Here is a 63,773-nt window from a genome sequence, read left to right on the forward strand (position 1 = left end):
ATAACAGGAATTGATGCTTGTCTCAACCACAAATGTGAGAACGGTGCTATTTGCCAGGCTCAGCCGAACAGCTGCACTGATTACTCGTGTACTTGTCCTTCGTGTTTCACAGGACCATTCTGTCAAACCGGTAGGTGTTAGTTACTAGTATTATCAAATGAACATTTAGTTAAGATAAACAACCATTGAATTGGTGTTCAACTGTAATGTTGTATAATCTTTCCCTAGAATTTACCTTATTGGTTCACCATTGTGTTTATAATTGATATCGTTTCAGCTGTTCCGGACCCATGTACCAACAACCCATGTGTTAACCAAGGCCAATGTTCACGTGTTCAAGGAACATGTTATGCTTATCAATGCTCTTGTCAACCTGGATTTGAAGGAATGAACTGTGAAATCAGTAAGGACTCTATTTTTTCTAACATTTTAGGCTCTATGATAATAGACATTTATTCTCTTCTTAAAGAAGAAGCTCCGCCAGAGCATTTCTTCAGGGGAGAACTACAATGCTGGCCATAAGTGTTGGGACGGTTTGATAGGGTAATGTAAATAAGCCCCCCCACGAATATGATATTGACACCAAATTTGGAGCTGTATGAGACCTTATCATTTGGCTTTACCATAAAAATTATGGATGGCTACATTTTAAATTTAGGGACTGGTCACTTAAAACGTCTTAAAGCGATATTTTGGCCCTGTCTAAGTTCACTATTCGTCACTTTAACTGTCACAAACTTAGGTTTTAAAATGGCAAATTATTGTTTCCACCAATTAAAATCTTACATTAAAGCTATAGAAGAAAATAAAACTTATCACAACATCTCGTGATCAAAAAACAATAAAGGAATCGAACCCATGCACACTTGTTTTCCCAATTTAACGCAGTCTACCACAAATGAAGCAACACAGTAAATCAACTTGTTAGCGATGATTAATTTAGACTACATACAATGATGATGATGATGGATGAACAAGTACAGTGTGTTAGCTCAGTTGATACTCTGCTTTTATTTGTGATGTTATTATGAAAATAAAAATCCTACATAATTTCATTTCAGCAGAAATTCAGTAAAGTGAGAAATTGGTAATTTTAATAAGAAAGCAAAAAAAAATAAATAAATAAATCGTTAGGAATCGAACTCGGACTTCTTGAGAACAAGACAGACGACTTATCAACTGCGTTAATAGTTTCAAGTAACATTACGAAGTATTTTGGGTATAAAAGCTATTGCGAAGTTAATAAAAGTGTTTAAATTAACCCGCTGCTTTTAGGACATGAAAATTGTCTTATTGTTATAGAAGAACGGTATTCAATGCCTTTTTGAAGAAAATGTATTATAAAAGTGTAAGAAAGTCTGAAACCCACGGTGTGCACTCGTAAACTAAATAAAGAGATAGTAGTGATTCTCTTTTATTAGAGTGCATACCGTGACACAAACTCATCTTCCGTTTACAAATGTCAATGATGAATTGAATTATTGAACGGTTCATGGAGGCATAGTATTATCTAAATGACCTATGTCGTGCATTGGGCTTTCAGCTTTGCGCATAATGGTATACGCGAGTTATAAATATATTTAATAAGGAAATAAGTACAGTTATTATGTCTTGATGATGATGATGATGATCATGATGATGATGATGATAATTATTATTATTATTATGATGATGATGATAATAATAATAGTAGTAGTAATAATAGTAATAGTAGTAGTAGTAGTAGTAGTAGTAGTAGTAGTAGTAGTAGTAGTAGTAGTAGTACCACCATCATCATTATCATCATTGGATCTAAAAGATGTGCCTATATATGCCTGTAATAGACTAGTCAAATTTCTTGGAAAGGAGCATAAGCCATCAAGGTGCATTTTGTGTTTAAAGTGGTAGCTATGACTTTTTAACTCAATTTGGGCATGCTGAATCCATGAATCACGGATACCAACAAAATTTATATGCTTTGACCTGCTAATTTGCATCAAACAAAATGACCACCAAAATCATTAGAGTTTTACATACTGATTTTGGTGGTTATTTTGTTTTTGTGCAAATTAGAAGGTCAAAACATTATAATTATTTATGGTACCCAGGATTGTTGGATTTCAGAAGAAAGTCGACTAGTCCAATAGGATATGAAGGTGAGTTATATAGTCAATGATGTTTGCTACCTTCTGAAGATGAAATTCTGATTTAGGAATAATGTATAATATTATAATAATTACTTTTTTTTATGTGCTATGTTATTTTTCAAACGGAAGTTTCTTTGAAAGCGCTTTAATAGATTTCAGTCATCAAATGTAATAAAAGCACACTTCTGCCGACTATAAATATATTTACACGATTTACCCGTTGCAAATACCACATACGTTGATGCAAACGATGAAAATTATTAAAGTTTGTTATTTTGTCTAAAAATTAGTTATTTTACATTCAAGTATTGATTGTTTTTCCAAAGTCACTGTTTTAAAAGACTTCAATCAATTCCTGTCAACAAATATCATGTATTTCTGGCGACAAAATCACTACTCTTTTAAAATAAAACGTCATTTTAAGAAAAATACGTAGTTCGCATAGGCTAATAATGTACAGCACACACTGTAAAATACATGATATTGCGTATAAAAAGTGAGCGTATCCTCATATCACGTAAGGAAAATCCAATATTTTTATATAAGTGAAAAGATAAATAGTTTCTCCATTTTCATGTAAAATTTGATGAAAATCCAAGCTACGGTTGAGGAGATATGGGCCAAAACACACATTTTAAAATTTGTACCTTTGAGACAATGCTGGCCAAAAGTGTTGGGACGGTTTGATAGGGTAATGTAAATAAGCCCCCCACTCCCCCCGATCAATGTTGAATCCTAATTTGTTGGTCACACGCGCCTAATGGCGCCCAACATTGATTGGTGGGGAAGGGGGAGGGTTGTGGTGCACAGTGTCAACACCCTGTATTATAAATATTTTTTTCCATACAGCTCAATACTCCGTTGAAATCAATATTCTATTATTGACACAGATAAAGAAAGTTTACATATGCATTGTGTCTAGGACGTGCACCTGGAACTTAACTAAATGGGCTAAACGCGTTCCTTTATACCTATAAAGGATAATTGTCATTCTCAAAATTAAATATATCCCAATTTTTACGTTGGATTTCAAATTTTTTACATTAAAAATGCAGTAAAAGATATCCACAGCAAGCTGCAAGGCCCCGCTAATTAGTGTACTGCTTTTCGAGTGAGTGTACTGGAAACAAAATACACTGGTTTTACCTGTAAACAATTTTTTTTCTTGTAATAGAAACATCATATGGGGTACTAGAGCATGCCCAAATCGTTATAATGTGTAGAATATAGAAACGCTGTGGTATCTCATATGATAGTCATGGTATGCTTAGCCTGAGTCGCTCGGCCTATCTCGAACAAAATCGCGATGCGTAGCTGTTAAAAAACGAGATGATTCGTTGTACTATCACGGCAATTTTTAACACGAAGATATAGGGATGATGACGATGTTGGGTGTTAGGAAAGGGTTTAGACTTGACACCAAAGAAACCTCCACTTTATCACGTTAATAATAACGGAAATAGGGCCATATTATAGTGTACGTTTTCCATAAGTGTACCAACACATTTTGGCCATGGTTGTAGACCTGCCTGGTTATCAAATGAATTAGTGCCAAGGTTATATCTGAATTTGACAGGTGATAATTGGTGTTTTAATGTTATTGCTTCAATTAGGACCTGTCAAATTTAGAGGTAACCTATTTATTTATTTATTTATTTATTTATTTATTTATTTATTTATTTATTTATTTATTTATTTATTTATTTATTTATTTATTTATTTATTTATTTATTTGTTTGTTTATTTAGGAACTCAAATATACGTTACTCCATGTAATAACTTTCCATGTGAAAATGGAGGTTCCTGTGCCTGTTTGGGTAGCAACTACTACGTATGTACTTGTCGACCTGGCTATGGTGGTATCAACTGTGAGACTCCAATAGGTAAGTACTCACACTATGACCAAAATGCTCTCATTTCCACTGCCATGGTTCAGTCACCCCCATTTAATACTCCAAATTCAAAATTTGACCTCAAGTTTATAATATTTAACATGTTCAATGCATGCGCTGATGTGCAAACAGATAGATTGAGAGCCACTCTTATCAAAATAAAATAATGAAAGGAAAATAAGAGGTAAATACGGTATTCGGCTAATTTTGAATTAGATAGCAATCCCACCTCCGATGATTTTAATTTCTGGCTTAAAATATAACTTTGTGATGAAGACCCACTCTGTTCAAGATATTATACTTAGAATTGTAGGAAAGTATTCAATACACCATAAAATGTTGTGCAATGTATGCGTATATATATTGTGTTTCGGATCAGTTTTCTAACAACAAGTACCATAATGTTAATCTCACATACAACTAAATAATACAGCTAGGTTGACCCAGATCAATCTGCCAATCCGAACACTAAATTTAGTCTTAGATTCGTAGTATTGGTATGTAGTCGAAGCGTTTTCCACCTGTACTTGTAATATACACTATAGGCCTATACTTGTACAGCCTATATGAATGAAGAATGTAGTATTTATGTTTACACGCACCGACAGAAAAACCTCCCATATATTGGTACGCGTCATGCATACTGCAGTTACTGTCCGTTTTCCTATACACAATATTCACAGTGCTCTTACCATTGACGCGTAACCTCTACAAATAGTGTATGTTAGAAGTATAGGCAATTGCCTAGTTAACGTCGCTGTGTGAAAAATAACCGGCCAATATTAAAAGTACTCTTCTGAAATTCTAGAAAATATAGTTTTGTAACATGTCCTAAATTTTTAGCTAATTTCGATGTTTGGAAATTATTCGCACTTTGGTGTGGTAATAGTACATTGCCTAGTTAACGTCACTGTGTGAAAAATAACCGGCCAATATTTAAAGTACTCTTCTGAAATTCTAGAAAATATAGTTTTGTAACATGTCCTAAATTTTAGCTAATTTAGGTGTTTGGAAATATTCGCACTTTGGTGTTTTAGGAAGGATATGTAAACGACAGATAACACCAAAAATATGAAGAAATTATTTCCAAACCGTGTTACAACCCACAGCCATTATGTTTCTCATTTTCAAGAATGTGGTTAACAATATGCACACTATTGTCTCATTTCGTGAACAAAGGCCAACACATTATTGTTACCTTGCGCTTGCTTTATAATCGTTCACCCAACTGAAACTATAATACCAGCTCATTGCTCATTGCACAGGTAAAACAGAAACATATACGGTGTGGATTTAACCAGAGAAGATCTGATGTAACACAGTTGAGCTGTTTTCAATGAGTGTTATCTTGGTTTAATAGCTTTTAAAGGGGTTTAAGTCCTGCAAAGGTCGTGGTGAATTCTACTGTAGACATGACTGCATCATGGCGCCCCTCAATAGACCACCAGTTTTGAGGCAAACTCTACAATCTATAACGTCTTTTATCATCAGCTTTCACCCAATGATCCCCTTTTTTAGAAGTTTAGACAAAATCTGCAAATCGCGGCCATTTTGAGGAAAATAATACGTTTGTGGTATGTTTAACTTCAAAATCTCCCAAACAGTTATTTTTCAATGACACCCATATTTTTACAGTCCCACACCTATCATAGACCCCTGGTGTCGTACTTCTCGAACGTACTTCAGTAAGCACAGGTACGTCACTTTCAATTTCGAGTGTCCCCTGCCAATTAATAGGTATTTTGTATGGAAAATCTTATGGTCTTGTATTGAACATCTGTTCGCAGCTACAACCCCCAACTTTGAATCATGCAACAATGTTCCTTGTCAGAACAACGGTGAATGTTACAACGGTTATGATCAAAACAGTGCGACACATGGGTTCTACAGAAACCAATACACGTGTGTTTGTAACCGAGGTTTCGGTGGCTCCAACTGTCTCACCAGCGTAGGTAAGTTGAGGGTGTATTATTAACTATAAAATGGTAAACTATAAGCAAGAACAGAGAGTGAAACTATAAGCAAGAACAGAGAGTGAAAAGCAATAGAAAGGTATTTGTGACTGTTGTCATGGTTTTTTTATCTATTTTGTTATTGGTTTGGAATTGCCGTTTCAATTCTCTAAACTGAGTAATCTTTTATCTTCTTCATGGTGGAACACTTGGGTACAGTATTATGACGAATATGTGTTAATAAAAAAGACAAAAGTCGATACTACATTTGTACCCATATCATATTCGTTATTTTACCAAAGCTATACATATTCTTTAACAAAGCTTGAAGAACTAAAAATCCCAAAATCCATAGCAAAAGAAACTGTAACTATCGTAGTCCACTCGCCCATTGTGCATATTCTGGTTTTTGCATTTCAGCTTAAAACTCTGATTTGTATCATTTGTGCACATTTGATAGATTTTCACATCTGTTCTTTTCAGTCACCGTACTCCCTCTGTTTGTTAGCACCTAGGTTTCATTATCATTGAGGTATAGGACTTTTTATTGTTTCGGAGAAGAGCAGGTAGGGCAACTACTTGCCGTATATTTCTACATGTTCATACTACATACTCTGAAAATTTTAGAAAATTCGCTTTGAGTCCGTTTTTTTAAATCACATTTTGTTCCTAAAATGGGGTTATAGCGCCCTCAACGGGCACTCTTCCCATAGGGCTACATGTAAAGACCAGTTATAGACAAATTGCCCTAAAATAAAACGGACTCGTGCGAATTTCCTCAAATTTTGCATATGATGTAGATTTAACATCTGGAATGTAATGCAAGTGATGTCGTTGCTGCTCTTCTAAATTCATTTTTAAAATGTCATTTCTCGGGCTTTCGTGATTAATAAACTGGTAGATTCTAAAATCAGAATTGTTCAGTATTGAAGTGATCATTATAATTATGCCATTATAATAGGGGTGGGCACTGACCCAAAAAATTTTCAGGAAGCAGTTTTTCTATGGCCAAATTTCATCAGGAAAAAGAATCTGTCAAAAAAAAATTCACCAGATGAAGTCTTATGTCGGGTTTTGACGAAAATTCAAAATGGCCGCCAAAATAGGTGTTTTTTAGGGATTTTACCACTATTAGTATAGTTTTAGGCCAAAAGCACCAAGTAATATGTCTTTTATATGTTTTTGAGGCTGCTGATTCCATATCTGCCATTAATATAATGGCCATATGAATATCTAGATGGCTAAAATTCAAAATGGCCGCCAAAATAGGTGTTTTTTCAAGATTTTGCCACTTTTTGTATAGGTTTAGGCCAGAAGCATTTCCTATATGTTTTTGAGGCTGCTAATTCCAAATCTACCATTTCTATAATGGCCAAATGAATATTTAGGTTAGATAATAGTAAAAATTCAAAATGGCCGCCAAAATCACCTTTTTAAAAAAGACTTTCTGCGGACAGTGAGCCATTTATTTTGATATATTGAGTAATGTGTCTTTTTAGGTGTTTTCATTTCGCAGCCTATGAATCTCTACTTTATTAAGCGATATGATTAATAGTGGCAATAATCACCTCAGATAATACATTTTACAATGGTACATGAGGCACCATTATGTTAAATGTACCGAACCAAGGCATTTGTTTTTTATATTATTGGTAGGCACGACTGTATATGGTGTCAATTTTGTCATTTCAGCTTCTTAACAGCTCACCATATAACAGCGGAAAAGCAAATATGAAGCCATAATATCGCTAAAGTGTTGCTGGATCACCGGGTAGTTCAGCTCTACAGCGAGGAATGCATGGTTAAGTCTTTCGCTAATCTAAGAAATGGATCCTTTGGGATCGGTAGAATGATATTTCAGTGTCCAAAGGCTAAGGGGAACAATATAAGCAAATGGTGCCAGCCAAATTGAGGCAAGTGAAATGACAGAGGACTGGATCAAGAAGAGTGTCTGATGACAGCATAATCTCTGGGCAAAAGAATCCTCGCTGACTATGACCAATTCAAATCTCTACTCAAAAATCTGAAGATTGGTTTGATAAAGTCGGGCAATTCAATTGGGATATGAACGAAAATACTTAGGACATACACTGACATAGTACGTGCAAAAACAGATACCTACTAAAAGAAACAGAAGCAGAATTTGATGTCAAAAATGACTATAAAGGACGAAATTTACATGGACAATTGCATCGGGGAATACTTTTTACAAAGCTACTTTCAATGCTACTGTTTCTAACTCATGGATAAACAAAGAGCATCCAAAACCGAATCGGCTGAAGGGCTAGAGAAAAATGCGAGAATCAGAAAGAGAGCGAGAGAGAGAGGAAGGTGTTGCTAAGAGACTGCAGATGTAAGCCTTGAATTTTCGACATAGCCATTAGCCAGTGGTCATTGTATTTCTTGCTACGCTAGGCCTAGACCCATCGACCATGTGTCACTTACCTATCATGTCATTGAGCTTGTGACCAGCAACTTTTGTGTATCGTTAAGTTCTGCGGTGACAACATTGTCTGCTCTATCGAGCGAGTGTTGGAGATTGAGATAATGTCATCCAAGTAGCGGTTCATGGCTCAGCGACTTGAAAATACATATGTGTTAGGTTTCCATTTGACCTCCATTGTTTGCAAGTGGAAACAATATCAGAGCTCTGTTTGGCTCAGGCTCTGCATCATCACTGTCAATAAAGTGTCACTTGGAAAATCAACATTTTCTTGTTCCTCCTTACCAAAGACAATGTGTGAAATATGATGCTAGTGCTAGATCATCCAGACTGACTTCATAGTCTGGTAGGCATGACCATCTGGATTTGATTTACCAAAGCTTAACAGAGCTCTTAACTAGTGTATAGGCATTCAAAGTGCTCAACTCTGACAAAATATTGAAGTCAGGGTATACCAACTTGTTTATTGGATTCAAGGCATGCATCCTGCATCTGCAGGCTCTTAGCAACACTTTCTTCTTGAATCAGTCCTCTGTTAGTTCACTTGTCACAATTTGGCTGACATTGATTATTTGCGAATATTGGCTACTGTCTCTTTGACACTGAAATATCACTCTACCGATCACAATTCAAGCATCCATTTCTTAAATTAGCGATAGACTTGAACTTGCATTCCTCATTGTAGGGCTGATCTACCCGCTAACCCAGCAAGACTTAAATAGCGATATTGTGGCTTCATGTTTGTTTTTGAGCTGCTATGGTGAACCTGAAATTACACAATTGACATACAGTTGTGCGTACTAAAAACCTTGGTGCAGTACATTTGCCATAATGGTGCCTCTTGTACCATTATGAATATATTATCAGATATTGCCACAATGATTAATCAAATGTGATTATTATCAAGTAGAGATTCATAGTCTGCGACATGAAAACACCTAAAAAGACATATTTTTATTACTCAATATAAATGGGTCCCTGTCAGCAAATTCTTTAAAAAAGGTGATCTTGGCGGCCATTTGAAATTTGTGCCATATTTGATCTAGATATTCATATGACCATTATATAAATTATATGGAATCAGCGGCGTCAAAAACATATGGAAAGACATATTACTTGGTGCTTTTGGCCTAAAACTATACAAAAAGTAGCATAAACTTGAAAAAACACCTATTTTGGCGGCCATTTTGAATTTTAGCCATCTAGATATACATATGGCCATTATATTAATGGCAGATTTGGAATCAGCGGCCTCAAAAACATATATAAAGACACATTACTTGGTGCATTTGACCTAAAACTATACAGAAAGTGGCATAATCTTGAAAAAAACCTATTTTGGCGGCCATTTTGAATTTTAGCCATCTAGATATTCATATGGCCATTATATTAATGGCAGATTTGGAATCAGCGGCCTCAAAAACATATATAGAGACATATTACTTGGTGCATTTGGCCTAAAACTATACAGAAAGTGGCAAAATCTTGAAAAAACACCTATTTTGGCAGCCATTTTGAATTTTCGCCAAAACCCGACCTAAGACTTCATCTGGTGAAATTTTTTTTGACAGATTCTTTTTCCTGATGCAATTTGGCCATAGAAAAACTGGTTCCTGTGTAAGTTTGCAGAAAAAAGTCCTTGTGTGCCCACCCCTAATTATAATATGTTGCATTCAATAATATAAATAGGCCTACGTAAACTTACGTTTATTATAGTATAATTTCGAGTTCAACTGAATGCATTCATCATGATTAATAACATAATGTACTTATCAAAAATCGACTATGGCATAGTTTAATGTTACACCAACTGAGCGTGCTTAATGACGATGTGCGCATCGGCGATGACGTATTCGGTTTCATAAAGGATTTCGGGAATGACTGTTTATCTATTATATCTAATCTTTTTTCAGTGAATAATCCTGCTACGGATGAGTGTTCTGGAGTATTTTGTAGAAATGGAGGAACATGTGTCAATGCCTACTTCAGTTACGCACAAAGAACTGCTGCGATCTGTAAATGTAATATCGGATTCTTCGGACAATTCTGCGAAATAATTAGTAAGTTAATATGTCAAAATATTTACGAAATTCATAGACTTCAATAGTCAAATGGTGAAATACCACTACAGCAAATATATGTATCGCCACCGTGGCTGTTTACGTGCCTTAAAAGCGAGAATGTAAATTTAAATTACAGTTCTTAATTAATTGTTCCTATAGATGAGTTGACTAGTGACGTCATTGACAGGTAGTTTGACAGTAATTTCCATTGTTCCTTGCCTGGCAGTATGCGCGAGATCATCATATATTGCTTAGGACCTGTGCTTTTAAAGCTCCCGCCACATGTTCAATAGGGTTTAATACATAGTGGTTGGTTGAACTTTCTCGCCGTATTTGAAATTTGATCCCATTGGTACCCTTTAAAGGGGCATTTCGTGATCCACAGCCTCTTCCCCCACTTTTCCCAAAAAAAGTTGAGATTTTTACACCACTGGATACCTCGGGCTACATAATGTTTATGTACCAAATATTTCTTGCAGATTAATTCGTTTAGCAAAAATATCGCCAAATTTGAATTTCGTTCTGGTACACCAGAACGAAATTACAACACATTGTCTATGGAACAGTGTAATACACATAATCATGCATAACTCGCAAACGCAAAATCAGAATCAACTGAAATTTTGGAAATAAACTTTTTTCGTGGATATCTACCGAAAAATGTCATAAAAAGAGGATGCTAGGATCACGAAATCCTCCTTTAATGTACTAATTTAAGAAGTTTCGACCACGTTTATAAAATTGCACATAAAAGATTCGTAATCAGCACCTCCACATTGAACACCTCTCACACCTTTTGTATCTATCTGTGTGGACGTCAATGTTTTAGAGGCTTTATATCAGACTGGTCTGTTAACTATACTTCCATTTTAATTTTCTTTGTAACATTTCTTAAATTGCTCATAAAAGTCACCAGAAAACGTTAAAATGTCGACTCTAGTAAATGTTTTCCAAAAGGTTTACGAAAAAGTTCTTCATAATGGTATTTGAAAGTTGCCAAAACATTTCTTATTAACGTTTGGCAGAAAATATTTTACAATGACATTTAAACAACATTATTTTAACATTTTTTGGTAATAGCTATTATTAAAATATGTTTTCCTATTATTTCCTATACTCGACATTATGTCATTTAAAACGTTATACCTTATCTTGATTATCAACTTTTTTTCCAATCGATATTGGGTCCATTTTATTCATATCAATCTGATATTTGTTGCTCCTGTTCATGATCACACTTGTCCCATCCATTTTAACGACCATGTTCGCACGCACATTTCCCTTGAGGTAAGTACACTGGTTATGTTTAATTTTCAAAGGCGTTTGACACGGTTGATCTTGATGTTTTGTTCATTTAATTTTGTTATAGTTAATGACCCATGTCTTAGCAACCCATGCCAAAACGGTGGCACATGCATACCATTCAATACATATTTCGTCTGCATATGCTTTGGACAATTTTTGGGAGTCACCTGTGAACAAGGGGGAGGTAAGTTTATTAGTACCTAATTTATTCACTAAAGCTGCCGTGAAAATACACGTTGATTTGATGTTTTGCAGCGATACAAGTATATACTGCCATGAGAGGTTCAGGTTAAAACTATAGGTCCGAGGTGAAGAAAATAGTATTAATTGATCTCAAAAGGCTTTAACCACACCTTCGAATACAGGCAGAATATATTTGCTTAATAAATTTAATTAATATATAATATTCTTTGTTCATTGATTGGTTAAAAGAAAACTATTCGACATTCATACACTCCAGCTTATATCCTGAGTGAACAGCACAAACAATTTGAGCACAACCTATATTATTGTGTCCAATTTCTCGAGCAAGTCATACGCATTTATTAACCTATTTCATAAACGACAAAGAATTTCTGGAGTGCAATTTTTGCAGCGCAATTTCCACATTCAAGAAGAATTAATCAATCCTGCAAGATGCAAATGCACATAGTACGCGGAACCGTGTGCTCACCTAGATTTCATTATCATTGAGGTATAAGACTTTTTACTTTTCCGGGGAAGAGCAGGTAGGGCAACTACTTGATTATATTTCTACGTGTTCATACTACATACTCTGATAATTTTAGAAAATTAGCACGGGTCATTTTTTTAAATCACATATTTGTTACTAAAATGGAGGGTATAGCGCCCTCAACGGGCACTCTCTCCATAGGGCTACATGTAAATACCAGTTATAGAAAAATGGCCGTAAAATAAAAACGCCCCATTCGTTTTTCCACAAATTTTGCATATGATGTAGATTTAACATCTGGAATGTAATGCAAGTGATGTCGTTGCTGCTCTTCTAGATTCATTTATAAAATGTCCGCCACAGACCAAGGTGATGCTAGTTACAAACCTTTTTTTCCAGAGTTCCTCAGTCAATCAATATTAGGTCCAGCGTTCGAGTTATCCGCGCCCAAACGCAAATACCACGTCAGCGGGCTCATCAACTTTGTGTGACACTCGGCGCTCAACTTTGCGTGACGCTCAAGGGAGATTGACTTTCGAATAGCATCACGTTTTCCCGTTTCTTTTGTATTTTGTGGGATCAAACAAGCTGAAACAAAGATAATTTACAAAGATCAATGCAGTTCCATTTTAAACACTTATTTTGCTCCAGAATTTAATCTCTGAATCTCATTACTTCACAGTTCTTTCAAAAATGTCATCCTTTCCATAACATCTCATTCTCTGTAAGACCAGCTTCCATAAATCTTTTTATACAATTATTTCAAATATGACAGGATTTTGACACAGGATTTTTGTTTAAAATATTTTTTGTATAAATAATAACTGCTCCAGGACCAGACGCAATTCCACCTAATGTAAACTGTCCACAGAACCAACAAGCTACCATTACTGCAGGACAGAGTGGTACAGTGGTAACGTACCCTCCAGCTACTGCAACAGATAATAGTGGAGGATTTGTCCAACTGTCTTACAGTATCCCATCAGGATCGTTTTCAGTGCTAATCCTCCAACAACAACCGTGACTGTCACTGCCAGAGATCCAAGTGGAAACCGGGCAACTTGTCAGTTCACCGTCACTCTGACTAGTAAGTTACGTTGAATTACATACGTAAGAGATATAAGGCTTACTCAGGAATCTGCATTAGTATATTCTTAGAAAAAAAATGCAAAATACACTTAAGCTTGCTTTCCTTATTTTCGGAGGGGGGATTTGATTTTTAAATAGCATCGCATTTTTCCCAGTTTCTTTTATATTTTGTGATATCAAAACAAGCGGGAAAAAAAGAAGAACAATAATGTATACTTTGATCAGCTCGTAATCGACGGGCCTTATAACATCGCCGATTAATATCAATATATTTTATTTTGAGAATTGCCTTGTGACACCTCGCCAGAAACATCAAACATTATTAATTGAAGTCCTATCCTTCGTCTACTTTATTTAACACGCACACTATAGACCAGAGAGGTCAACTATATCACTCTTAACGTGGGTCTACTTTTTGGCGTAGTGATAAAAGCCTAACAATTCCCGCCGATTAGGAGCTGATCAAAGTATAATTCCGTTAACAATGTAAACATTATGAGTGAGATGAAAGAAAACAAAAAAATTGTAGATAATACGCAATGTATCGTGTTTTCACATTCCGTGTTAACATCTAAGACCAAATATTGTTTAAGTAACCTCACGGAAAAAGGTCTATATTCAATATTTATGTACTCCGCGTATTTTTATAACGGCTTTTCTGATTGAATATGTGGTTCTAAGAGTGTATGAACTCTGGTTTAATGATACCATCGTTATGCTAAACAAAAAACATACACTTGGTTTGCATGAAAGTTTAACTTGAACAACTCTAATAATAATAATGCCTTATCATTGTTACATCAGTACCTTACACAAAGCGGACTAACTGACATGAATGTGACACAAGATAACAAAATAAACAAACACTGATTAAAAACACATAATATTTGACCCGGCCAGGGCCAGGGCAGTAGTCTCCAACCCAGTACGTTTTTAGTACGCCTTACTACGTCTACTAAATGCGAATTGCTCTACAATGTAATCTGAATCTTTACTTCACAGTTCATTTGAAAATTCAATACCTTCATCCTTTCCATAGAATCAATTTCCCTGCAGGTGTGACCAACATAACTCCACCGTCTCTATCTTGTCCTCAAGACCAATCCGCTTTCATGAATCAAGAACAAACAAATGAACCCTCGTTTCAACTTTTTAAACAAGTATTTCAAGCTTGACAATATTTTGACACATGATTTAAAAAAAAAAAATGATAACAGGAACTGGTCCAGGAGCAGACAGAACTCCGCCTAATGTAATCTGTCCACCGAACCAGCAAGCTACCGTTACTCCAGGACAGAGTGGTACAGTGGTAACGTACCCTCCAGCTACTGCAACAGATAATAGTGGAGGATTTGTCCAACTGTCTTATAGTCACCCATCAGGGTCATTTTTCGGTGCTAATCCTCCAACAACAACCGTGACTGTCACTGCCAGAGATCCAAGTGGAAACGAGGCAACTTGTCAGTTCACCGTCACTCTGACTAGTAAGTTACGTTAAACAACAAACGTAAGGTACATGAGGTTAAATTCAGGAATCTGAATTAGTACATTTTTAGAGAACATGCAAAATACACTCAGGGTTGCCCCACCCCGACCAAAATTGGTCCCGTTTCTTTTGTATTTTGTCGGATCAAAAGAAGCTGAAACAAAGATGAACAATATTGAAGTTCCGTGTTATGAGTGAGATGAAAGAAAACAAAACATTGCAGAAAATACGCAATGTATAGCGTTTTCACATTCCGTTTACGCGGGAAACGTGGGTCTTGTTTATTTACATCTTGGACTCAATATCGATTACGTGACGTCACGGGGAAAAGGTATATGCACTCCGCGTATTTTTATAATGGCTTTTAGGTTATGTTGTTCTACGAGTGCATAAACTGTGGTTAATTAATGCGAATTTCTCTAGAATTTAAAACAAATCTCTTTACAGGCTAGTTCTTTCAAAAAATGTAATACTTTCATCCTTTTCAAAAACACATATTCCCTGGAGATATGACCAGCACAACTCCACTATCTTTTCCTCAAGACCAAACAGCTCCCATAAATCGAGGACAAACAAAAGTATCCTCGTTTCATGTTTTTATACAACATTATTTTGTTTTAAAAATAATAACAGCAATTGGCACAACTCCACCTAATATAAACTGTCCACCGAACCAACAAGTTTGCATCACCCAAGCAGAAAGTGGAACAGTTGTAACATACCCTCCAGCTACTGCAACAGATAACAGTGGAGGATTCATCCAACTGTCTTACAGTATCCCATCAGGGTCGTTTTTCAGTGCTAATCCTCCAACAACAACCGTCACTGTCATTGCCATAGATCCAAGTGGAAACCAGGCAACTTGTCAGTTCACCGTCACTCTGACTAGTAAGTTACGTTGAATTACATATGTAAGAGATATAAGGCTTACTCAGGAATCTACATTGGTATATTCTTAGAAAAAAAATGCAAAATACACTCAAGCTTGCTTTCCTTATTTTCGGGGATTTGATTTTCAAATAGCATCACATTTGTCCGTTTCTTTTATATTTTGTGGGATCAAAACAAGCGGAAACAAAGAAGAGCAATGCATAGTATTTACACATTCTGTGGACGTTGTGAACGCACGTATTGTTTGTTTACATGTCAGACCTAATGTTGATTAACTAACGTCACGGGAAAAGGTATGTATTTAATATTTATGTATTTTTATAATGGTTTTTTGATTGGCTATGTGGTTCGAAGAAACCAACGTTATGGTAAACATTATGCTAGATTTCACGCCTATGTCTAACACCGGGATTTAAAACAAATCATCAAGTACTATAGTTTTCTTCTGGTATTTATTGCTTGTTTTTGGCCGATAAAATTATTTTCAAAGTGAAAAGGTGTTGCTCACAATTTTGCTCATTTCAAATCTACTGCTCGAATTCGATCGGTTCCAGTGCCTAATTAAATGACTGAGTGAGCCTTATAATATAACAACAGCCTTTGTGTGACTAGCGTTCTTGAGTGTTAAAATAATGAAATCTACCGTGTTTTATCAGACGATAGATCCATACTTTTATTATCTGATCACAAAACACACTTTTTGCAGTTTGTTTGAAGCTTGTATACACATAAGTGTTTCCAACAATGCTCATCACAAACCCATTCAGGAATATCTCCTATTGTAAGATACAACAGTGTTTTCATTCCGAATGTATATCATTGCAGTTGATCAGGTCCCGCCTAGGATTTTCTGCGGACAAGATGTAACTTTCCAAGTTCAGTGTGGACAAGCTAACCAGCGAGTGTGTTTCAACCAATGTATTGCAACAGATAATTTAGGAAATCCTACTGTAAGATACAACAGTGGAATAATTCAATTCACCCCTCAAGGAAATCGAGTGTGTGCAGTCTATCCAGTTGGAGTGACAACTGTAACAGCAACAGCCATTGACAGTTGTGGTCTCACATCGTCTGATAATCTCACAGTAACAATAACTGGAGGTACCTAACGTAACAATACATTGGCTTCTGTATAACTATTCATCACGATTCCAAAATATGATTGGAAAGACTTGTAATGTGCCATTTGTTTATTTCATTTATTTTTAATCGTATTTATTTTGTATGCCCAGTACAACAGAATCCAAACATTAATTTCTATTATCTTTTTCACTTTCTTAAACAAAAATTAGACATTTAGATTAATTTTAATACAATGTATTCGGTCGTTTCAAATTATGAGTTTCAGGATTGGTTTTGGTTTTGGTCACGTGGTTTCCTAATATCCTGTCTAAGCTCTTAACTGACGTCATGATCGATACCTTTGTCTGTACCCTTTGGTAAAACGTTAAAACATGTAGGAAGCGGTTGCGGTTTTCATTTCAGTTTGTTACATAATCGTGAGACAGCAGAATATCAGGTTTGAAGGTATATACTTACACATAATCAAGCAAGTGAACATAGTAATTAACAATAACCTTAATCTTAAAGACAGGAGACCGAAAAACTGAACAATAAACGCAGGTAACCAGGTGTCAAGTTTTTTTGTGCGGAGTATCTCCTATTGTAAGATACAACAGTAGATTCATTCAAAATGTTGTATTTTTATCTTTAATCTTAAAAAAGTAACCAAAAACATAACAATATATCATTGCAGTTGATCAGGTCCCGCCGAGCATTTTCTGTGGACAAGATGTAACTTTCCCACTTCAGTGTGGACAAGCTAACCTGCGAGTGTGTTTTAACCAATGTACAGCGAACGATAATTTAGGAACTCCTACTGTAAGATACAACAGTGGAATAATTCAATTCACCCCTCAAGGAAACCAAGTGTGTGCAATCTATCCAGTTGGAATGACAACTGTAACAGCAACAGCCACTGACAGTTGTGGTCTCACATCGTCTGATAATATCATAGTAACAATAACTGGAGGTATGTATATTACGTAATAATGTATGGGTTTCGGTATAACTATTCACGATTCCAAAATATGATGGGAAAGACTTGTGATGTGCCATTTTGTTTATTTATTTTTAATCGCATTAAATTATTTAATATGCCAATATCATCGAATCCATACAATAATTTACATTATCTAGAGACATCTAGACTAAATTTTAATATATATCTGAAATGAAATGGTGGGTTAATAATCAGACTTTCATGCAATGTTATAAATAATAATTAAAGCATTAATGTGTGATTTGCTCCAACAGCGACACCCTCAATTATTCTCGAATTTCTACTTTTTGCATAATTGTAATGCCCAGTGGTGTATTTAAATACCACGCGAAAGACTAGGCTTGAAGCGCTTTAATGATAGTAACAATTTAAGTTTTTTATATTAAATCCGGAGAGCTCCGGTTTTATTACGAGTTCACCGATTGAGTGATTCCAAACACGTCGCGTGCGTGTGTATCATTGAATCAGTGCCGTACAAACTGTATGCATATCACCATTCATTCTACATCTTGACGTATATCGCTATTTGTCTTAAGTCTTGTTTGGACATCCCAGCTGCGTGAAGTTCTGCCAATAATCATGATAATAATACGATCGGCGAGCTAATATATGCATTGCAGGCGCTGGCATGAAATCGCAATTTTCTTCGTTTTACTTCATTTGTTTGGCTCCAACGGGACAAGGTAGCTATCAGTGAAACTAACATTTAAATAGAAATCTATTCTTTACACATTATGGCTTTATAGTGTTTTAAATTTGAATATTCTCAGGAACTGTTGAATACAAATTTTATCATGTGCCCAAAGAAGGGTAATATATTCCAAATGTCTATTTCAAGAGTTCAGTCAGAAATTTAAAAACAAACAGCAGCGATTTCAAGTCAACAAAATCCAAGCAAGGCCTAAATGCAAAAGATTGTTATTCATTTCACTATGTTGATGACAGGAGATGCAGCGTACAGAACTGCTTTTACAAAAACATGTTCTTCTCTAATGACCATCTTCCTTTATTTGTTACCACCAAGAGTCAAGAAGCTCTAAAACTGATTTATTTTCAGTGTGCAATATTTAATTTTTCTTTTTTAATATGTCTTTTGTGCAATAAGTTCAACAATAAAAAAAAAAAAAGAGAAACATAAAAATAATAAAGATAACATCTGAAAACAAAGTCGTGCTTGTGTTCAACTTTCGTTGTGCAAATTTGGATAGTTAGCCACTCTTGACACCCATGTCATTTTGCGCTCGTAAGTTAAGTTGCTTTTACGATACGGAATTGAAACCTAGCAAGCAGTTACAAGAAGGATGAATAAATAATATCGGAGAAAATGACATTGTTTTGTTTTACCATCACAAAATGCGGTTCATTTTCTACATGTAACCTTTTTATGGGACACCTTGTATCTTTTAGCATCTTACGCTTAATCTCATCAAACTTCTAAGTTTATCAGCAAATTGTCATAAACTGTCATTGTAGTTTTTAAGTTCGAATTTCGATACCTATTATGTTAATTATGCCATAATTGTGCCAACATAAATGTCTGTCTGTCTGTCTGCACCTATCTCGTCGGTCCTTTGTCTTGCATTCCCACCTTGTTTTGTCTTCTTCGTTTGTAACTTGTCAAATTTGCAAATAATTTGAAAAACATAACAATATATCATTGCAGGTGGCCAGGTTCCGTCGAGTATTTTCTGCGATCAAGATGTCACTTTCCCAGTTCGGTGTGGACAAGTTAACACACGAGAATGTTTTAAGCAATGTACAGCGACAGATAATTCAGGAACTCTTCCTGTACTATACAACAGTGGAATTATTCGATTCACTCCTCAAGGCAATCAAGTGTGTGCAACATATCCAGTTGGAGTGACCAATGTAACAGCAACAGCCACTGACAGCTGTGGTCTGACATTGTCTGACACGATTGCAGTAATAATACCCAGAGGTACGGACTCAAAAATAAGCGAGAGCAAATGTGACACAATCTGGTCCATGGGGGCCTAATGCGGCAAATTTGAAACTGCGATAAAGGCAAAAATATGGAGTAAAAAACAATAAAATACATAAAAAACAATACACATCAAAAAACCTCATACATGTACCTTTCGAAGCATGTATGCTAGACCTTTGGTGTTTTCAGTATAATATGATAGCCTAATGATGCCGCAACATGTTTAGTGTGATAGAATACGTGTGCTGTAGGGAGTAAGACGTGCTGATGCGGGGAGGAAGTATTTAATTTGGTTAATGACACCAATGTGCCTAGAGATTTAGTCATGGTGTTGTTATTGTGCGGGATCTAAGTAAAGTTATTGTCCACTGTGACACCAAGGAACTTGATCAATGAGGATGTTGACGTCGTGATTGTGATGTTTTTTATGTTGAGGGAAAGCTTGTAAAGTATGTGGTTATGTTGTTCAAGTTTTTGTTACCTTAAAGCAGTGCCTTAGCCAAGACAGGGGAAAACGGGGATGAGGGGGCAAGGACACTTTCAAGGGGGGTAAAATATGATGAAAATGGTCACAAATGGACTAAAAATTATAAAAAAATGGCATACAAGTCTTAAATATTAGAGCATTCATCGTCATACAAGGGGGAAAGAGGTGGGCCAGACTACTCGCAAGGGGGAAACTTCACCCTTTACCCAGTGGTTACAAAACTGCAATAAAGTAAATAAAACAAACTGCCCACACAGAATTTTTTCAGTGGTAAAATGGGGACGGCAAAGAGTGGAAAATGGGACCAAAAATTGACAAATGGGGACGAAAATTTGGGCCCCCCCCCCCCCCCCACACACACACACCCACACCCACTAAAATCCTTACTATACCACTGGACTCAACACAAACATGAATGGGGCTGTGCAATAATTATGAGCCCTGGTGGGAGGGTAAAATTGGTGGGGGAGACATTATTGGTGAGCCGAAGGGGGGGGCATTTTTTGGCCAGCTGGGAGAGGGGGCAATCGATTTTGGCACACATTCATGGGGCGCCTTTTAAATAAAACGCTCTGAAAAGGCTTAGGAAACAGTAGGGAAAGGCTTCAATATGCAACGTTTCCTGCTCGCTGCACTCGCAACATATACCTAGACCATTAAGGTTTGCAAATTCGGATCCCAAAAATTTGGCATGTACAAAGGGGGGGGGCAAAGGTTTTTTGGCGAGCCGAGAGAGGGAAAAGGGAGAGGCAAGCAATTTTTGGCGGACCATTCGGGGGGAGGGGGCGCTCGTAGTTATTGCACAGCCCCTAAACTATTTGGAGATAAAATACAAAGTATTGCGCTTGATTATCAATTTACTTGGTATTTATATTATAGTTTAAAGTTTCCAAAAAATACACGGCAATAACATTTTTAAAACATTTTGATAATGTTGTTACAGTGTTTTTTTATAGCAAAAATCTTTTACATATTCCGACATTTTAAATGTTATTTTGTTTAGAACCAAACGCATTTATAACACGTTTATAAAGTTTTAACCATGTTTGTGTTGGTATAGGGTGCCCACCAAAGTTACAGATCAGTGTGAGTCCTTCTGTACAGAGTACACCTGTCAACTATCCAGAAGCTACATACGGTTGTGTCCGGATGATTTACAACCGACCGTCTGGTTCCAGGTTTTACTTGGGCACTAAAACAACAATCAATGTCATAGGAATTAATTCAACCGGGCAGGGCAACTCTTGTGAATTTACTGTAACCGTTGTACCGGAAGGTAAGTAAAACCTGGGCAAATACATTGCAAAACATTAACCATCCCCTTTAATATTGGAAGATCTTAGATGGGATTACATTTTCGCACGTAGACGCAGTACGTAAACACGTGACGTGAACTTGATGCGATTCGATTCAAGAGAGTCAATTAGTTACAACGGTTGAAATGACATCAAATTGACGTAACACTTTCACGTTTTGCGTCCGGGTGTGAAAATATAATTCTGTCTAATATATGCCTGTCTTATAACTCAAAACCTGTGCATCAAATGTTTTGAAACTGAAATAACAATTTATATATTATTAGTGTGAATTTTAACTGATTCACACAAGCAAGTATAAAAAACAAATAAGTGAGTTATTACCGGTAATAAGTGACTTATAACCGGTATTAGTGACTTATTACCGGCATTATGTGATTTAAATCCGACTGTGTGAACACGACTGTAATATTTTATCTAGGCTTATGTCCGATCGAATTCAATATTTTCCGCTAATCCCTTAGCGCGTCCACATTAGTCGACAATAGCGCTATGTCCGACGTGTTTACGTCAGATAAGCCTATTACCGATCATAAATCCCTCCTTTCTACAGGAGCACCATCATGAAATTTAACTCGATTTTAAAGTATTTTTCACTAAAAATTCACTTCCAATAAACGGCCCTCTTTAGGAAAAATTACAGACAATACGGTAGGTATGTCATGTAAGAAAAATTATTATTATTATTATTTTAGTTTGACAAAGTAGTCCCATGTTACAGTAGACTTGGCTCTATATTGCATTTTATGTAGGCACTACATGGTGGACATCTTTGAAAAAATGACAAAAATAACAAAAAATAATAATGACTGCCCTGCGTTAAAAATGACGTAGCCTAGGTCGAACAATAGCGTGACGTAGTTCCTGACATTGCCACTATGAACAGGCACCCTCCTGATTCAACGTCCATTTTTCGAAATTGGGTGACTTGTGCTTGGCAAGTGCAAAATACGTAACGCATAACGGCATTGATGCCATTGAATGGCTGCTTAGTACTGTTATGTGTTTAGTTTCTATAATAATTATTATTACATTTAATTTCCTTTCTTTTCTTTCTCTGTACTTATTCTTTCCTAGGCCTTCACTAACTTTACCACTCCCTCGCTCTCTTTCTCTCTCTCTCTCTCCCTCTCTCTCGTCCCTTCTTCCCCCCTCTTTCTTTCTTTTTGTCCTCTCTCACTCTCCCTGTCATTCCAATAATTTGTCCTTATCTTTCTATTATTTTATTTACTTCTCATTATTTCTTTCTCTTCATTTTTCCTCTTTCTCCCTTCCTGTAGGCCCCTCTCATTCTCCATATCCCCTCTTCCTCCCTCATCCCCTCTCAAGACAGGGGTGAATCTGCCCCTCCCCTCCCCCCCCCCCCTTGGGTACGCCGCTATTTATATGCCAATCCCCTTCTTAAAATATAATTAAATGGACATTTGTGAAAAAAAATTTATAGGCCTATACTTATACTTAAGGGATCTAAAATGAGCGTTTATTGCGTTTCGACAGTATTTTTTGTGGGACATGAGAGCACCTCAGACCTATCGAATTGCATTCTGAATACGAAGCATGTCTTTCTGATACCAAATAATTTTCATTTTTTGAAAATCACAATATAATACAAATTTTATGACAAATTATAAAAATTTGATATTTTTCAATTTTTGATATATAACAGTCCTCGAAGTAAATTATATAAATCTAATGATATATTCTTAAAGTGTATGTAGCAGGGAGGAAAAGCCGACGGTCAATTGAAAATTTTGACCTTTCATATTGAAGATATGGATTTTTTCCCAAAAGACCTAATTTTTGTGGGTGTTTTGGGAAAAAAATCCATATCTTCAATACGAAAGGTCAAAATTTTCAATTGATCGTCGGCTTTTCATCCCACCTACATACACTTTAAGTATAAATCATCAGATTTATAAAGTTTACTTCAAGTACTGTTAAATATCAAAAATATCAATTTTAATGATTTGCCATAAAATGTGTATTAAATTGCGAATTTCAAAAATCAAAATTATTTGATATCAGAATGACATTCTTCGTATTCAGAATGCAATTCGATATGTCTGATGTGCTCTAATGTCCCAAAATAAATACTGTCCAAACGTTCATACCCCAGCCCTTAATGTATACGCAGCGATTACATATAAGAGTACTATAGAAATGTGGACATGGCAGCCTTAATACATTATGATGTGTAATCGATCAGCAGGGGCATTCAATTTAAATGAAGCGCCTAAAGTCAGGTGGTGATAAAAAAGATTACATCGACGGCTAAAGCCTCCTTTATAGACTTGATAAGCGCGCATTTGGGATACGTGAGAACAATGGTACCACTTTACACATGACTGCACTTACACATGACTGTCTTGTGGTCACTTATTGATACTCACCTGTTGTGTAAAGCTTTTGTTCGAAACAATGGCACCATGTTATGAATAGCCTACCGGAAAATCAAAGGAACAAAGCATTACGTAATCTATTTTCTTCCCTTTCTATCTCTAACCTCCTTGGTCTCACCCACATACATACAATATTTCCTTATTTGTAGGAAGAGGAGAATTTGGAAGATGCCAGCGATATGCTCAGACATCGAGGTATGGTCGGACATCGAGGCAGGTAAGAAAAATAGATACCACCTGCAAGGACTGCACACCTCATGATACTGGGCTTCTTTACGATTACACGAACAAAGAGATTAACAACTGCCGCATATCACGAGATGTGTACAGAGGGAGTTCCGTCCAAGCATCGCCGCCTTCTTATTTTGCACATGTCTATTTCAACAATCTACCGATGCCGATTTGCATCACGACCATAATAGGTAGGTGTATATACCAATTATCATTGCAAATATTAGTTTGAATTTTGCCCCTTTATTATCATGATGATACGCTATGTCACCAGAAATAACGCATGACGTGTTGTCATTTGATTGAGAAAGAGGCAGCTGGCCGACATCCGGTTTGTACTCCTCCGTAAAGTAAACTGTCTGGCGACAACCTTGAAATGCCGATCGCTGATTGGTTAGTGAATTTCCATATACAAATGTTTCATTTGATTTTGGAACCACGTGACTGCGGGCGGACTTAGGACGCTAAACATATAGGCTACCATATACCGTCTAGATTTGCTGCTAGCTATTAACCACAAGCGCAAAATGTACTAGACTAGGCGCGGCAGGTCCTGAGGCACCAATCGTCTGATATAGCCTTTCATGCCAGAGAAGTCGCAGCGCGTACTCACGTGCATTAAGTGGATTCATATCACCTCATGGTTGTCCAGCAACCACTGAAGCCCAGTGCTTGACTGACAACCAATTCATCACGGTCTGAGCCCGGGGTGAGGCAGGGGGATGAGACTCCATAGGGTTAAATGTCGGGACCTAGGTCACAATTTGAGAAGAGATGAGGTCCGACCAACGGCCATTTGCGGAAGTAAAAAGTCCCGTCTATGACATGTATATATCATAGTCTGCCTATTAGGAAGATGATTAATATCCTGCATATTTAATGCCTCATCAGTTACTTGGTATAACTGATTTACTATAGAATAGTTCTTATACGATGTTTTAATATTTTATCATACGTGATTGTATTGATAAATTGTGGAGCAAGTATTTATTAAATATCTTCCAGGGTCTATGGTAAGACCGATGTGCCTACTAAGCATGCCGGATAATAAATTTACCTATGTCAATTCAGATCGTGGAGATGAGATCCGACGTGTGTGAATCGTGACCTTTTTCAGTCGCAATTCCCGGAGATCTAAGACCCTGGGTGAGGTTTGGCCAATCAGAAAAAAGCGTACTATGACGTTTTCGCCAGACGGTTTGTTTAGTGACGGAGGAGTGCAAACCGGCTATGGCCGAGGATAGGGTTGTTTACGAGTGTCGTGATGATTGAGTTTTATTTCTGAAGGCGACCTTATGATCAATTTTGCAGCTTCTATACATGTACAACCGTTTCAAAAGTTGGGTCTTAGTAATAGAAACATTCTCTTCTGAAGGCACCATGTTAGCAATGCATAGAAAAGTTGCTTTTACCTTGTAAAAGTACCGTAATTTTTTAGCCATTTTCTCCGATTTCTTTTCTCCGATCGACATCAGATGAATGAACCTTCCTTTTACGCTCTATTAACCAATCAAAGGTCGTCGGGAGTTTGATTGACAGTGACAGTGACAGTTCACTCTTAGCTTCAGCTTATGCCTTGAACACTTTTATTATAATAAGGAAAGCCCTAAACACTTCCAAAAAGAGTCAAACACTTGGCTAAAGCGTTAATATGTATGCTGTCGGGTTAGTTACAAATTTATTGGCGAAACCCTTTTGTTCAAAACAATGGTGCCACTATACGAGTGGATATTCAAGTGGATATTCATACGTAGTGGTAGATAAAATGAATTAAAGTTTTAACTTCAACACTACACTATTTTTCGCTCACCTGGAACGTTTTCACTAGTCCGACTAGCGTCTTCAGCAGATGGTGATGCTGTGTTGATATCTTGTCTACAATCGGGATATCTCTCACTGATGACGTCATATGGTGCCACTGTTATGAATAGCCTGTCGGCAAATCAATGTGAATCAAAGGGACGATGCGTTACGAAATTATATTGCCTCTCCATAATTATTACCTCCTCCGTGGTCCCAACATATAGTTTTGGATTAAACACTACACCTACATAATTAAATCGAGGGGTCAGAACCACAAGGCCTTAACTTACTTTTTGGCCATTTGGAGATTTCAGTGGTACCAATTATAATCACCAGCACCCACAGATTCTTCCAATCACAAAGCTACCCAATCAAACCTCACATTGCAGATAATAGCACAGACGAAAAAAATGCAGTTGCATCACATACATATGTTTTGTTTTCAGGTGGACTGTACATGCCTTTGAGCTTCAAAAAAGGTTTTACTGTGACGATGTTTGCGTGTATCGCGCAAAAATGTTGTATTTTACACTATCTTTGCCCTTGATCGGGAAGAAAAGGGCGTTACTGTGCGCGAGTAGAGTGCAAAATGCAAAAATATTGTATTTTAAAATATTTTGGCCCATGATCGGGGTGAATATTGGTTGGAAAAGGGCTCCTTGTCCCTTTTCTTTTCCTTCGCCCTCCAGATTTTCTCTTTCTTTCTTTTTTGGCAGAGGGGCAATTTTTCTTTCATTGTTTGTCGGGCACTCTGCCCATAGCTCCCCGCTGGCTACGCTACTGAAAGGGAAAGAACAAAAGGCCTCTACTAAACCAATACAAAATTAACCAAGAAATTATCAAATGCTGTTACAATTGAGATGGACTCATAAATGATTTCTTCCAAGGCGGACAGTGAGAACGCGGGGAACATTGCTTTATTTATTTTTATGTTTGAAATATTGTCTTTTTTGTATTGAATTATGGATGATGTTGACCTAAATAAAGTTATATGGATGTAATGAACTTCGATGTGAAGTTGTTTTGTTTTTATTTTCGGCGATACATTAATTGGTTAGTGCACCAAGTTATTTCTTGTTATTGTTGTAGTTGGTTGGACCGACACCTGGGGGTTAAAGTCTGGCCGCCGAAAGAGAGATATTTCTAATTCCAGAACTGTTAATGAGGGTGATACATTAGAAGCTGGTGTCTGGAAAGTAGGATTCAATATTCCACAAGTGGGTGAGTACAGCCCAATATTGTAATAAATCAATTTCAAAAAATGTCTTCGGCATCAATAAGATCGCATAGGCCTACACGTTTTCCTCTTCATAACCCATGATGTGAGCCCGTAAATAGAGGTTATCCGTGTTCTATAAGCTGCATATCCTATCAACGACTGCTATACCTTGTTTAGGACTTTCAAAAGAAGTACCTGCATGTGCAACCATGACTGTTTCAAAATAGCCCGCCAAAGTAATGCAGGGAACTCCGAGGTCGTGCATTGAATTGGTTTGAATGAGGAATACTACGGGAATCGGCGCCTTTGTTAGAAGTCACGCATGAGTAAAGTGGATAACCTCTATTGCATGCGTGCTCGGTTAGTTTGATGAGACAATGTTTAAGGGCAATGTTGGAGACCATCAATGGGCTATTCCAGTTACAACTCATACACCCCCTATGGGAGATATAACCTTAATCTTCCACAGCAGGGTGGCGGGTTTCAGATGGAGCTACCCATTCAGATAATCCTATCTGAAATTCACATTCGTCCCTTTGTGGAAGAGGAGTAAGATCATGTCTTCCATATGGTGTTTGGATTTCAAATGGAATAGCCCAATTTAATAGGGATGGGATTAAGGTGGTACTACATCCCCTGAAAAATTGTGTGATTAATTTTGCATTTTTCCCAAAAAATGACCAAACACTGGTTACGAAAGTTATGTATATTGAAGGGTCAACGAATTACTTCAAGACAAGTAGTTCATTAAGAAACGAGGTACATTCTAGCGGTACCTCTTTTCTTATCATAAATAACGTACCGCTTGTCTTGAGTCACTGAAATTCCAGTGTAGTAACTGGATTCCTTGCCCTATAATATACATAACTTTTGTTACCAGTGTGTTATTATTTTTGAGAAAATGCAAAAATAGTCACAAATTTATCAAGGGGTGTAGTATCACCTTAAGGAATTACAAAGACGATAAATATCACAAGAGTACAGGAAGAAGGAAGGAAGCTAAAATAAAAGATACGGAATTAGATACATAAAAAAGAAAGCTAAAATGGAAATGTAAGAAAGTATAGATTTAAAATAAAGGGACAGGATTAGATAAACAAATAGCATGGAAACGGGAAATCAAAGGCTAAGAGCAATTATAAAAAGGAACAAAATGTGAAAAAAGAAAGAATAAAAAACGCAAGCTTACGGGAATTAAGGGGGTACAAATTAAACACAAAAATCTAAAATACCAGCAAACAGTAAGCCATGGGACAACAACATTGTCAGTGTTAAACCGCTCTCGCGTATTGCACTGAACGAAGTAGAACTTGCACAGTAAGACGTCTCAAGCGTTACTTGTTCATGTTTTCACATCTATGATCCCAGCAAACACACAACGTTTTACAGAAAAAGAAATGGCGGGTTATATAAATGGTATCAAAACGTTTTAATAACATTAATAAAACATTTGTGAAAACGGGATGCAAAATGATCTGACAAACTGAAGTACTGGTACTGTCTACCAGTCTGAGTAATAAAACTAAGCTCAAAACTTATTCAATTAAATGACTCTGCATTTCTTGCTTATTATGTCCATGTCATTTTGTAGTAGTTTAAGTTGTAGTGTAAGTAGTAGTTAGCGCTTAGAAACCTTTATATTTTACGCTTCATAAATTACTTCAAAACGTATTTGACGCCATTGACCGACCTTGAGGACTTTACCAAGAAAGTTTTATGCAATGTAAATTTTCTGCGCAAGATCCCTCTATCTCTAAGGTTCGCTATCTCTAAGGTTCGCTATCACTAATGTGTAAAGTCTATGAAGATGAGAATCCCGCTATCTCTAATAGAGAAAAGGGTTCGCTATACCTAAAAAAGGGTTCATAGATTCGATATCACTAATTCAGACTAAGGTTCGCTAGTTCTAAGGTTCGATATCACTCATTTTAAATAAGGCTCGCTATCACTAATTTATTGAAGGTTCGCTATTAATTGCAATTAAGGTTCGCTATCACTAATTTTGATTAAGGTTCGCTATACCTAAAGTTCGTTATCACTAATTTTAAATAAGGCCCACTATCTCTAATTTTAAATAAGGTTCGCTATCTCTAATCTAAAGTGAGGCCCGCTATCTCTAATTTTCAATAAGGTTCGCTATATCTAATTTAAATTAGATAGGCATATAGCGGGCCTTATTTTAAATCAGAGATAGCGAGCCTTTTTTAATATTATAGTTAGTGGACCTTTTTTAATATTATAGTTAATGGACCTTATTTAAAATTAGAGATAGCGAACCTTACTTAAAATTAGAGATAGCGGGCCAGATTTAAAATTAGTGATATCGAACCTTAGGGATACCGGGTTTGTTAAAATTAAAAATTGCGGGTCTTATTTAAAATAGTGATAGCGAACCTTCGATATAGCGAACCTTCAATAAATTAGTGATAGCGGACCTTATTTAAAATTAGTGATAGCGAACCTTATTTAAAATTAGTGATATCGAACCTTAGAAATACTGAACCTTATTTCAAATGAGTGATATCGAACCGTAGTGGACCTTTTTTGTAATTAGTGATAGCGAACCTTAGAGATAGCGGTCCTTAGAGATAGCGAACCGGCGGGAAGAGACAATGACATTTTCATCAGTTCGATATTTTTCTTCCAGACACATCAATAACTCTATGTGACGGAACAGCAAGTGACTTCGACCAAATTATCTCATTCTCTCCATTTAATTCGTCTTCGGTACCAGCAGAGATAAGCACGTGTGTTGTACAGTATGTGGATATCAATATTCCTGAAGACAATGTGGATCAGGGAGACAGGATTTTATGCCTTCAGCTTCGTATTGTTGGAAACACCGGTAAAGTTGATGAAGGCCGTGCACAAATACTAATTACTATTATTGATGATGGTAAGTTTTGAGTTTAGTTCATTGTTCATGGTGACGGTAACAGTCCAATAAGGATATTAGGATGGATTTTGAGAATCTTACAAACAATAATAGTGTCGCCCAGTTTGGCCTATATACGACTTAAAACTGTCATGAAGACTATGGTGGAAGAAGAGCTCAACGACCATACTATACGTTTTGAGATATAGGCCATCAAACATTTACACATTCCATATCTCCAGAACACGTTATAGTTTGAAGTTCATATTTGGTATGAGTTGTTATGTTTATGAGATAATAACTTTTACCAATTTAGAGGGTCACATAAATTATCGATTTCTTGTAATCAATAATCGCCATTATGGATTTGAGTCCTTCTTCCATTATAATCATGGTCGAAGTTCAAATAATTGCAATTATTTTAAAACTACAAGTTCAAATAATATAAAAGTATATGTATTTGTAGTGTGCAAGGTAAGACGAACAATTTGATATATCACTCATGAATATCCGACGTTTTTAAATATTTAAACCCACTTGACCTTTGAGTGACATTTCGTCATTATCTCCATAACCATGCGTCTAACATATACCAAAGTATATATATTCGGGATCCTTACAACGTAACGTGTAATTTGATATACATAGTTGATCATTTTGAAATTTTGACCTCTGCGTGACCTCTACAGGGAAGGGGTCAAATGCCTAAACATTTTGCCAAAATATAAGTCGTTCCTAAATGACATCAAAACCACCAATAACTCATTTTCAGCAAAATGGTCGTTGAGTCCTTCTTCCAATAGGGTCTTCAGTTTATCTGGTATGCACGCGGGCACCATTTTAGAGGAATAGTATCATTTGTTTGGTGTAATGCAATAAATTACCTTAAGGACGGCTTGAAAACTCGACTGCAGTTTGACCGGCGGTTGATGGTGGTTGAACCGCGTTCCATTGTTTAGAACAATAGGAACCGGGGGCAACAAGTGGTTGAGTTTTGAAGCCGATCATGATGCAGTCATGTCTACAGTAGAATTCAATTCGACCTTTGCAGGACTTAAACCCCATTAAAAGCTATTAAACCAAGATAACACTCATTGAAAACAGCTCAACTGATTAAATCATATCTTCTCTGGTTAAATACACACAACATATGTGTCTGCTTTAAACGTACAATGGATCAATGAGCTGGGATTATACTTTCAGTTGGGTGAACGATTATAAAGCGAGCGCTAGAGAACAATTGTGTGTGGTCTTTGTTTACGAAATGAGACAATACGTGCTTATTGTTAACCAGCGTTCTTGGAAATGAGAAACATGGTGGTTTGCAGACTTAACACGGGTTGGAAATAATTTCTTCATATTTTTTGGTGTTATCTGTCGTTTACATATCCTTCCTTCCTAAAACACCAAAGTACGAGTATTTCCAAACATCTAAATTAGCTAAAAATTTAGGACATGTTACAAAACTATATTGTCTAGAATTTTAGAAGAGTACTTTTAATATTGGCCGGTTATTTTTCACACAGCGACGTTAACTAGGCAATGTACTATTACCTATAACATTAACTAAAACACCAAAGTACGAGTATTTCCAAACATCTAAATTAGCTAAAAATTTAGGACATGTTACAAAACTATATTTTCTAGAACTTTAGAAGAGTACTTTTAATATTGGCCGGTTATTTTTCACACAGCGACGTTAACTAGGCATATCCCCATACTTTTAACGTAGGCTATTTGTAGAGGTCACGCGTCAATGGGAAAGAGCACTGTGTATTTTGTATAGGAAAACGGACAGTAACTGCAGTATGTTAAAATGCGGATAACGCGTGTTAATAATCATGAAAATGTGTTAGTGTTTTTCCTACCGTCAATCCACGAAAAGTATAGTGATGATGTTATATCGACTGCTCAGTGTCAGAAGTGGGGGACTAGAAAGTACCACATCATTTTTCTGTATAATTATGAAAATTTTGCTACATTGTATTATCATAATATCATCAGTCTTGAATAGTACACACACAAAAAACTATGTTTTTCGTAATTATGTCAAGCGTTGCCATGGCAACGGCGGCCATTTTGAAAAAAAAAAAAGTATCACGGGAACATGAATTTTGAGATAACTATAGGTTCTTATGACTTGCAAGTGGTGTCATTTTAAAGTGATTTTTCAGGGCCTATGTCACCACAGAGCCCTTTTTTGGAAAAAGTTCTTCCGTCTCGTGGTTTGGCGGGTCAAAGTTTATTTTGGCGGGAAACGGCTAATTATATATGCAAAAATGCCAAAATATCAAGTTAGGAGACTTTTTCTTTTAAAAGGGCTCTGTGGTGACATAGATCTTGTTAAAATACACCTTTCTGCCAATTGTCATGTCATTGGACTTACAATGACTGAAAAATCCTTGTTTTACAGATAAAATTACCAATTTGAAATAAACGCGTTTTAAAAATGACTAATAATAGCCAGGTGAAAAATTATGAAATATATTATAAATAAACTAGAATATAAATTTGTTGAAGCAAAATAATAATAAAGTATATATATATATAATATTAAAGTAAATAAATGTTAAATTATGATTGTAATTGCCAGGTAAATATTTTTGTTAGTTATTCTTTTACATATCGCACCTTGAAAAACAATAAAATACATTGAAATTCAAGTGCATGTATAAGAATTGGAAATGAACAAATGTTACCATATTTCTCGACACCTTGATATCTTCAAATAGCCGAAACTTTGCAATGCAACATCCGATTTTAATGGGGTAAAAAATATTTTAAAGCTAAAACTCTGCTGAATTTAATAAGTTGCAAAACTCAAATTACACATATATACTCATTTTAGTCATTTTGGTACTTTCTAGTCCCCTTTAAGTGCAATAGCTGCCATGCGTAGCTGAGTACAATATACTGCGTGTAAATTACCAAATGTTCACAGGCTTGAGTGATGTGACCAAAGGGCTTTTCCTGATTATAGGCTAAGTCAGTGTCCACTGACGGCATACGCAGATGCCCGGTTATGCCTTCCATTGAGGCTTATTGATCTTGCCTTATTTTGCTGCGTTACCTCTTTTGGCAAAATTTAAGGTTTTTCATGTTTTTACCCACATTGATTGACCTGTTTGATAAAAGGCTACATCCTAGATGTCAAACTATATATACATTTACTGAATCCTTTGGATTTTGAATATTTTGTATTTTTGTATACCCCATAACCATTATTATTAATATATATCCCTGGTAGCAGTGCAACTTTGCCCTTCTCAGTGCTACCTCCCAACCTATCTGGTCCAATTACTACAATGTGTGAGGCGTGATTCTTTCGTTAAAGTAATGTTGATTTTTTTCATCATTCCAGATACGTTACGTCTGACATGTCCCACGGATATTGAGCTATTTGCAGGTTTAGGACAAGGAGGATCCAATGTGAGCTTTCCAGCAGCTCAACCCTCAGGAGGAACGCGACCATATACGAGTATCAACTACACTTCAATCTCTGGAAGCACATTTAACGTGGGCCAAACAATAGTAACAGCTAGTGTTATTGATGGTAGGAATTTAACGGCAACGTGCAATTTTACCGTTACTGTAACATGTAAGTTGTGAATCTACGCCCATTTTTAATGAACTAATTTTAAACATTGCATTCTTCAACATTTAAAGATGAAAGGTCTGATTTAATTATGAAGTATTCATCTTGATTAAATTGTCTTAAAGGTCATATATATTGCTCGGACAACATCATATATATGCAAACGTTTAACAAAGTTATTTTTCTGCAATGATTCTTTGTTTGTTAATTAAATTCTGTATAAATATTCTAGTACATAAGTTTCTAATTGGTATAATTTGAATTTTATTATATCAACAAGCACTGATTGTCAGTTGTCCACGAACTCAAACTATTCAGACACCAACTGGATCAAACGTTTCGGTGTTCTTTGATGAAAATGGCGCCCAAGCAACAGGTGGTAATGGTATTTACACTTACACATTCGCTTGCCAATCTGGTTCCATTTTACCTTTGGGGACAACCTCTGTGGCTGTGACAGCAACTGATTCTAATGGAGCTATTGGAACCTGTACTTTCAACGTAGAAGTTCAACGTAAGTAGAGGTTGGTGCACCAACGCAGTGGCGCTGTTTGTGTCAGTGGAAGCAGGGTCGGATTTACCTTTGGGGGTGGGGGGGGGGGAACTGGGCCTGGCCAAAATTTGAAGACCCCAAACTCACCAAATGGCAAAAGTTTTGCTTACATAAGACCAACAGTGGCGGCTGATGCATTAAAATTTAGAGAGGGTACGAGCATATTTTGTTAATCAATATGACATTTGCGCGCAAAATCAATTTAAATTTCAGACTATTGTAGCTCAAAATGAGAATGAATTTTGCCAGGGCCATTTTTGCCATATTTGGCCCAAAGCAGTGTTCCTGAGTGGAAGTAGTGGTATTCAGTGGTTGTTTTAGAGAATGTTTATGTGGGTGGGAATGTACGGGGGGTATTTTGTAAACTTATAACAAACATACAAATGAGTGTAGAGACCAAGAGGACACCAAATTGCAAATTTACCGACGGTCTAAGGTTATTTTGGTTTTAAAAACGTCTGCTCCAAATCAAAATCAATCGGTCCAATAACATCAGAAGGATAAAGTTACTTTATTGACGTGGCAAACGATTACTTTCCAGGCATTTTACAGTGATTTTAAGCATTATTATATAAAGAGTCCTGTTATTTTTGTGAATACGTTAACAAAAACGTCGGAGAATTCGTTTATTTTTATTTCAATATTACTTTTATTTGGCGAAGTGTAGTCGCATTAGCGTAGCCAGGATTTTAGTGTGAGGGGCAAAGGCAAATTATCGTCCCATTTGTCAATTTTATGTCCAATTAAGGACACTTTATTCTTTGCGACCCCATTTTATCCCTCACAAATTTTAGTAGGGGCGGTTTGCCCTCTACACCGGCTCCTCCCTGGCTACGCCCCTGAACCGTTGAACAATACATTTTGTTTTACCTTTTTCTTATAATGAACAATCGAAACAACAGAAGAAGTATCTATTTACTTTGCAAATTTTCCAATCATCAGTTGGTGAAGCAGATACGCTGAGTCCAATCACGACTTGTCCGGACAATGTAGTGACCACAGCCCAACAAGGAACCACAAGCACCAACGTCTTCTTGAATCGATGCACAGCTGTAAACAATGGCGGCGTGGGCTACGCTTATTTCCAATTCAACGCTTATTACAACTCTGATATTAGATACACTGAAGGAATCAACTCGTTTCCCATCGGAACCACTGTTGTAAGATGCCAATCCAGAGATTCTGCTGGAAATATAGGGTCGTGCGTATTTTCTGTGACTGTAAATTGTAAGTGGTTTTAATCAAAATCAGGAGAAGGAGAAATATTAAAGACACTAATATTTGGAAATTAACCATACTAACCATATGATGAGAAGCTAGAGAATCAGAGATTACTTTAGCAAAATGATCTACTACATCTATTAAGCCTTTGTGATATATTTTTCCATTTTATAGCTGATGGCTCAATCCCTCCAATAGTGAGTGGCTGCGATCCTACAACATCAGCCTCCGCGAGTAACGTGAATACCTTTGTACCATTGGGACAGAGCAGTGACCAAGTTTCTTTTGTACCTCCGTCAGCAGGAAACGCTCCAGTAACAACACATAATAATTTCAACAATGGCAGTACATTCCCTCTTGGTGTCACGGAAATCATCTACATCTTTGGAACAATAGGTGCACAGTCAACTTGCAGTTGGTACGTCTACGTTGGAAGTAAGTCATGAATATCAGTCGTGAAATAGTGTTGTCTGATAATATGAAAGCTAAACACACGACACCTAAACACATATTGGAGCAGTCCAAAAATGCAGTAACACGATAAACATTGCAAACAGGTTAAATAATATATTAATTAATAGAAAGATGTCTGACCAGATCGACAGCACCCCCCTACAAACAAATCCTAGAGATTGTCACTCCCAACCGAAGTGCAATTAAAACCCTAATATAGCTCAGTAAGGACACTAGGAAAAACAATCAGACGGACCAGTGTATACTATAAATTATTTACAAGTAATTTAATTAATAATAATAATAATAATTCATTGAGTTTTTCTCCATCAATAAAAAAAAAACCAATACAGAGTTAACCAGAAAACTGGTTACCGGATGATATAACCTTATGTTTATGATCTTATTAAACCACACTGATTTCCTAATACAATTTGTTATGAAAATGGACTAAGTCCACAATGACCTGGATTAATTAATTACTTCATGAACATTCCAAAATTTGTCAAATTACAAACACTTTTGATTCCAAAATTCAAATTACAAATATTTTCAAAGTACAAATAGGATCTTTGTTGAATAATAATCAACTATAAAATATTGCAAGTCCAAATATGAATGTTGATGACAATCGATCTCAGAAATATTCTAAGTCCAAACGTGAATTTTGGATGAAAAATTGATCTCAGAAATATTCTAAGTCCAAACGTGAATTTTGATGAAAAATTGATCTCAGAAATATTCTAAGTCCAAACGTGAATTTTGATGAAAAATTGATCTCAGAAATATTCTAAGTCCAAACGTGAATTTTGATGAAAAATTGTAAACACCAAGATTATTGATTATTGTATTTAAAAATACTTTTCCCTTCCTTAGTGTACTACATTTTTAACAATTTTGATATAAACCCCAAACTTAATTTACTTGTGCACATTCGCGATAATTAGCGATGGATTTCGAAGAATCTTTTATAATTTTATAAATACCATGCAGGCGAATATAACGTCTGAAAATGCATTGAAGCGATGACTTGAATAATCGTTGTAATTACGGAGAAATACAGTTCATAAAATTGTAGCGAAGAGTTCTGAGATGAAATGTTGAGTTGACCTAGTTGACCCTCATGTAGACTTGACTTTGACCCCAGTTGTTTCCGGTTTTCCAAACTCAGGATAATCAGATAATTACAGGAACAAAACGGTGGAATTCGATCCAAACAAAAAAAATGGTGACTTGAACGACTTCCCCTCACACGGTGGTCAATTTCTCGGTACTGCCATCATCAAACACAGATGCAAGACCTCTAGACGGCACCCCTTGAGCTCGCAACCACATAATTATAATTCGTACCAATACCTTTATTGGAACCATTATTTATGTACATACTCTCGTATAATTTGCTTGGATGCAATTATAGTATGTATTAGTGGCCTTTTACGCGACTCATTGAAATCAAACCCGATTATTCGGGGAGGTGGTATAGATTGAAAACCACGTCTTTCCTCGTTGGATGTTAATGATCAAGTGACCCACCCAGTCATCCACGCGCTATCATTCAGCGGGATTCGAAACCTCGGCCTTTCCCGTACAAAACTAAACAATTGGTATTCGCATCCGAACATCTACTTTTTATTGTTCTGAAGTTTTCCCGATCGCCGTTTCGTTGCTCCGATTTCGCTTTTGACTGAACACGGTCAATAGGCATTGAATCTATACAACTCTTGGACGCATAGCACAAATCGAGGGAACTATTATTTAATGGCTAAATATTTTCACGAAACTCAAATCTGACGTGACAGAGATTTTGGCATCAGAAGGAAGATCGCTGAAATTTTAAGCCCGTGTATATAGATGTTATGAACAAAAACGTGATAGCCTCATCTCCAATTGTGATGTGCCACGCATACCTTTCCATGAGCCGCAAAATTGTTTTCCGTGAAACACGTTTTTTCTAATATCAAAACCGCTGTGCAATTTACATCACAATTTGGTCGGGAATCAGATTATTTTGGTACAGGCCTCAATGTGAGGTACAAAATACAGTATTAAAAAATCTGACCACGACCTTTTTATTATAACCATAATAATACCGTAAGAGTCTTGAAAAGGATTTACCATTAAGCATTGAGGTCAAAAGTTCCGTTATTTGTATAATGGTGGCCATCTTGTATTCTGTTGACTTCTGGAATACGCCAATGTTAAATTTTCTTTTTATTAATTGATATTTTGGAAGCTATCAAACTACCTAATAGATTTCGCTGTTTACATTTTTGGGTGAAAGAAGGTAAAAATTACACACTTAGTATTAAATTTGGCAAAAATGACGATAGGTGGAGATACATCTGAAATGTGCAGCCTTGCGTTTCGCATATTTTGCACTTCTGTAGACAGAATCGGTTTCTTTGAATATTTGCGTGAAATGCACGTATTAAAGCAGTCGCTCCTTTAAAACGGTACATCAGGTATTTTTGTGAAATAGAAGCAAATTAATCAAGGAGCACATTATGCTGCTCTAAAGTCCAAAACTACATATTATCTATATCAAGGTAGACTACTGTCAATTCTACTTGCACCAGTGCCTCTTTTGGTCAAGTTTTGTGATTTTTTGAGACTGTGGATGATGGAAATTTTACAATTTTCTTTAGCTCAACATCAGCTATCATCATCACTACAGTATACACATCACACCATATTGACTTTTAGTACTGTGGTTAATCTATGACAAGACCTTGTGTTCAATCAGCTGTATCAAGTGCTGGTCCTCATCATGACAGGCCATTCAACAACTCCTCCTATACCTTTGTACAGGAGCCAACCGTTGTTAATTCGTGATGAATCCACACTTTTACTGTAGCGTATGCGCGAACGCGAGCAAGACTACGCGTTACGCGAGAGCGCGTAAAATTCGTCATGCCTGGAACCTTTGTGCGTATGCAAGCTTACAAGTTGAATTCAGTATTTTCAGATAGCGGCTAAATTTTGCCGTTTTATTCTGTAGTTTTATTGATATTAACAGAGAAATCATCGAAGTTTTTGTAAGGCTTAGTGACAATGATTAACTGACATTTATTTCCCCGTGAAATAATCGTGAATTATACGATCTTTAGCTTCTTTTCGTTGTTGAAAGGGATTCAATCATGTTTCATTGTTGTTCATCACCGATTAACAATGATGCATCCGCATGGTTTACTACGAGCTAAAGCTGCCCTCGCGAAGTAAACCACGCAGACGACGCGGCCGCATCGTTGTTAAACGGTGATGAATCCCTAATTCAATAAAATCAATTGGCCTTGTAGCTATGTTTGGTGTTTGGCTATGGCTGGGTATTACAACGGGTGCTGAAACCATAATTTCCACCACTCCGCCGGTCAAACAATTCTTCGAATTTGGTCATTTTCTGGGAGCAAGAATCCCCTATTACAGCAATTCCAGTTCCACTTTTCAATATAGACTTTTAAGTGCTGGTGACATTCAGCCCAATCCAGGGCCTACAAGCCCCATTGATGAACATAATCATGAATTTCAACATGGTAAACAAATCCCTCTTGTTGACTCTGGTCTTAGATACGATCGTAACCAACTGCTTGATCTTAACCACGATCACTACACGGTCTGCCCCCAGGTATGGCATAGACTTATCGCCCTCGAAATATCTGCTAAGAAAAGAACTCGCAGAGGTAGTGTCGGTGGAAAACGCCAAGTTAATGGTAGCAATAACTGTAATAATGTGAGTAATGGCAGTGTCAACTCTAACCGATTCACAAATCTTCCTGCTGTCTTCATGACTAACGCTCAGTCTGTTAATAATAAAATGGATGAACTTGAAGTCATTTTAAGACAAGAAAAGATTGACATCTGTGTTATTACAGAGTCCTGGTTCAAACCAGACATGCCTTCCTGCAAAACTAACATCAGTGATTTTACAATGTTTTCTAAGTCCAGGGGTGATAGACGAGGAGGTGGAGTCGCGATTTATGTAACAAACAGTTTCCCTGCCAAAGAACTTGACATCACTGTTCCTGATGAATTAGAATGCGTTTGGGTGCAGGTGAGACCACATCGTCTACCGAGAGGTGTATCTGCGATTGTATTCTGTGTTATTTACATCGTAACGGATTCGCCCTTACAACCACTTTTAGCTCAGCATGTAACTGCAGGGGCGTAGCCAGCTTTCTTGGTCAGGGGGGGCAAAATAAAATTTTGGGGGCACAAACGAAAAAATTGCAGTTGCATCATACAATACATAGAGACTGTATGTCTTCGAGCTTGCCCGAAAAGGGCCTTTATGGTGATGATGGTAGAAAAAAAAATGGTATTTTACACTATTTTCGCCCATTATCCGGCTAAAAAAGGGCTTTATTGTTACAATGTGCGCGCGTAGCGCGAAAAAATTTTGTATTTTACACTATTTTGACCCTGAATTTCCTAGAAAGGGGCTCCTTGCCCTTTTTCTTTTCCTTTGCCCTCCTGATTTTCTCTTTCATTTTTTTGTCAGAGGGGCACTTTTTTCTTTCATTTTTTTGTCAGGGGGGGCACTCTGCCCCCCCCTGCCCCCCCGCTGGCTACGCTACTGTGTAACTGACAACATTGACCATCTGCGTTCTCGTTACCCTGAACTTGGTTTTTGTATAACTGGCGACTTTAATCGTATGGACATAACACCCATTACTCTTGGTAATCACCTCGAACAACTTATTACTTTTCCTACAAGAGGCCGTGCAACCTTAGACCTCCTCATAACCAACATCCAGCTTCACTATCAGGCTCCCTCTGCTTACTCCAACATTGGCAAAAGCGATCATGCCTCTGTTCTTTGGAAACCCAGATCCAAGCTCTCTGATAACATCATAAAAACGAGAATTACTCGCCCTTTCCCTGATGATAAGGTTAGAGCATTTGGGAGGTGGATCCAAGATCAAACTTGGAGTGAGGTCTATGGTTGCTCTGGTACTCAAAATAAGACTGATGCCATGTATTTAGTTCTTTGTGAAGGTATGTATTAATTTGTATTTTCCCAACAAAACTGTCAGAATACATCAAAATGACAAGCCTTGGATCACCCCAAGAATTAAATCTCTCATAAGAAAGCGTCAAATTGCTTTTGCGGCTAAGTCAACTCAGTGGCCCAAGCTGAGGAATCAGGTTATTAGAGCAATTGACAAGGCCAAGGTGTCATACTATGCTGATAAGGTCCGTAAACTTCAGACTGAGGACCCTCGTAAATGGTATCAATCGCTTAAGGTTATGCTTAATAAAAACAATAGTGAACTCAATATGCATATAAAAGACATTGATGAGAGTGATCACAAGGCCATGGCCAATGCAATCAACACAAAATTTGTTGGTGTTTCTAGTCATGTTCAGCCGCTTGACACATCTGCTCTCCCCGCTTTCCTCCCTGTTAAAGACTGCGTGCCCATCCTGAATCCCTGGGAGGTCTATCATGAGTTGCAGAAAGTTAAGGCGTCCAAATCTTGTGGCCCTGACGGCATCCCACCCAAGATCATAAGGGAGTTTGCGTATGAGTTGAGCGGTCCCATGACTGAAATACTTAACTCCTCTTTTGCTGAAGGCATTGTCCCCCATCAGTGGAGGTCTGCAATTGTTATCCCGGTTCCAAAACAATATCCCCCTTGTATTGACAAACTTAGACCCATATCATTAACTGATATATTTGCTAAAATTGCTGAGGGTTTCATCTCAAAATGGATTCTTGAGGATATTGCTGACAATATTGACATAAACCAGTTTGGTAACATCAGTGGCATTTCTACATCTCATTATCTGATTAATCTTATTCATACAATGTTCCTTGGTTCTGATTCACCTCAAAATATAGGCACTGTGGTCCTTATTGACTTCTCCAAGGCCTTTGACCTTGTTAATCATAATATTGCGATTGACAAGTTATTGGCCTTGGGTGTCAGGGGGGCTATAGTGCCTTGGGTCATCAATTTTCTCAGTGACCGTCGTCAATGTGTAAGATATAATAAAACATTGTCCGATTATGCTCAGTTGCATGCAGGTGTTCCTCAGGGCACCAAAATTGGTCCTATCACCTTCCAGGCTGTCATCAATGATGCGGCTCAGGGCTGCTGCTCTCATTACTGGAAATATGTTGATGATCTTACCTTTGCGGAGAACCGCAACTGTAATGAGGGCAGTAGTCTTCAGGCTGATCTTGATGAGTTCCTGGATTGGTCCTTGAGAAATCAACTTAAATTAAATCCTGACAAATGCCAAGCTATTTACATCTGTTACATGAGAAATCCACCTCCACCCACTGGCCTTAAAATTGGTAACACTTCTCTGAAGTATGTTCATCATGCCAAAGTTCTTGGTATTTACATCCAGGTGGATCTCAAATGGGATACTCAAGTTAATCATATATGCCAAAATGCCAACAAAAGATTGTTTATTCTTAGTAAGTTAAAACGTTTTGGTTTCAACACCACTGAATTGATCACCATTTATTCTTGTTATGTTCGCCCTCTCCTGGAATATGCCGATGTGATCTGGCATTCTTCTCTCACTGCTAAACAAGCCTTGACGATTGAACGTATCCAGAAGAGGGCCTGCAAGATTATACTAGGTTATAACAAGTTCATTTCTTACCAACATGCTCTCAGTACTTGCAACTTGGACCCCCTTTCCACTAGGAAGGAAAGTCACTGCCTTACTTTTGCTCAGTTGCTTCCATCATGTGAACGCACTAGCGGGCTTCTCCCTCGTAGAAGGAAGGAGGTCCATGGTAGGAGTCTCAGGAATGATGATGAGTTTTCCAGGCTGACAATGCGCACTGAAAGATTCGCCAACAGCCCGGTACCCTACTATATCCATCTTCTCAATAAGTAGGTTGTCTCGCCTCTGGCTTCCATCCTCTTCATTCTCCTCAGACTCCATCCAAAGTTGTTGTTTTTTGATTGCTCACATTTTGATATGTCTTATCTATTTGGTCTGTTTTTGTATATTCTTGTATTTATGTATATTTATATTTATATTGTATTTTTGTAAAACGGTACTCAATTCAGCCTTTGGCTGCGATGCATCTGTTTAATAAAACCTAAACCTAAACCACTCTTACCTTAAAGTTCATAGTAACTATTTTCAATTGTTGCGATTTGGTCGTTCGCAGCATGCAGCGAATGGTATTTAGCTTTGGCAAAAATTGCAATAATTATTTCAAGGATTCAAATATTACAGCTATACTTTTGTATGTCCTGTGGTTTTTGAGTTATGTTGTGAAGAGAGCTGAAACCACATCACCACGTCAACTCATTAACAACAATAAATCAATAAAGTTTTCTAAGTATATGATTTGTAGAAACTTCTGCAAAACATCAAGGTGTTATTTTTAATAATGTATTGATTTAGAAAATCGATCTTCTTGGCTGCCTAGACCAATAATACTTAGTCAGCTTTTAATATGACCATGATTACGATTACCGTAATAAATAAGTTGGTTGATAGCTTACTCTGTACTCCTGAAACTTGGGTTCGCAATGATTGTATTTCATGTTTTAGTTACTTTAGTTTTGAGTCAATCATTCTTTATTTTAAATCATAAAAGTTGCATAAAAATTAATGTACGAAGCATAATGAGTGAATAATATAAATCCCAATCTTGATAAAATAATAGTCTCAACGACTCATAAACAAGTACAATGCCAATTTCAAAATATCAATTAATTCACAGCTGAAGCTAATACGATTTGCCCAGACAATATTGTGACGACAGTGCCTGAAGAAGGAGCCACAACCGCATCGATCATATTAAAACAATGTACAGCTGAAAACAATTTCGGTCCAGGTTTTGCTTATTTTGATTTCAACGCCAATTATGACTCTGGTGTAATATATACTTCTGGGGCTGCCACATTTAGTCTTGGAACCACCATTGTCAGTTGTCAGACGAGAGACTTGGCGGGAAATATAAATTCTTGTGTTTATGCTGTGACTGTTAACAGTAAGTGGTTTTACGTCGTAAAATCAAAGAAAATGAAGTAAGAGCAGAATGAAAGGCAAGAGATCAGGGGCGATCCCCAATCGAAGTGACTGGACAGGGGTAAAAAACGAAGAAACGTGAAAGGAAGTGAGAGTATTTTTGTGCTTGTTATGTGTTTCAAAATAATATTTTTGGAAGTAACATATTGCAAGGTAAAAGAAGATAATGAAAGGTGGGTGCCGAGGAGACTCCCCGTGGTCATAACGATTCAGAAAAAGTATAGTTTGACCTATCTGCGACATACCGTTATAGAGTTATAAGCAAAAAGTCCAATTTTGGGGTGATCAGTTTTCGGGTCAAAAATTAAAAGTGCTCCGATTTCAGTAAAATTTGTCTCAAATTGTTCGTCATGTAAAATGAAGTCAAATAAGGAATAGATCTCACAATCTAGGATGTTTCGTTACCTAGGAAAAATCGCAAAATAGGTCATAGTCAATAGGCTCTAAAGGCTGCAATGGGGTTGACCTTTATTGTCGGTTTTGGCAATAACAAAGCATTGTAGATAGTATAAACTATTCCTTATTGAACTTAATTGTACATGACGAATAATTGAGACCATTTTCATTGAAATCGGAACACTTGTAGTTTTTGACTTCTGTGCGGTCAAAAAACGTCTGGAAAGTAAGAAAGAGGATCCGGGGGTTGTCACTCCCAAACAAATCCAACATTGCTCTAGCTCAACCAAGTTAATAATATATTTTTATACATATAGTCGTCCGATATCGGTTGTTGTCACATTGACTAAGACTCCCATCCCGGGTTGACCTGTGTCGTCTGTACCCATTATTAGGGAGAGTCATGCCCACCCTACCAGACTTCTTGTCAATGTACTTGTTTAATTAATATTTATAATTATATCCCTGTATCAACGTTATAAGTGTGGTAAAATACGGTAGCGTTTATGATAGACTGGTGAGCTATAAAAATCTTTCAATCCACAGCTGCTGGGTTGAGACCTCCACAAGTGAGTGGCTGTGATCCTGAAACTTCCGCCTCTATGAGTAATGTAAATGCCTTTGCACCATTGGGACAGAGCAGTGTACAAGTTACATACGTACCCCCCTCAGCAAGAAACGCACTAGTAACGACACATAATAATTTCAACACTGGCAGTATATTCCCTCTTGGAGTCACGGAAATCATCTACATCTTTGGAACACCAGGTGCACAGTCAACTTGCAGTTGGTATGTCAACGTTGAAAGTAAGTCACACATTATGATGGCTTGAAAGCCCCACTTTCCGGCGCACTTTTGGTTCAAGTTCCTTAGGGAATTAGTCAAGGTTAAAATTTATCCATGTAAATTATGTTCTGTCTGTCATCAAAGTAACAGGTGTATTGCCAGTTCTTCTGTGAAGACCTGGCCAGACGGGGCTTCCTGTTTAAGGAGGATAATATACGGAGCCCCGGAAGTGACATGTTAAAAACAATTTTAGGAAATTATCTCGAGATAATACAATTATGTAGCTTCTGGAACGTTTTGTGAATACAAACACAGACTGTTCTGCTTCTAGGTTCCAAAAAACATCACGAAATTGACATCTGTTTCTGACAAACTGCGCGCGTCTGAATTCAAACGTTTTCCAAAGTTATCTTTCTGCAATGATTCTTTGTTTGTGAATTAAATTACATGTAAATATGCTGTGTAAATATTCTAGTACATAAGTGATCTAATTTGAATTTTATTATATCAACAAGCACTGAGTGTCAGTTGTCCACGAAATCAAACTATTCAGACACCTACTGGATCAAACGTTTCGGTGTTCTTCGATGAAAATGGCGCCCAAGCAACAGGTGGTAATGGTATTTACACTTACACATTCGCTTACCAATCTGGTTCCATTTTACCTTTGGGGACAACCTCTGTGGCTGTGACAGCAACTGATTCTAATGGAGCTATTGGAACCTGTACATTCAACGTAGAAGTTCAACGTAAGTAGAGGTTGGTGCACCAACGCGGAGGCGCTGTTTGTGGAAGCAGGGCCGGATTTACCTTTTTGGGGGCCCTTGGCCAGGCCAAAATTTGGAGATTTTGAAGTTTTGCTTACATACGATCGACAGTCGTGGCGAATGCATTAAAATTTAGAGGGGGTACGAGCATAGAGCATGTTTTGTTCCGATTTCAATAGGACATTTGCGCGCGAAATAAATTTAACTTTCAGACTATTGTAGCGCAAAATGAAAATAAATTTTGCTATTTGAAGGGCTCTTTTTGCCCTATTTGGCCCAAGATAGTGTTTTTTCGGCTAAAAGGAAGATGTATAGGGTAATTTTGGGGCCCGAATTGTGGGAGCTCTGGGCACAGGCCCATCTGCCCAATGGTAAATCCGGCCTGAGTGGAAGTAATGGTGTCAGTGGTGGTGTTAGAGAATGTTTATGTGGGTGGGAATGTCCGGGGTGTATTTTGTAAACAAAACATACATATGAGTGTAGAAACTAAGAGGACACAAAATGTGCAAATGTACAGACGGTCTAAGATTATCTTGGTTTTAAAAACGTCTGCTCCAAATCAAAATCAACCGGTGCAATAACGTAAGAATGATAAAGTTACTTTATTGACGTGGCAAACGATTACTTTCCAGGCATTTTACAGTGATTTTATGCATTTTTATATCAAGAGTCCAGTTATTTTTTTATTTTAATATTACTTTAATTTGGCGAAGTGACCGTCGCCGTAGCGTAGCCAGGATTTTAGTGTGAGGGGCAAAGCCAAATTATCGTCCCCATTTGTCAATTTTTGTCCCATTTTTAGTCATATTAAGGACACTTTACTCTTTGCCGTCCCCATTTTATCCCTGACAAATTTCAGTAGGGCAGTACCCCACCCCCCCCCTCCCTGCTCCTCCCTGGCTACGCCCCTAAACCGTCGGTACCGGGGCACATGTCTCTCCCTTTGGTACACCAATAAACAATACATTTTGTTGTTACCTGTTCGTATAATGAACAATCGAAACAACAGAAGAAGTATCTATTTACTTTGCAAATTTTCCAATTATCAGTTGGTGAAGCAGACACGCTGAGTCCAATCACGACTTGTCCGAATAATGTAGTGACCACAGCCCAACAAGGAACCACAAGCTCCAACGTCTTCTTGAATCGATGCACAGCTATAAACAATGGCGGCCCGGGCTACGCTTACTTCCAATTCAACGCTAATTACAACTCTGATATTAGATACACTGAAGGAATCAACTCGTTTACCATCGGAACCACTGTTGTAAGATGCCAAACCAGAGATTCTGCTGGAAATATAGGGTCGTGCGTATTTTCTGTGACTGTTAATTGTAAGTGGTTTTAATCAATGTACGAAATAGCATGAGGAGAAATAGAAATGTTAAAGACACTATTAGGAAATTAACCATACTAACCATATGATGAGAAGTCAGAGAATCAGAGATTACTTTAACTAAATGATCTACTTCAACTGTTAAGCCGTTGTGATATATTTATTTTCTTATTTTATAGCTGATGGCTCAATCCCTCCAATAGTGAGTGGCTGCGATCCTACAACATCAGCCTCTGCGAGTAACGTGAATACCTTTGTACCATTGGGACAGAGCAGTGTACAAGTTACATACGTACCCCCCTCAGCAGGAAACGTTTTAGAGACAACACATAATAATTTCAACAATGGCAGTATATTCCCTCTTGGTGTCACGGAAATCATCTACATCTTTGGAACACCAGGTGCACAGTCAACTTGCAGTTGGTATGTCAACGTTGGAAGTAAGTGGTTCTCATCAGTTCATCGGTTGTATTTTACGTTACAAATTCTCTGGGAAAAATACATTTCCAAGTAATTCCGATTTTTACGCTTATCGTTATGAATAAGCCCAATCGCCATTCGGTTTTTGAGAGCAGTTTTGGGACACTTTGACCTCTGACATATCGGGGAAATTGACGTAATTGTTATTAATTTACTTATTATTGTCATAATGTTATCATTAAAAATACTTAAATAATTAATTTATAAAATAATAATATTTTCTACGTTTATTTCAATTATTGTAAAACATTTTAGATGATATTTTGTACGTACAAAAACCCAATATTTCTGCATTTTCCCAATAGATCAAAGGACAAAGTGTCCCAAAACTGCAAAAACTGTCCCACAATGCATTGCAAACTTCCAATGCCGATTTGGCTTATTGAGTGACGAATACGCAAAATCGTTGTTCTGAGTAAACGGCATTTGAACATGTTGGTGTCATTTCATCATAGATCGTCAATGTTTTTTGATAAATGTTTTTTGAGAAGTCGAGAAAATTTATGATCAATCATTTGAAATTTATATCATAGAAGTGAATGGGCAATATTTATTTACAATACTCTTATGTTATTGATGTATCAATGAAAACGGGTATTTACAAATATTCGGCTTTATGACAAATCCAAAAAATTCCCCGCCGCTGCGCTCGACATGGCAGTAAGCGTTTAGTCCATGCATACGTCACGTGAATATTGGACTTTAACAGTAACAACCCAGCAAACACGAAACGTTTTGCAGAAAACATTTAAATGTCGGGTTAAATAAAGGACATAAGAACATTTTAATAACATTCTAAAAACAAAAATATCAGCCCAAAATATTTTACCGTATCGTTTTTAAAACCTTTATATAACCCGATATTTAAATGTTATTAAAACGTTTTTAATAAACGTTTTAAGAACATTTTGTGTTTGGTGTGATAACCTGTTGCATGGTTTTCCAGCTGCTAAGATTTGCATCATTGCAATGTGTGCAGAACGCGGCAGCTATACTTGTGATTGTGATTAGTTGCACATTATGGCTTTAATATATGAAAGATAATATGATCTATTTATGATTGGATTTAATTTTTGTATTTCTGTTTATTCCAGATTCGTCAACAAGACGACGAAGAGATCATGCGCTAGATGGTAAAGATCATAGTGTAAATTGAATTAAACTTTGGCTCAGAAAAAGATGCCTAATTTATACAATAATAAATTTGTTCTATAATTGTACAGATGAAAAAGTCATGCTTTGTTATTTAAAGTCCAATGATCATAATTTCTGTTTGATTCATTATTGGACATTTCTTCCTTCATTTTTGGAAACTGAACATTTCTGTCACATCATGTTCAAATTGTTTTGGATTTAGTTTAAACACTACACTCTGAGCAACTAAACGTAAGATGGGCGAAGAGGGGCATGTCCTAGCGGTATTTGGGCTCATATAATTATTGAGTGAAATAAAGCTGTGGAATGGTAAGGGTCTGTAAAGGAGATCCCAAGATTTGATATAAGTGGTGTCAATCCCCCCGGCCCATGATGTATTATTAACCTTAACTCAAGAACCGTAAGCCCTATCGAAATATAAATGTTTGGCTTCCTTGACTCATTCCCTATAAGATCAAGTTATTAATATTAAGAAGTACACTGTACAACTTTCTAGTTAAATGGCTGAAACTAGACAAAAATGGTCCTTGCCTGCCATGCCACTCGCCGTAATTATACCATGCACGACCGTAATTTTAAATATACAGATAACTGGATTATCAATAAGATTTTGCATTGGCCAGTCTTTTGTGTCTTTTCCATGTCTAAAGAGTATTTAAGCATACGCGAGTATTTCAGACTGAATGTTGGGAGTTTGGGTATTCGACTTTAAGAGATCCGTCAAGGACCAACAAAATCTGGAAAAGTTTCAGAAGTCGCTTCAAAATGGTTCTTAAATCATGAAAATGCCCTTAAACCATTTTCTTCTCAGAAATAGGCCTACAATATGAAGAAAAAACTGAATCGTATTATCTCTGAATGTCCCTTTTGCATCACAGTAAGGTGTATATAAACCTAAAAGGCAAATGACCTATAGGCCAAAACCCACAAACCCCCCACAATGTTTGTAAACATTTTATTATAAAATTCCACATACACAGGATGTGATCCATTTTGCGAACTTACTGGAGGAATGTGTAAAATAAGAGAAGACGACCAACAACCTGCATGTTTCTGGCCAGAAGAAGAGATAAAGCCGCTGCGTGAGGGTAAATATTCGTCAGTATTTAGTTCAATACCCATTTTTGCTCGATATTTCATTTTTCTTCTTCTTAAATATATTCATAGTGCTTCTAAAATTGTTGTTGAAACTCAAGGATATTAATTAATTAATTATTGATTATTGAATTAAACTCTCAAAACGTGTCGTTTGACTGCTGTTCTTTCAGCGGGGTAATATTGAGTAAGAAAATATATTCCCACAATTTATTAGACTCGAGAATTTGCACAGAATAGCCTTTGTGATACTGATTAATTATATGCCTGCAACTTTAACATGATCCTATTTCCTCATTTTTATCGACTCTTTCAGAAAATTCCGATAATGAAACGAAATCTGAGCATCTACGAAGACAAAATATGTTCACCATCTTCAATATTGACGTTCTGGTTGTGTTGCTGGTGCTTCTAACCACTGCTTGTGTTCTTTTTGCAATTTTCTGGTTTTTATTTAAGAAAAATTGTAACATGCCGAGCACAAATAATGAAAACATAAAATAGCTGGCATATAACAATAAGAGTGCGTTTCTGTATTATAAATATATACATAATGTTTACAAGTTGGTAGATGGGTGGCGTGTGGCTTTTTATTATAGGCCTATATCTTCAGTTATTCTGCAAAAACAAATTATAGCATAACTGCACTTTTTCTTAAAAGTAAGTGAAAACTTGAAAAGTGAATGTCGTAAAACGTCTTAGCTTTCAATAGTTATTTAGAAAGTGAAATAAGCTAATGTTATCAAAATGTGATTTTTTTTTGTCTAGTTAAGTTGGGTCATAATTACATAAACCCAAATTTATTTGATTGATTGATTGACTGACTGACTGGTGACTGATTGAGCGATCGATCGATTGATTGATTGATTACGTTCTGGTACACCAGAACGAAATTACAACACATTGTCTATGATGGAGCAACTCGCAAACGCAAAATTGGAATCAATATTATATATTTACTGAAAAATTTCACAAAAAGAGGATGCTAGGATCACAAAATACTCCTTTAATAAACCAGAATGCGGATTACAATCCTGATACAAGAATAAAGATGCATACAATATAAAATGTTTTTATACTTTGGTTTATTTTTATATACATTTTTATAACTTCATATCATTAAAATATTGATGAACTAATATTTATGGAAAGCGTTTAATTGGACAATATCTATTGGACATGGACAAATCGGCAGTTTTTGAATATAATTATGTAATCGGTGACATTCATTGGACAGTACACCATATACACCTTGTGGTTTAGAGTTACAGTTAAGGTTTAGAGTTAGAGTAAGTGTAAGGGTTAGGGTAAGTTTTTGGGTGTGGATGGTATCACTCGTGGTAGTTTTGGATGAGAAAACGGACATTTTGATGTCAATATAGAAAATATTTCAATTTTCCAATATTTTTGGATGAGAAAAAATTGCTGTTGGTGCGAGATAATTTTTCGCATCGTAGTGTGTTTGTCAATCATTATTTTCTCATTGAAACTGGTGAGAATTGCTAATCTCAGTAAATTGAGCTCACCAGAAGCATGATTTTTTCTCATAAAAAAGAAAGAAAAGAAAAGAAAATTTTCATTCTTTCCATTTTGCCCGTTTCTCATCAAATTGTCCGTTTTCTCATCCAAAACTTCATCTAGTGTATTGTATAGTGATTCCCAGTGGATAATATTTATTTACGCTTACAAGTGGACACAATTACATGAAAAAGTAGTTTTCGTGTAATGCGGTGAACACTAACAATATAATTGTGATATAATCATAATTGTTGTCCCGTGAATTTCAGTTTACGAACTACCATCATTTAGCGGTGTTAGCTTAGTCAAAGGTCCCGAATAATATATAAACCTGCATGCCAAACAATATAATTAAGCATTTACGCTAAACAATAAATTTTAGATAATATTGCTCGGCGCAAGTTGGTTTAGAAGGAAAGAATAGGTGCTGATAAAGTAAAAGAAACGAATAAATAAATGTAATAATAATTATTATGGAAACTAAACACATAGCAGTACTAGGCAGCCATTCGATGACATCAAATAATTGATGCGGTAATTAATACCCCCAGTCAAATGTATTTCACACCTGCCAAACAGTCACCCAAATTCGAAAACTGGACGTTGAATGTATACTCTCATGAATATTGATTGGTAACATTCTCCAATACACATGGAAAGGTTTCTATACAAAAACGATTCTCTTATAAACCATCATGCGCACAGTTTCAACCTCGATACACCTGAACACACATTTTCGTCCACGAGCACTCAAGCAAACAGTGAATTGTCTCCGCGCAGTCTTTAATTTCACTACACGGTTGAGTGCATAGCAATGTAAGAGCTGTGGACATTCTAGCTGAAAATGGGCCACTTTGATTGGTTTTTGTTGACACCTCAAGTGTTCCCTTCATCCAGTCAGAATTTTTTTATAACAAACGAAAGCTATATAAACACTTCCCCCTAAAAACAATTTTCGTCACTTGGTCAACAGATAACGCAATTCAATGTTATAGCAAAGCGAATGTGGATAATCTGTTGTAAACTACCTATCCAAGCACATTTTTGACCAAAATGTAGGTTTTAAAAGTCAAAACCCCAAGTTTATGTCATTAAATGAAAAAGCACACTTATATTGTCCTGTTATGGAGCTCCGTTCCCGATTTTATTATAATCGGATGGCAGCTCCATGACGTCATTAACTCTAACCATTTATGAGTCGGTGCATTGAGGACTAAACCAGCTTGGCAAAGACTGCCCCACCCTTGTTGGGTCAGTTGATTGCAAGCTGGCCGGTCGTCAACACCTCTTTAATTAGTGAGTATGTTTTAAACATCAATTTGATTTGTAGTAATTTGAAATAAGAATTAAATATATTGCAAAGAAATTAATTTATTGGTTTCAGCTAGTTATTTTGTGTTTGATCTCGGTTTCCTCTTTTGGCGTTTAACGTCATAATAAATTGGTGGAGAATCCGCGGTTTTCTTTTCATTTAATTCTTAATCGACAATACCACCTGTACACTTCTTTTAAATTTCGCGCCTTATTGCTGTGAGCTTTGTTCAGTGTATCCATTCAGTATTATTCAAGCTTATTCATTTCACTGCAATATTCATTCACTGCTTGGAAGTATTATAGGCTATGTTTGTCGTGTAGTACCGGCCAGCTAGCATTCTACTCGGCATATTTCGGCATTATTTGGGTATGTAATTTTATTTATTTTAAAACTTTGTGTTTTACGGGCGTGGCATTGTCATGTAGGCCTTGTTTATTGAAATTATTATTTGTACTGGGTATGCATATAGCCCACAAAAATCTTGGTTATAATTATTCCATCGTCTGTTGCCACACGTAAATGAAATAAACAGGGTGTCCCTGAAAGAACTGTATCGTCGGAAACTTAATTGTATGGGTACTTTAACGCCACAACTAAACATAACTACATAGCTGGTGTGGTTTAGAAATAAATCAGCTATTACATACTTTTTGAATTTTGACAATTGACCACATTGTTCGTGAAATATAAGAATTCTACGAAAGTCCCTCATTTTCAAACCTTTCCACGGATTCAATATCAATCGATAATCTGTATTCGGAGTGATAATCACTGTGCATCATTAGCGCTTGAGGCTTCTATTATCATTGACAGATATTTGACTCCGTGGAGCGGGCTGAAAATGGGATAGTTTCGTAAAATTCTTTTATTTCAAAAACGGAGCAGTCAATTGTCAAAAAGTAAGTGGTAGCTGATATATCCCTTAACCACATCAGCTATTTAGTTATGTTTGGTTTATGCGTTAAAATATCCTAACAGTTCAGTTTCCGACGATACAGTTCTTTGTGGCACACACTGTAGATGGTAGTAATAATTCATTTCAGTGTATTCATTGCTATTTTATCCGCGTTCCCAGTCTTTTGTTCAGATATTTTGGATAACGCCACGCTTGTTGAACCAATGGTTGAACAAGAGTCATCACCGGTAGTCACCATGTCTAAATATGAAGGGCATTTTAAAGAATCATATTCTGGCAAACCAGAACTTAGAAGAGAATTTAGAGTTGTTTATGGCACACTGAGTAAAGCCCATTGGATATATCCTTGTGAAGTACGAAGATTCACATGTGAAAATGTACAGCAAGCTATTACAACAAAAATATCACGTGTTCCACTTACCATTGACTCCTATCTTTACCAGCTGTGTTTCTAAGATATATTCCTGTTTTAAATTACCATTTCTGCTCATAAACTTTAATCAAAACTGGGCAAAATTGCAGTGCCTCTGTTGCATTTTTAATCAGCATGGGGGGTCGCCGTAGATAGCTGGTCGGGGGATTTTTACAGGACAGTCAAGTGTAGCCAACAATCGGGCTTATTACCCTGATTGAAACGAGGTCTCTTTTTTTATCATGGGTCATCTGCCCCGCCATTACCAGATGCCACGGGGAGAGCGGATTCTTTTGGTACTGTTGGGAATTGAACCCGGGACCTCTTGCACCAAAGGCAAAAACCTTACGCTGCTCCCTTTTGTTTATACAAAATTACTTTCATGTTCTATGCTGATGTTACAAATTTGCTAGCGTCACACAATAATCCCAATAATTGAGTTAACACTATTTAAATATTGATTTTTCTCATATCGAATATCTATCAATAAAAGATGCATACGACAAGGCAATGTTCACCTGTTTCGCTCATTTCTCTTTAGTCATAATTACTTGTTACATGTTTACTTGATTACAATCTACAGGTTGTTGCTGACAATTTAGATAAAGAAATCATTGGTAAATGCCCTACCATGTCTACTATTCAGGGATTAGTAATTTCAGTTGATAATTTCGGGACTGATTGCTAGTTCTAATGTTCGCTACTCCCAAAGTTCGTTAGTCCTAAGGTTCGCTCGCTAGTCCTGACGTTCGCAAGTCCTATGGTGTGCTAGTACGTAGGTGCGCTAGTCTTAAGCTGCGCTGGTCATAAAGTTTGCTAGTCCTGAGGTGCGCTAGTCCTAAGGTGCTCTAGCCCTAAGGTGCTGTAGTCCTAAGGTGCTGTAGTCCTAAGGTGCTCTAGTCCTAAAGTGCTCTAGTCCTAAGGTGCTCTAGTCCTTAGATACGCTAGGCTTAAGGTGCGCTATTCCTAAGATGCTCTAGTCTTAAGATGCGCTAGTCCTAAGGTTCACGCTAGTCCTAAGGTGCGCTAGTCCCAAGGTTCACTAGCCTTAAGGTTCGCTAGTGTTAAGGTTCGCTAATCCTAAGGTTTGCTTGTCCCAAAGTTCGCCAGTCCTATGGTTCGCTAGACCCAAGGTTCTCTAGTCCTCTATATTCTCTGGCAAGTTGAGCTATCTGGGTACATTCAGATTCTGGGCGTTAAACAAAGGCGGACAGTATTCAAGTTGGTAAGGATGGCTTTAGACGAGAGGAAGAAACTCTATCCTATGTAATATTACAGTTTGAACATAATGCTTGCTGAGACCAAGGAGTTTGTGGACAACAATGTACCCAAGAATTCAGTACTTGTGCCATGTTCAATCGCTATATATGTTGTGAATATGCAGAAGGGGTGTTCCGGAAGCAGGTGAGACGGTCATATTATTATTATAACCCGGGATTATAACCCATTAAGCCCTGACTTACATCCAAAAAAGAAAACTGTCTGTAGAAAAATGCCTTACATACTTGGGTAATGGTATTCAGTCGTGATCCCGTTTCTAGAATGTCGACCAAAGTAGATCATATCATCGCGTCTCTTCAGATCGCCAGCAGTGTATCATAATTACAGGGTCCGCAACTTAAGGGATATGTTGGGGTTTTTGTGTGATTTGTTCGAGTTTTTGACAACCCTGGATAACCCAAGAAAGCCTCTAATAAAGCTTATTTTCATTGGGGTCCATTTGAATACCGGGACGGCTTGGGAACAGTCAGGGGTTAACACCGTACTCTTTTTGAAACTGGCTGCGAGATACATGTACAGGTATGACTCTCTGCACACGGGACCAACGGCTTAGCGTCCCCTCCGAAGGACGGGATACTTTCTTTCATGATTAATTTACCCAATTCTAAATGAACCATGGGGAGAGCGGAAGTCTGAATTTAATCAACGGAGGTTGCCAATTACACTTTAATCAACAGAGGTTGCCAATTAAATTCAGACTTTTTTTCAAGTCAATATCCCAGCAAATCGCCACCGCCGGGAATTGAACCCGGGACCTCATGCACTAAAGGCAAGTACCCTAACCATTCCGCCACGCTCTCCCCTAATACTTTTTAAAATAAGTCTTGTTTTACACATGTGATCCATAGCGTCACGCATCATTGCGTTCAGTCACAATAGTAAATTGTGTAAGAAAAGAGGCTGTTCTAAAAGTTGCACCGGAGTTCATAGCAGTCGGGTTTTCTTTAACAAACATAATGAATAGACCTGGCCTACTGTATTGTTTGAGAGTTGGCTTCTATGGTCACAGATGCAATTTTTAACACTGTTAAAGGGGTGTGGTATGAACGTTTGGACAGTATTTTTGTCGGTCATGAAAGCACATCAGACGTATCGGATTGCATTCTGAATACGAAGAATGTCCTTCTGATATCAAATAATTTTGATTTTTGTTTTAAATTTGCGATAATATAAAACACATTTTATGGCAAGTGATTAAAAATTGATATTTCTAAATAAAGTTAAAACAGTCATCGAAGTAAACTTTTTAAATCTAATGATAAATAAATCCAAGTAATGTGAATTATACACAGTACAGTGCTCAACCAAGAAGGGAGCTGGAATATATTTTAAATGAACTTGGTGGTTTATTAAGGCATTGTTGTTTACAACGTTTCATGAAGGCCAGCCAAGCAGGCTAGGCCGAATTACACTCATCAGAATATAATGAAAAGTGATGATATTCACTAGAACTGATGATTTTTTGAAGAGGATAATAAGCTTTTACCTATGTCTATAGAATTCTTAAATAGCTCTAGTCTTTGTTTGCTTTGCCTAAATCCTGTTCAAGTGGTGGGTTACAAAGCATTGTATTTTGTCTAGGTATGTATAACCAACAATTAACAATGAGAGGACATTCCTGAACCTTGTTGACTTGGGGATGATTTGAAATGACCGCCAATTATGACTGTTTGATATTTATTACCAGCAATGTGGTAAAAGAGACACATGTAGAACCGAAATAAGGTACCATTTTGTTGAAGGAGCAAATTTCAACAAACCATAACCCCGCTTCTGGATATGGTTTGAAGTCAAATGATATACCATTGTAAAGCTTATGATATATATTTTCTAAACACGAAATAAAACAAAATTGACCGGGGCCGACTTTATGGCTGGTTTGTGGTGAACAGTCACAAATGTCCTTATAATGATAAATGCGTTTTTATTTTTAAACCAGTCTTTTCCTTTAATGTTAATCATGTTGAATTTTGGAAAAGATATTTAAAAGTTCATGCACACACACAGAAAAAAAATACACTTTGTAAGTTGTGTAAAAGTTTACACATCCACTACAGTACGTATAGAACCGCAACATAGTTGTGTATAATTTTACCTAATGCATGTTTTGTAAAAAAAAACACCAAATTATTATGTAAAAATTCACATATATGCTAAGTAAACATTTTACACAACTGCTTTGTCTGCCATATTTACTTAGCAAATATGTACTTTTGTACATAACAGTTTGGTATTTTTTACAAAACATGGACTCGGTAAAATTATACAAAATTATTTTGCGGTTCTATACGTACTTAGTGGATATGTAAAATGTTGTGTATTTTTTTTTGTGTAGCGATATAATCATTCGTCTACCGGGTAGTTAGGGCACAGATGGGACAAGATCTGGTTGTACTTGACCGGAATCTATAGGCTTACTCATGATACTCTATACATGATAACTTGAAGCTGCACGCGCACGCATATCTCTAATAATGTAAACTGGGCGCAAAGAGAAGTAATTTTTCACAAGGTCATATCTTAAAATCCTCTCCATAAAAATGAACACACAGGATTACTTCAATATTCTACTCTGAACACATGTTAGTAACCATGCAGTTGTCCAACTGACACAACAGCAAAATGCACTGACACGGAACAGCTTCCTGGACCACATTCACAGGCGAATGATTAGCACCCAGCAAAAGAAATATGTGAGAATGCGTACAAGATCCTTACACATGTGATAATTTCCAAAGTGTAAGACAGTGGAATGGGGCTGCTTCTGCTTTTCACACACTTTCTTCTAGAAACAGGTCTTGTTCCACACTATTCCACTTACTCACAGATTTCTTGTGTTGGGTGCCAATTATTGTGCTGTGAATGTAGTCCAGGAAGCTATTCCATGTCAGTGCATTTTGCTGTTATGTCAGTTGGACAACTGTTTAGTTACTGACCAGTCTTTAGAGTAGAGTATTGAAGTAATCCAGTGTGCAATTTTGGTTCATTTTTATGGATATGACCTTGTGAAAAATCACAATTTTCTTTTTGAGCCCAGTTTACATAAAAGAGCTACAACGTTCCAAAAACCACTTGATCATTTTCTTTCTTACCTTCAAATTTCTCGATGTACTCTTGCAGTCAGTCCGTGAGCACCTTCTCCATAATGAAGCAAATTTCACTTTCCGATTAAGTTTACCACAATGTTGCACCAGAATTATGTGCGTGTCATTTATTTATAATACGTTACGTAGAATAACTTTTCTCCAAACAGCGAAGTATTTTGGGCTGTCATTTTACTTCACTTCATGCAATGATTACACAATCTAGAAAAACTAACTTCGTTACAGTTCAAATATATATTTGACGCATTCACAAACTGCTATGATAAAAGCTGTTAACAAACTTTTACATAATATTGTGTATAATTAATTTTACATCGTGTTTTTTTACATAACATGTGAATATTTCTTTGTGTGCAGGGTTGACGGCTCTGGTTCACTTACTCCTTGAAAGGCAGAGATATAGACTATGTAGACTACAATGTTTTTTCGGGGTTTTTTGTTTTGTTTTGTTTTTTTTCACAAAGCCCTGGTTCACCGTTCATTGCACCAGGTGTGATTTTAGCGCTACAAATTGCTGTTTTCGCAATAAAGGAAACCACAAATAAAAAGTAATGTACTTTCATGTCTACACAAACCTAACGCAATAAACTTCAACAGCTGTTGCAGTTTACAATTGCGTTTACAATTGCGTCATTCGCACCTACATCCATAGTCGGTAAGATAAACGGGGTGTTGTGCTGCTGGTGGTGGTGGTGACAGTGGCTGATTTCTGCCGTCAGCAAGTCAGCAGTTGCTGATAAGGCCCCCTTGCTATTTTGGTCTGTATCTCAGTTAAATTGGATTGTGCCGAACTAATGCTCACTTGGGGATTGTTTCTTTCCCCCAACCCCAGCTCCCCCGACACTAGTGAGGGTACGCCTATGAATTGAACTCCTTACTATCGGATTCCCGGGCTACTTTGCTGACAGGACCCTTTTCGTTAAATCCGCCACTGGGTGGTGGTGGTGGTGATGGTGGTTTTGTTGTTGTTGGTGGTGGTGATGGTGGTGATGGTGGTGGTGGTGGTGGTGCTGCTGCTGCTGCTGCACAGCTTGACCATTGCTTGACCTTTGACCCCTAATGGATTGAAATGTTAACTATGCAATCAGGCAGCGAATGGCATGATAGAGCCGGCAACTTGTGAAACCGCCCGGCCGTATGGGATTTTCCATATACTCGGTTAGTTTTGTGGGGTTCATTATCGAACCCCAACGGTTTTAGCATGTATTTATATTATTTATTGACATACGTCTATTTGTTTATGATATTTCAAGCGTTTTAAAATTTCAAAATAATCCCATTCAATTACACGGTTGACGATGAAAATTTACTGAATTTAGAGAATGCAATGCGACCACCTGTATGCAATACAAAATAAATTTTAACAACAAGATATGTCAAAGCTTAGTGCTGCATATGACCTTAGTGAGACATAACATAAAGTCAATGGCGGCGTTTACATACAATGTACAGTTTGGGGTTAAAAGGTCAAAATGTGTAAAATTTCTAACATCGAGGTATGGCAAATCTGAGTGCTGCATGATAGACCTTAGTGAGACAAAACAAAACAGTTAATGACTCTTTGTACAATGTTTACTTTGGGGTGAAAAGGACAAAATATGGAAAATTCAAAGGGACGCTCATTTGGTGGTCTACGCAGTACGCCTTAACCATATCGCGGAAAGTAGGCATGTTGCCTATGGGGGTCGGCGCTAAGTCAGGTTTGCTGAGTGAACTCAAAAATAGCGCAAATAGCGCGTGAGTAGACAAAAGAAACTTGCCGCGTATGATAGGCGATGTCGCCGGATCTGAATGCTGTACCGGTGTCAGTTGAATTCGAGTACGCTTAGAGGGCACAGGCATGGAAAATTCCAATTTGTGTGTTTATTAATCCATGGTCTTAACGAACCAAAATAGGGATATGCTATACTCTTTTTGGGGGTATCGATGAAAGAGAATAAATGATATAGCTATTCGCTGTGTACTCAGATTCTATTAACTCTAGTTATAATTTCGTCGTCGGCTTATGTCAGTACGAGGCCGGTCGAGTTCAGATCCGTCGGAACACGCTTTTCAATACGGAATAAATGCTAACCTCATCGTGATATCATCCAAGCAGCAAAGTTCATTTCCCATTGAAAAAGCGTTATCCGACGGATCTGCAGTCGACCATTCTGGTACAGCTCGCTTCCGGAACATTTGCTTGGTTATTGATTACTTATTTTGGTTATCCAAACTATGCGATGACTCATTCAGCAGAATGTTTCTCTGTCATGCTCCATGGCTTGTCGCCCACCTTTGTCTTTATCTTGGACTTGCCTCAATACACTCAGATGACCTCAAACAATATTTACTTTATTGTTCATTGTATTTAGTACCATTAAATACTGGTTTTATTTTATTTTTAGTATATATGTTTGGTATATCAGATGTCAATTTTGCCTACATTTCTTGTTATTTCACTAATAATAATATACCTGTTTAATTTTGATCTTGATTATTGACTTGTAATTTCTTCTATTGTGTGTTGCTCTGTTTTATAGCCATCTAAATATTGGGTTTGCAAATACCAGTCAACTTGTGTGATGATGCTTCTCCAGATTGGCGTATTGTCTTTTGTTTTAGGCCTCTTCCTTGGTGGTTTGTTGCTCATTCTTTATTCTCGCCGCACACTGGAATGCATCATTACACACAGACTTGACCAAGTCTTTTTGACATTCTGAAGATAGTAAAATTTAATCCCAATTAAAATTCATGAAGGCCTATGTCTATGCCTAATTTATTAAGTGATGAGGGTGTGTGACATTATAGGCCTATATCATATGGTTAACATACTTTCATAGTCAGGGCCGTTCCTAGGGATTTTGCCGCTCTAGGCAAAGCTTCTCCCTGCCGCCCCACCTTTTCTCCGCCCGTTTCTTCTTTCTTTTTCTCTGCCCATTTCTTCTTTCTTTTTCTCCGCCCCATTTCTTCTTTCTTTTTCTCCGCCCCGTGTCTCCTTCCTTTTCTCTGCCCCGTTTCTTTTCTTTTTCTCAGGTCCCCCTTTTCCTTTTCCGCCCTGTTTTCTGTTTCTCTTTTGGCCCCCTTTTTATTTTTCCGCCCTCATTTTTTCTTCCCTTTTCTTTCTCCATTCCCATTTTTTCCTTTTTTCGTCATTGCCCTGGCAGTATGCGCGCGAATTATGCCAATTTCCATTGTTCTTTGCCCTGCAGTGTGCGTACACATCGTAGTTTGCTCAGGGCACGTGCATTTTAAATCGCCCGCTACATTTCATATAGGCCTAGTACAAGAAAGCCATTGAACAGTGTAGCGGTTCGTCCAAGCATATCGATAGACCGGTCCCTCGTCTTTGTTGATAAACAATGATGTCAAGTGGTCTATAGCTATGGGTCTCCTTTATCCAGTGATTCCAAAATAAGTACAAACATTTCGCCACATAATGTCGTTATTACGTCATAATGTGAGGGCGTCCATGCACATTTGGGAAATTCTGGCTATGTACAAAAGTATAGGCAAAATAGATTTTCTGCTAAAAAGTGCGATTATCACCGCATTTTCTCCTCAATATAAAAGGAAATGACTATTTCAACCTAACTAACAAGTAAAAAGACAGTAGCCTTTGGAATAATTTTACAAGAGCGAAATAAAAATTATTGATATTACTGTACCAATAATGGGCTTCATCACCCCCCCATGATAATCTTTGATAGCCGGTCCTGCCGCCGTAAGGTGCTGGGGTAAGAATGTTATGAGTAAAATGAGCGCAAAGGATGGAGCTACATTTACCTTAGGTCGTTTGGGTGGTTGCTTCGTAGTTCTAGGGTTAAACTTGTCAGGGCATTTATTAAGGGATCTAGAATGAGCGTTTATGGCGTTTCGACAGTATTTTTTGTGGGACATGAGAGCACCTCAGACGTATCAAATTACATTCTGAATACGAAGCATGTCTTTCTGATATCAAATAATTTTCATTTTTGAAATTCACCATATAATACAAATTTTATGACAAATTATTAAAATTTGATATTTTTCAAATTTTGATATATAACAGTCCTCGAAATAAATTTTATAAATCTAATGATATATTCTTAAAGTGTATGTAGCTGGGAGGAAAAGCCGACGATCAATTGAAAATTTTGACCTTTTATATTGAAGATATGGATTTTTTCCCCAAAAGACCTATTTTTTTTGGTGTTTTGGGAAAACATCCATATCTTCAATACGAACGGTCAAAATTTTCAATTGATCGTCGTCTTTTCATCCACCTACATACACTTTAAGTATAAATCATCAGATTTATAAAGTTTACTTCAAGTACTGTTAAATATCAAAATATCAATTTTAATGATTTGCCATAAAATGTGTATTACATTGCGAATTTCAAAAATCAAAATTATTTGATATCAGAAGGACATTCTTCGTATTCAGAATGCAATTCGATATGTCTGATGTGCTCTAATGTCCCACAATAAATACTGTCCAAACGTTCATACCCCTTCCCTTAACTTGGCTCTTATAAAAGACGAGACGTACATTTGGATATTGAGTTGGATCTGTAAACATATATGTGAGGGCACTATTTATCCCCATTTACTTGGTCCTACATGTAACCTAAGACCATGTGTATGATCCTGAGTTTGGTCAGTCGTCTGGTGGGTCACTATGACAGGTGGTGCAAGGTGCAACATGGGATCCATTATAGACTGCCTATTACACAGTGATAAAACATGCAAGAAACCACATTTATTGGTGATTTGATCAATGAGGGGGTTGTGTAATATGCAATGGTTGAGTCATAGTGCAGTTTTTTTTACCTTTTCAGCCATAAACCCGCTTAGTGAAGATTAAACCGAAATATGCAGTACTAAACCATTATAATATCGATTGTCCAATGCACATTTCTTACCACGTGATAATATCAATCCAATGAGCGATCGAATTGTCCGCTACGGTCGACTAATCCAATCGATAATGACGCTATTGACATGTACGGGCGGAGCTCCACTGTCTGAGTTTTGGGGATTTTTCACTGGTTTGCTATCATTTACTCATCAAGGCGGTCCACCGTTATTATAAGGACTATGCTAATAATTTAAAGATTGACATGTAGAAAATAAACCATACTTGATTGACAGAAAATACTAAATTT

General features: G+C 37.0%; 2 protein-coding genes and 1 long non-coding RNA gene across 3 annotated transcripts in view; all 3 read left to right on the top strand.

Annotated features, from left to right (window-relative positions):
- LOC140165593 (uncharacterized) overlaps positions 1 to 404 on the top strand; it is a 1,380-nt gene extending 976 nt beyond the window's left edge. The window contains exons 2-3 of the mRNA XM_072188879.1: positions 8 to 130; positions 278 to 404. Coding sequence (XP_072044980.1) covers positions 8 to 130; positions 278 to 391 — 237 coding nt within the window. The 3' untranslated portion in view covers positions 392 to 404. The remainder of the gene's footprint in view (positions 1 to 7; positions 131 to 277) is intronic.
- A 26,867-nt stretch (positions 405 to 27,271) lies between these two features.
- On the top strand, positions 27,272 to 33,849 carry LOC140165600 (uncharacterized). Its single transcript, XR_011860741.1, has 3 exons — positions 27,272 to 27,384; positions 30,030 to 30,278; positions 33,619 to 33,849. It is a non-coding gene; the product is annotated as an uncharacterized lncRNA (long non-coding RNA).
- A 13,456-nt stretch (positions 33,850 to 47,305) lies between these two features.
- LOC140167890 (uncharacterized) lies at positions 47,306 to 50,827 on the top strand. Its single transcript, XM_072191181.1, has 5 exons — positions 47,306 to 47,345; positions 47,549 to 47,809; positions 48,944 to 48,982; positions 49,985 to 50,092; positions 50,416 to 50,827. The coding sequence occupies exons 1-5, from the start codon at positions 47,306 to 47,308 to the stop codon at positions 50,601 to 50,603; spliced, it is 636 nt and encodes a 211-aa protein (XP_072047282.1). The 3' UTR covers positions 50,604 to 50,827.
- Positions 50,828 to 63,773: the final 12,946 nt, after the last annotated feature.

Source organism: Amphiura filiformis, chromosome 1 (assembly GCF_039555335.1).
Source record: "Amphiura filiformis chromosome 1, Afil_fr2py, whole genome shotgun sequence".
NCBI classification, from domain to species: domain Eukaryota; kingdom Metazoa; phylum Echinodermata; class Ophiuroidea; order Amphilepidida; family Amphiuridae; genus Amphiura; species Amphiura filiformis.

Excerpts from the sequence above, each read along its gene's own strand:
- LOC140167890 (XM_072191181.1), top strand. The coding sequence starts at position 47,306 with ATGCCAAACCAGAGATTCTGCTGGAAATATAGGGTCGTGC. Across the intron at positions 47,810-48,943 it reads TTGGTATGTCAACGTTGGAA|ATTCGTCAACAAGACGACGA; the intron begins GTAAGTGGTTCT and ends TGTTTATTCCAG. Across the intron at positions 50,093-50,415 it reads GATAAAGCCGCTGCGTGAGG|AAAATTCCGATAATGAAACG; the intron begins GTAAATATTCGT and ends CGACTCTTTCAG.